Source organism: Somniosus microcephalus, chromosome 15, assembly GCF_052327205.1.
Source record: "Somniosus microcephalus isolate GS21.2 chromosome 15, FLI_Smic_1.0, whole genome shotgun sequence".
Lineage (NCBI taxonomy): Eukaryota > Metazoa > Chordata > Chondrichthyes > Squaliformes > Somniosidae > Somniosus > Somniosus microcephalus.
In genome coordinates, this window is record NC_141001.1 from 377,120 (window position 1) to 449,208 (window position 72,089).

A 72,089-nucleotide genomic window follows, 5' to 3' on the forward strand; every position below is an offset into this window, starting at 1 on the left:
TGGTCAGGCCGTTGTATTTTTTCCGACATTGTTTGTGGGTCCTGGGGGCATCGCTGGTGAACGTCACCCTGTTGGCGATCTGCTTCCAGGCTCTGGTGTATTCTTGGTGGTTCAGATTCCTCCCAGTCTCTTCTCAGATTCTTCTCCAGAGCTGTCACCATTATTTCCAGATCACGCTCTGAGATGCGCAGGGCACGCTCACGGGCCTTCTCTGACATTGCCATGACTCCCTGGGGCTGAGCAGCAGTGTTGAGGCCTATTTGCAAAGCTGCAGTGTGCAGGGCGTGGCAGCAGACCAAATCGTCCCTTCCCCCTTTAAGAGCTGGTCGGCGCCATGGGGTCTGCTGTCAATCAAAAAAATGACCGCACCCGCGCTGCGCCCCGCCTCGGCGCTATCCCTCTGCACCGCCGGCTTAGCACCTAAAGATAGTAGTGGAACGCCTCTTTTAACACTCCACCAACCTCTTAGGGTGAAGCCACTGAATTTCCGGCAAGGGGGCGCAACTTTGGGGCAGGCACTAACTTCAGGCGGGCACTAACGTTAGCGCCCCAAAACTGGCTATACTGAAATTCTAGGCCATCGACTATTGCAACACAAAACCAGGGGGTGTTTGAATGGTAATATTCATCTGTGAACATAAAATACCAGAAAATATTCTTTAAACAGCTCAGCACAGTCACTGTCCCCAGAACCACAGACGTTGTTTTCTCGGTGCAATATTTCGTTTTCAGCTTCTGTCAACAAATGGCCACAAATCGATCAAAGGTGAAAGTGACGGTGAACCAGACAGAACAGTCTTTGGCTGCGAACAGCAGGACGGCGTGGGTATTACACCTAGGGAGGGACTTCACAAAACCAATAAACAATCGGAATTTGCCTCAATATCAGGTCGAGGATAACGACCAGTAGATCCGCCGTTGTCATGGCCACCTTGTAGCGAGTGACACATTTGGAGAGACCGCACTTTCCCCGGGACAGGATCATAATCGTCACTAAGTTCACTGTGGGGACGGAAAATAAATAGAGAATTTATACATCAGGCTGGGAGCAAAAGGAGCAGTTTGATGGAATTTGGGAAGAAATCTGCAATTCATTAGCGTCATTCAATGGCATAATCTTATTCTATTACAGGAGGAGCTGAATAGAGGGTTTATTGTAAGAATAACCGGGAATACATTTAAATGTGGGTAGGGTTTTGGCCTCTAACACCCTTTCAGGCAGTGAGTTCCAGACCCCCACAACCATCTGGATGAAGAAATTTCCCCTCAAATCCCCTCTAAACCTTCCAATAATTACGTAAAATCTGTGCCCCCTGGTTATTGACACCTCTACTAAGGGAAATAGGTCCTTTCTATCCACTTTTTCAAGGCCCCTCATAATTTTATACACCTCAGTAAGGTCTCCCCTCAGCCTCCTCTGTTCCAAGGAAAACAAACCCAGCCTATGCAGTCTTTCCGCACAGCTAATCTTATGTTCATTAATAACTAGACATTCTTATTATGAACACAGCTAGCTTCTAGCTAGTCATTTATTCAGTACACGTTCTCTAGGTACAGTGGCCTAGAAATTCAGTTTGGGGCGCCCAGCCAGAATTACCGCTGCGCGCGGATCCACTTGCGCAAGCGGGATATTCAGTTTCAGCACCCCAAGTGGAAGGCGGCCGCTAAACAGGGGTTTCGGCGCCCCGCTTGGGGCGCTGAAACTGAATATCGGCGGGAAAGGTGCTGCAGCGCCACCCGCTGCGGCACGGCAGCTTGCGGTACTGCAGGCTTTCCTCTCACCCTTAAGGGGGAGGTGCCTGCAACAGCGCGATCTCCGCTCGCGAGTGCCGGCAAATGAGCCCGGCACCAAGGAAAAGTGCCGGGCTCTCTGGAAACAGCCGGCAATGCCGCGGGGGGGGGGGGGGTGAAGGAGGCCGGGGACGGAGGTGCGGGCAGGCGGTCGCCAAAAAAGCGGCCGGCCGCACCTCCACTTTAATTACCGCCACTACCGCCACAGGTAGGCCCTGTGTACCGGTCGCTGTTTGCGGCCGGCGCTGAAGAGGCGGGCGCGACTTAATATGGCGTTCGGGGCGATAGCGGGGCACAATATGGCCAGCGGGGCGATAGCGGGGCGCTGCGCACACCGATGACGTCATCGGTGGTGGCGCAGCGCTACAGCCTAATGCCGCCATTAGCGCACCACTGAATTTCGCCTGAAGTTTGCAGACTGGCGCAAAAGCCCTCTTTGGGCGCAAACTGGTGGCGCAGGCCACTGAATTTCTAGGCCAGTATCTGTAGAGATGCAGCATGTGTGCTCCTGTGTGCAGGCTGCCATCTTGACTGTTGCCTTCTGGGTAGCCTAGTGCCTCATGGGTAATGTAGTCTTAATATATATACAGCTGGGTAGTGTAGTCTTATACATACAGCTATATACAGCTCTACGGCTCCACCTAGTGTCCACTATAGAATGACATGTTATTGATCATTACATCCCCCTTTCTTTGAGGTTTAACAAAATCAATATCAATCAACTTTCAAGAAAACAATAAAGATAATATCAGTAACACTTTTGTTAGTGCTCTATAAACATAAACATTTTCAAAACAGTCAACACATTTTCAAAGCTTTACATTGTACTCAAAGATTAAGTCTATCAGGCTTTTTTACTTCACGTGTGGATCTTCTCAACATGTGTAAGTCTGATGTGTCTTCATGAGATTGTTCTGGCGGTGAATGACAAGATGCAGTTGCGGCATTGTCATCAATCTGCTCTTGAATAGTCTCTTGTGTTTTTAGGAGGGAACGGCGGTTCCTCCTGAGAATCTGTCCTTCCTCAGTTCTAACAGTGTATGACCTTGGTCCTACTTCCTCAAGAACTGTAGCTTTCCTGTTCCATGCATCTGGATCCTCAATCCTGACAACATCATCCCTTGTCAATGGTTTTAGAGTTTTGGATGGCTTGTCATAGTATGATTTCTGTTTCAGCTTTAACAGTTGAAGTCTCTGTCTCAGTTCCTCACTTTGCTGTTCTTTTGCACAGCAGGGTAGCGTGGTGCACAACTTGTGACCCATTAGTAGTTCAGCAGGTGAAGAACCACAGTCTAAAGGTGAGGCTCGGTAGCTCAGCAGGGCGAGATAAGCATCAGACTTGCTTTCTGTCGCTTTCTTCAGTAGCTGCTTGAGAACTTGAACACCTTTCTCTGCCTTACCATTTGACTGAGCATACAAAGGACTGGATGTGATATGCTGAAAGTCATAATGTGCTGCAAACTGTTGCCACTCCTTACAGTTGAAGCATGGACCATTGTCGCTAATGGCAATCCTGGGAATTCCATGTCTGGCGAAGATGGATTTCACATGCATTATGACACTGCTTGCTGTGGTGCTTGAGAGCAGCGCCATCTCAGGATAGTTAGAATAGTAATCAATCACTATTAGATAGTCTTTACCATTTAAATGAAAAAGGTCCATACCAACCTTTTGCCATGCTGTTGGTATGTCAGCTACTTTCATTGGTTCCTTTGCTTGTTTGTTTTGGTGTTTCTGACATGTCTCCCATTTGCCTATCATGTTCTCAATGTCCTTATTTATGCCAGGCCAATAAACAATGTCTCTTGCCCTCCTTTTGCATTTTTCAATTCCGAGGTGTTTCTCATGAATCCTTTTGAGCATGTCTTGACGTAGAGCCTGTGGACTGACTATTCTGTTCTGTTTTAGTAATAGTCCACTTGCGACACTCAATTCTGACCTTATGTGAAAATATTTTGGACAGGAACCTTTTGGCCAACCATGATGAATGTTCTCTATTACTGTTTGTAATACTGTATCTTTTACTGTTTCTTCTGCTATTTGCTTTGATTTTGTGTCTGACACGGGCAGCGCAGCAGTGACCATACTCACATGAACATCCACGTCTTCTTCAGTAGAGCTCACATGACTCATTGTGGGTGCTCGGGATAGTGCATCTGCTAACACTATGGGCTAGATTTTCAGTTGCTTGCGCCAGCAGTTAGCGCCTTAAGAGAAGTGATTTCCGGGCGCTATGCGTGTAGCGCCCGGGTGCAGCGCAGTTTGCGCCCCGCCCCAAATTAAGTTGCCCGTTAGCGCCGGCGCAAAGTTTAGCGCCCGCCCGGATGCGCGCGCAGAAAATGACGTCACATCCTCGTGCAACGCCCTTTGGCCGCCCCGATTGCAAACTTCAGTCGGACCGCCCCATTGTGCGGTGGGCGGCCGGAGCGTTTGGAAAAAGGAACGCAACACAACCAGCGCGGGCCCCGGGGGGCGCTAATTAAAGGGAACGTCCTCTCCAGTATAAAGGCCATCCTTTTTTCAGAAAACAGTCTTGTGCAACGCATTTCTGGAGACACAACAAGGAGGATAGCTAACTGGTTTCAAGCAGCAAGAGCCAGGTATTTTTGGACTCAGGCAACAGCGCTGCAAGTGGCCATTTGGAAATTAGAGTGTTTGCCAGGATTTGATGGGGGTTGCATGGGGTGCCAACGCGGAGCTGCAGCTCCATGTCCGTAGGGCTCGCAGACGCATTGTGAGAGGGGCAGCCCTGGCTAGAGGCAGAGGGGGCTACAGGCGTCGGCCACGTAGGCCTTACCCAGTCAGGCTATACCGCCAGCAGCGCTCCTACCTAAACATGAGTGCCGCGCGATGTGTTAAAAGGCTCCGATTCCGAAAGGGGGTGATTGCAGAGATCTGCCACCTGCTTCGCCGAGATCTGCGGCCAAAGCTCAGGTGCAGGACGTCTCTGTCGGTGGAAGTGAAGGTGACAGTGGCATTGAACTTCTATGCCACCGGCTCCTTCCAATACGCTGCTGGGGACATAGCAAACATCTCCCAGTACGGCGCGCATCGCTGCATCCGCCAGGTGACCGAAGCACTGTTCAGAAGGAGAAGCCAATTCATCTCCTTCCCCATGGCCCTGGAGAGCCAGCATCAGCGCGCATTGGGATTTTCCAGACTCGGGGAATTCCCCTTGGTGCAGGGCGCCATTGACTGTACGCATGTGGCTTTGCGGGCCCCTCTGGAGCATGGCGAGCAGTATCGCAACAGGAAGGGCTACCATTCTCTGAATGTGCAGCTGGTCTGTGACCACAAGCAGCGCATCATGGCAGTCAATGCCAGCTTCCCAGGCAGCAGCCACGATGCCTTTATCCTGCGGCAGAGTACTGTGCATGACATGTTCCAGGCACAGCCTCCCCCAAGAGGATGGCTACTCGGGGACAAAGGCTATCCTTTGTGCACCTGGCTCATGACCCCGCTCCGCGCGCCCAGGACCGCTGCTGAAGAGGCCTACAACGAGAGCCATCAAACCACCCGCAACATCATTGAGCTAACTATTGGGGTCCTCAAGCAGCGGTTCCGCTGCCTTGATCGCTCCGGAGGAGCTCTCCAGTATTCGCCGGACCGGGTCTCCCAATTTGTGGTGGTTTGCTGCATGCTACACAACCTGGCTATCCGCAGGACTCAGGCACTGCCACCTGACGTTGGAGCAGCACCTCAGGAGGAGGAGCAGGAGGAGCATGAGGAGGAGGAGGAGGAGGAGGAGGAGGAGCAGGAGTACGTTCCCAGGAGGGAGCGACCAGGGCCAAGGGCCGCACGATGCCACCTTATTACACGGTACTTCTAAGCCCCCTGTCAGGGAATGGCCAGGGGCCATGAGGGAAGATGAATGCAGCTGCTCCGCAAGCCCTCAGCCGGCGAAGCCAACAAACACTAAGAAGAACAACCATGGAGACTGCATGAATAAAGATAATTTTTTATTACACAAAAATGAAAAGCCCTTCCCACATGAATCCCCAAAAACAATAAACGGGCCCCATAAAAAGCCCAACAAACGACTCACTCCCACAAACTGGGGAGGAGCCACTCCACCTTTATTGAAACCGGGCCTCAACGTCGGCCTAACGCAAAAAAAAAGCCCTCCAAAAGCACAACCATGGGCAAAATAAAGATGGCCACCGCCATATTAAAGGAAAGCTGGCCACACCCTCTACTGAGTGGCCCGCGAGGGCGAGACCTTGGCCAGCATTTTGCCTCCCCTGCCCTGCCTGCTGCTCCTTCGCAAGCTCTGCCCAGTGGCTGCTGCGAGGCTGGGGGAAGGCGCCTGAGGCTCAGATGCCCTTCCGCCAGATGCCGCTGGGGGGCAGCCTACACGGCGTTTGGGCCTCGAGGGGCCGCCTCCTGAGTGGCGCACCTGAGCCTGGCCACCATCAGCTGCAGCCGCTTGCCCTTGACGCCCCAGAGGGGGAATGGCGGCGACGGATGGCGCAATGTGGGCCAGCTGGCGTCTGGGATGTGCTGGCTGGTGCTGTGGCACGGTGGCACTCGGCCGGGCCCGCACTGCAGGATCCGCAGCAATCAGCCGACGGCTGGCTTGCTGGGATGGTCCAGTGCGGCGCCTGCCCTGGCGATGCCTGCCTGAGACAGCGCGTGTGGCAGCAGTGAGTGGCCCTGTGGTCCTGGTGTGCGCGCGCATCACATCCGCCAGGGTCTTGATGGCATCAGTTAGCATGCGGCCAGTCGCGGCAGTTGCTGCCCCGAACTCGCGCACACTGGTCGCCAGTGACTCGATGGCCTCAGGCATGTGCCCCACCACGCTCATGAGCTCCGTGTGGCGCCGGTCCGAGTCGTCGGCCATCTGATCGAGCTTCCGCACCTCCTCCGAAGTGAAGGTGTCCGGACTGGAGTCGCGACTCTCCCGCTGGGGAGGAGGGGGCCGAACTAGGGGACCCTTGCCGCGTTGGTGACGGCGAGTGTGCCGAGCAGCAGCACTCCCCTCTGATCCTTCCCCCCTTTGGGGGGAAGGCCGCGGGCCATGCGCACGTCTGCTGGGTGGCTGGACGCCACTGGTCCCAGAAGCTGCATTGCCCTGCGACAGTTCCTCCAGGCACTCGTCCAGTGAGGAGGTGTCGAGCATTTCCTCCTCTCCTGCGGGACGTGACTGTTCCCCCGAAGGTCCGGCTTGCTCCTCCTCCTCCTCCTGGTTGAAGGTGCTGTCACTGGCAGCCTCAGGGTCCTGGTCGTCACCAGCTGAAAGCAGGAATGCACAAGAGTAGCTTCAGAGTGAGGAGACGGCGTCAGCGAGGGAGTTAGGACTGGTGGGATTCAGCGCATTGGTGGGACAGTGGCAAAGGAGGTAGCTCGGATGGGCCAGTGCGACGCGAGAGGGCCAAAAGGCGAGGTCCTTACCATTGCCGGGCAGTGGAGGGTCGGATACACCGCACGCTGTGGGGACAATCACACGGGCTCCCATGAGCACACACACGCGCTCCTCCAGCCGAGTGAGCTTCTGCAGCTTGGCGCGGCCACCCCTGGCACGGGCCTGGCGATTAAACGCTACTTTAGCCTGCAAGAGAAAGGACGGGCTGTAAGTGCGCAGTGAAGCCCTGATGTAGTGTGCACTGCCTCCCATGGTGGAATAGCTTGGACAGAGTGAAGCCCTGATGTACTGTCCACTGCCTCCCATGGTGGAATAGCTGGGCCAAAGTGTAGAGTGCCGAATGGCCATTTGATGCTCATGACTGTCCCAATGCTGCTGGCTGAGGGCTGGCCAAAAGGACTTTCAGGTCCCTTTGCCCATCATGTCAGGTGTACATGCAAGAATGAGGAGGAGACTGGAAAGGCTACTCACCCTCACAATCCTGGTCAGATCGTTGTATTTCTTACGGCATTGTGTGTGGGTCCTGGGGGCCTCGCCGGTGAACGTCACCCTCTGGGCGATCTGCTTCCAGGCTTTGGTGTAGTCGTGGTGGGTTGGATTCCTCCCACTCTCTGGAAACAAGATCTTGCGCCTCACCTCCAGAGCTGTGACCATTATGTCCAGATCACCCTCTGAGAAGCGCAGGGCACGCTGACGGGCCTTCTCTGGCGTTGCCATGACTCCCTGGGGCTGAGCAGTAGTTTTGAGGCCTCTTTGCAAGGCTGCAGTGTGCAGGGCGTGGCAGCAGACCAATTCATCCCTTCCCCCTTTAAGAGCTGGTCGGCACCACGGGGTCTGCTGTCAGTGCAAAAATGACCGCACCCGTGCTGCGCCCCGCCTGGGCGCTATCCCTCTGGACCGCCGGCTTAGCGCCTAAAGAGAGTAGTGGAACGCCTCTTTTAGCGCTCCACCAACCTCTTAGGGCGAAGCCACTGAATTCCCGGCAACGGGGCGCTACTTTGGGGCGGGCGGTAACTTCGGGCGGGCGCTAAGGTTAGCACCCCAAAACTGCCTATACTGAAAATCTAGCCCTATGTATTTGCCTGGTGTGTAGATCAGTTCAAAGTCATATCTTTGCAGCTTCATCATGAGTCGTTGAATCCTTGGAGACATCTCATTCAGGTTTTTTTTATGATGGCAACCAGTGGTCTGTGGTCTGTATCAACTGTGAAGGTGGGAAGTCCATATATGTAGCCATGAAACTTTTCTAGTCCAACTACCAAGCCTAGACATTCCTTTTCAATCTGGGCGTATTGACACTCAGTATCAGTCATAGACCTGGAGCCATAGGCAACAGGCTTCCAATCTTCACCCTCTGCTTGTAGCAAGACCGCACCTAGGCCATCTTTTGATGCATCTGTTGACACTTTGATTCTTTTTGTTGGGTCAAAGAAGGTGAGTACAGGTGTGGTTGTCTGCACTGTTTTGAGGTTTATCCACTCTTGTCTTTCTGTCCATGCGAACTCATTTGTTTTATGTAGCAGGTCTCGCAGACAGGCTGTCTTGGATGACAAGTTAGGAATGAACTTTCCAATGAAGTTTATCATCCCCATGATGCGTAGCACTCCTTTTTTGTCAGTGGGTCGGGGCATTTTGAGTATGGCGTTTATTTTTTCCATATCTGGCTCTATTCCTTTACCAGATAGATTATCTCCTAGGAAAGTGACTTCCTGGACGCCAAACTGACACTTGGCTTTGTTGAGCTTCAGTCCATTCTGGCGTATGCTCTGTAGCACTTTAGTCAGTCTCTCATTGTGTTCTTTCAGTGTGGAGCCCCAGATGATGATGTCATCAACATAGACCCGAACTCCTTCCAGACCTTCAATTATGTGTTCCATCGCTCTATGAAAGATTTCAGATGCAGATATTATCCCAAAAGGCATTCTGAGGAAACAATACCTGCCAAATGGTGTGTTGAAGGTACAGTATTTGGTGCTCTCTTCATCCAGTTTTAGTTGCCAAAATCCTTGTGAGGCATCGAGCTTTGTAAAGTATCTGGCACCTGACATTTCACTGGTGATTTCTTCTCGCTTGGGAATCTGGTAGTGTTCACGTTTTATGTTTGCATTTAAGTCCTTTGGATCCATGCATATTCTTAGATCATTGTTCTTTTTCTTTACACATACCATGGAGTTAACCCAGCCTGTTGGCTCTTCGACTTTCCTGATGACTCCTAGTGTGGTCATTCTGTCCAGTTCATTCTTGAGCCGGTCACGCAGGGGTGCTGGAACTCTTCGTGGAGCATGTACCATTGGCTGAGCATCCTCCTTTAGCTGGATCTTGTAAGTGAAAGGTAGAACTCCAAATCCTGTGAACACATCCTGGAAATCATTCACTACAGAATCCACCGAGTCATCTGGTCTGCTTATGGCACAGTTTATACGGTAGACTCTCTTGACCAGTTCTAATTCCTCACAAGCTTAGTCACCCAGTAGTGAATCAAGCCTTTCAGTCACAACAGAAAACATGAGATGATGCACTTTGTCTTTGACTTTCACTTTGAGTCTGCATACACCTAAGCTATCTATTTTCTGTCCATTATAGTCCTTCAGTAGTACTGACTTTTTCTGTAATTTGGGCTTTTCTTTCATATTGTTAATGTCAGTCATACTGATTAAGTTTGCTTTTGCCCCAGTGTCTAGTTTCAAGGTAACTAATGCTCCATTTACCTGCAGTTGGATCATCCATTTGTCCACTTTTACTGCATTAACTTTATGTTCAACATTGTCCATTTCTGAGGGCTGCACATTTTCTGTATCCTTTTTGATATCGTCACATGACACCATTCGTACAAAAATTGCCTCACTTAAATCAGTGTCCTCAATTACATTAACTCGTTGCCCTTTCTTAGTTTTTACTTTTGAAAAGCATTGTTTGGCAAAGTGATTCTTTCCATTACACTTTGTGCACATTTTTCCAAACGCTGGGCATTGTCTTAACTGGCCTTTGTAACCACAGCGTTTACAATTAAAAATGTCATCCTCCGATTGCTTTTCATTTCTGTTCTGCCCACGTTTCTTCCCCTTGTAGGACACAGCACCAACAGCAGCATTATCACTCATTACAATCGCATCATTATTGATTTCACTGAAAGTCTTCGCGTGCTTTCGAGCTAGCTCGCTGGCTTGGCATATTTTCACCGCATTTTCTAAATTTAGTTCGGTTTCTCTCAACAGGCGTTCCCTGACTTTTTTATCATGAATACCAAACACAATCTGATCACGAATCATGGATGCTTTGAGCTCAGAGAAATTACATGTCTGTGCTTTCAGTTTCAGATCAGTTATAAAGCTATCAAAAGTCTCATTTTGCTGCTGTGTTTGAGAATGGAAGATGTATCTTTCATAGGTCTCATTCTTTTTGGGAGAACAATATGCATCAAATTTCTTTAGCACATCGTCTAATTTGGCTCTGTTCTCCGCTGGATTAAATACAAATGTATTAAATACCTCTATCACCTGTGGGCCTGCAACCGTAAACAGCAACGCTATCTTCCTTGTGTCTGGCTTCGTACCGAATCCGATGGCTGCAATGTAGAGTTTGAATTGTTGTTTAAGAGTCTGCCAATTGTAGTTGATGTTTCCTGTGAGTTTCAAACGCTCTGGTGGCTTCAAATGCTCCATGTCGCTTTTCACAATTTTCAGCAGATCTTCACCATCCTGGTACCATCTTATGTTCATTAATAACTAGACATTCTTATTATGAACACAGCTAGCTTCTAGCTAGTCATTTATTCAGTACATGTTGTCTAGGTACAGTATCTGTAGAGATGCAGCATGTGTGCTCCTGTGTGCAGGCTGCCATCTTGACTGTTGCCTTCTGGGTAGCCTAGTGCCTCATGGGTAATGTAGTCTTAATATATTTATAGCTGGGTAGTGTAGTCTTATACATACAGCTATATACAGCTCTACGGCTCCACCTAGTGTCCACTATAGAATGACATGTTATTGATCATTACAGCTAAGATTCTCTACTCCCAGCAACATCCATGTAAATCTCCTCTGTACCCTCTCTAGTGCAATCACATCTTTCCCGTAATGTGGTGACCAGAACTGCACTCAGTACTCTAGCTGAGGCCTAACTAATGTTTTGTACAGGTCCCACCTCTCCCAGAACCGGTCCCAATGTCCCAGGAATATAAAACCCTCCCTTCTGCACCATCTCTCCAGCCACGCATTCAACTGCGCTATCCCCTATTTCTATACTCCCTAGCTCGTGGCACCGGGAGAAAAACAGACATTACTACCTTCGAGTTCCTGCTTTTTAATCTCATCTCTAGCTCCCTATAATCTGCCTGCCTGATAACATCCCTCTTCCTATCTATGTCGATGATACCAATATGGACCATGACCTCTGGCTTTTCACCCTCCCCCACTGCATCCACTCAGTGACATCCTTGAGCATGGCATCAGGCAGCCAAGATACAATCCTGGAGCCACTTCTGCAGCTGGAGAAAGGCCTATCTGTTCCCCTAATTATCGAATCCACTACTACTATTGCTTTCCAGATCTTCCTCCTCTCCAGTCCGCAATCCCCCCCCCCCCTACTTCCGCTACAGCTGAGCCACCCATGGTGCCGTGGATTTGGCTCTGGCTGCACTCCCCAGTGGAACGATCGAATGAGAGAGTGAGATGCACTCAGGGGACTTCTGCACTACCTGCCTGGTCCTCCTTGTCTGTCTGGCGGTTACCCATTCCCTCTATGCCCACACACACTTAAGCTGCAGGGTGACCACCTCCTGAAACCTGCTATCCACGGAGCTCTCAGCCTCATGGATGTACCGCGGTGAGGCCAGCTGCTGCTCAAGCTCCGAAACCCATGGGAAGTGTCCTGGAGTTCCCACATGACACAAGATGTGCATTCCATGGGACTGAGGTGCCCTGCCATGCCTTTATTTCACGGACTATTAACTAACTTAACAGAATTAAATTCAAGACTTAAAAAAAAATCAACATCTACTCACCATGTTTTTTCTTTGCAGGGCCTTCCCTTGTGCTGAAGTCACTTACCTCACTCCCTTGCACTTCCTCCCGGCTCAGGGTACTCTGGCCTACCTTTACCTCAGGCCGCTCTTCTCGCTCTCCCCTCCTTCCCCCTCTGCTCCTAATTCCTACTATTTCCAAATTCACAACATTAGCACTCTCTTTAGAACCACACATTTTAGGATTACCATGTGCAGACCACTGAAAAAAATGGATTTCCCCAATCTTGTTCTCTGATTTATTCCATACCAGGCCTTCAGCAAAATAAATAAATAAATAAATGGTCGTAAACGGCAGGATATATGAGATGAGCCCACTGATGGAACTATGGGACTCCATACATGACATTGCTCCCACCTCAATCCAAGAATTTCATTCCCAGGGCTGCCTAGTTTACACTGCCCCCGCCTCAATCCAACATTTTCATTCCCATGACCGCCTACATGACATTGCTCCTACCTCAATCCAGAAATTTGATTCGCAGGGCCACCTAATTTACACTGCCCCTGACTCAGTCCAGGAATTTTATTCCCATGGCAGCCTAGATTACACTGCTCCTGCCGAAATCCAGAAATTCCATTCCCAGTGCTGCCTTGATTACACTGCTTCCGCCTTAATCCAGGAATTTCATTCCCAGGGTAGAGTGAATTTCACTGTTCCCACCTCAATCCAGGAACTTCATTCCCAGGGCCACCTAGTGTGCACTGCTCCCGCCTCAATCCAGGAACTTCATTCCCAGGGCCACCTACATTACACTGCTCCAGCCTCAGTCCAGGAATTTAATTCCAAGATCTGCCTAGATTATATCTATTCCCGCCTTAGTTCAGGAATTTAATTCCCAGTTCATTTCTCTATTGCCTTAAACTAGAACAACATGTATCTAAAACGTGAACTTACCCAGACACACGGGACATGGTGTATGACTGAGGCAAAGAATAGTTCAAAGGAGCAAAGGGTTGATACCAAGGAATCAAAGGAAAACGTTTGAAATATTAACCAATGAGAGAAATACCCTGTAAGCACTTAGATACTCCATGAAGCCCTCTGGAAACATTGAATTCTCGCACACTCATACACACAGAACCGTAACTATCAGTCAACATTCCCGATTCCTCCATCACCATCCCAGTGTCTGTAAAGACCCACCAGAGGTGGGGGGCACAGGGGTATCCCGTCCTTAGGGACAAAATAATGAAAGAAATATTTGCATTTATAAAGCTGTTTTTAAGACCACCAGACGTCTCAAAGCACCTTACAGCCAATGAAGTACTTCTGAAGTATTGTTGTAATGAAGGAATTGCATTTATATAGCGTGTTGCACGACCCTGGGATGTCCCAAAGCGCTTTACAACCAATGAAGTAGTTTAAAAGCTTAGTCACTGTCGTAATGTACCTAACACAGCAGCCAATTACCGCACAGCAAGGTCCCACAAACAGCAAAGTCATAATGACCAGATAATCAACTTTAGTGACGTTGATTGAGCTAAATATTGGCCAGGACACCGGGGATAACTCCCCTGCTCTTTTTCGACAAAGTGCCATGAGATCTTTTACTTCCACCTGAGAGGGCATATGGGGCCTCAGTTTAACGTCTCATCCGAAAGATGGCACCTCTGACAGAGCAGCACTCCCTCAGCACCGCACTGGAGTGTCAGCCTAGCATTTTGTGCTCAAGTCCCTGGAATGGATTTGACCCCACAACCAATCTGATCTGTTGCTTGGAGTATCGCTTGTCTCTGTACAATCTCAGCTGGCACCCTGCGATTGCTCAACATTGTCTAAGGACATAATGAAGTCTCATGGCATCTGGTCTGAAATGGGCAAGGTAACTTCCTGCTGATTACTACCTACCGCCCTCCCTCAGCTGATGAATCGGCACATCTTCACGCTGAACACCAGTTGATGGGAGCACCGAGAGCAGAACCAGCGCAAAATATACTTTGATTCAGGAGGGGGAAACTTCAATGTCCATCACCAAGAGTGGCTCGGAAACACCATCATTAACCGAGACCTGAAGGACACAGCTGCCAGACTGGGATTGCAGCAGGTGGTGGGACAACCAACATGAGAGAACAGCCTGCTTTACCTTGTCCTCACCAACCGACATATCGCATATGCATCTGTCCATGAAGATATTGGTAGGACTGACCACTACACAATATTTGTGGAGAATAAGTATCACTTTCACCCTGAGACCACACTCCATCGTATCATGTGTCACTACCATGGAGCCCAATGGGATGAGATTGTACAGAGACAAGCGATACTCCAAGCAACAGATCAGATTATATCAACGCTGTCATATCCTGTCGTGAATGGTCATGAACAATTGAGCCATTTTCACATAGCCCTGAAAATGTCTCCTTTTGATCGATATATGCAATTACATTTTGGAAGTTACAGTTAAGAAAGAAAGAAAGACTAGCTTTGATATAGCGCTTTGCACGACCCTGGGATGTTCCAAATCGCTTTACAACCAATGAAGTCGTTTTGAAGTGTAGTCACTGTTATACTGTAGGAAACACAGCAGCCAATTAGTGCACAGCAAGCTCCAACACATAGCAATGTCATAATGACCAGATAATCTGCTTTATTGATGTTGATTGAGATAGATATTTGCCAGAGCATCAGGATTAACTTTGCTGCTCTTCTTCATTATAGTTCCATGGGATCTTTTACCTGCACCTTAGAGAACAGATAGCTCTTCAGTCTAACGTCTCATCCAAAAGACAGCCCGTCCGACAGTGCAGTGCTCCCTCACTACTGCCCCTCCAACAGTGGAGCGATCCCTCAGTACTGACCCTCTGACAGTGCAGCTCTCCCTCACTACTGCCACACTGACAGTGCAGCACTCCCTCACTACTGCCCCTCCGACAGCGCAGCTTTCCCGCAGTATTGCCACTCTGACAGTGCAGTGATCTCTCAGTATCAGCCTAGATTTTTTACTCAAGTCACTGGAGTGGGACTTCAACCTACAAACCTCTAACTCAGAGCCGAGAGTGCTATGACCTGGGCCTACTGAATCTATTTCCACAAGATTTTCAGAGTTCATTCCAGATCATAAAAACTCGCTGCGTGATCAAAGTTTTTCTCATCTGCTCCCTGTTTCTTTGACTAATTATCTTGTATCTGTGCCCTTTTGGTAATGACAAGGCAAGTAGTGGAAACTGTTTCTTCTTACTTACTGTATCAAAATCCCTCATAATTTTGAACACTTCCAGTCAATCTCCTCCTAACCCTCTCTTCGAGAAGGAGAACAATCCCAGCTTCTCTCATCTCCCCACATAACTGAAATCCCTCATCCCTGGTGTCATTATGGTAAATTCTCTCAACACAAGTGGCAGACGATGACCAACTCAATCAAGAGATAGTCGAACCTCCTCCACTTGACAGTCAAAGGCATTTACATCACCAAATCCTCCATCATCAAAATCGTAGGGGTCGCCATTGATCAGAGACTCACTGGACCAGCCACATAAATACCGTGACTACTACTGCAGGTCAGAGGCTGGGTGTTCTGTGGTGAGTAACTCACCTCCTGACTCCCCAAAGCATCTCCAAAACCTGATTGGCACAGGTCAAGAGTGTTAAGAATTACTATCTGTAGACAAAGGGATGACATGTGGCAAGGCCCCACTAATTCTAATAACTTTATTAAACATTTCTCAATATTAAGGACACGTAAACACTTAAAATTAAAGTGTCTGCAAAATAAACAGGTTCTACCTGTCATATTCAGTACAAGATTAGTATCTGTGAACGAACATTAGTGGACATCTGTAAGGACAGATATGAGGGCCTAGAATATCCAATCCGAATTTTGGATTCGATACAGCCCGCATTGCGTCACCTCCAGAGAGGATTTTTTAGACACTTTTGTTTGCAGGGTTTGGCCTCTTTAAAAAGTCTGTGTGACTGGTCCTGTCTCTTTTAAAAGTCTGTGTGACTGGTCCTGCCTCTTTAAAAAGTCTGTGTGACTGGTCCTGTCTCTTTAAAAAGTCTGTGTGACTGGTCCTGCCTCTTTAAAAAGTTTGTGTGACTGGTCCTGCCTCTTTAAAAAGCCTCTGTGACTGGTCCTGTCCCTTTATAAAGCCTGTGTGACTGGTCTTGTCTCTTTATAAAGCCTGTTTGACTGAGCAAGTCTCTTTAAAAAGCATGTGTGACTGATCCTGCCATTTTAAAAAGCCAGTGTAACAGGTCCTATCTCAGGTCCAGACGAGATGTATCCCAGGCTGCTGTGTGAGGCAAGGGAGGAGATTGCAGGGGGTTTGACACACATTTTCAGAACCTCTCTGGCCACAGGGGAGGTACCAGAGGGCTGGAGGACAGCTAACGTAGTACCATTATTCAAGAAGGGTAGTAGGGATAAACCAGGGAATTACAGGCCAGTGAGCCTAACATCAGTGGTAGCGAAATTATTGGAAAAAATTCTGAGGGACAGAAATAGTCTCCACTTGGAGAGGCAAGGATTAATAAAGGATAGTCAGCATGGCTTTGTCAGGGGGAGATCATGTCTAACCAATTTGATTGCATTTTTCGAGGGGGTGACTAGGTGTGTGGATGAGGGTAGTGCAGTTGATGTAGTCTACAAGGACTTCAGTAAGGCTTTTGACAAAGTCACGCTTGGGTGACTGATCAAGATGGTAAGAGACCATGGGATCCAGGGCAATTTGGCAAATTGAACAAAAATAGGTTTAGTGGTAGGAGGCAGAGTGTGATGGTCGAAGGTATTTTTTGTAACTGGAAGCCTGTGTCCAGTGGTGTACCGCAGGGATCGGTGCTGGGTCCTTTGTTGTTTGTAGTGTACATTATTGATTTAGATATGAATGTAGGAGGTATGATCAGTAAGTTTGCAGATGACATGAAAATTGGTGGAGTGGTAAATAGCGATGAGTGAAGTCTCAGGCTACAGGACGATATAGACGGGTTGGTCAGATGGGCAGAACAGGGGCAAATGGAATGTAACCCTGAAAAGTGTGAGGTGATGCATTTTGGGAGGACTAACAAGGCAAGGGAATACACAATGAATGGTAGGACCCTAGGAAGGGCAGAGGATCAGAGGAACCTTGGCGTGCATGTACATAGATCTCTGAAGGCAGCAGGACAGGTAGATAAGGTGGTTAAAAAGGCATATGGGATACTTGCCTTCATTAGCCAAGGCTTTGAATATAAGAGCAGGGAGGTTATGATGGCGCTCTGCAAAATGCTAGTTAGATCACAGCTAGAATTCTGTGTGCAGTTCTGTTTGCCATACCATGGGAAGGATGTGATTGCATTGGAGAGTTTGCAGAGGAGATTCACCAGGATGTTACCTGGGCTGGAGCACTTCAGCTATGAAGAGAGACTGGACAGGCTGGGGTTGTTTTCCTTGGAGCAGAGAAGGCTGAGGGGGGACCTGATTGAGGTGTACAAAATTATGAGGGGCATAGATAGGATAGATAGAAAGGAACTTTTCCCCTTAGTAGAGGGGTTAATAACCAGGGGGCATAGTTCAAGGTAAGGGGCGGGAGGTTTAGAGAGGATTTGAGGAAGAACTTTTTCACCCAGAGGGTGGTTGGAATCTGGAACTCACTGCCTGAAGCATTCAAGAAGCATTTAGATGAGCACTTTAAATGCCATACCTTACAAGGACCAAGTGCTGGAAATTGAGATTATAATAGACAGGGCTTGATGGCCGGTGCGGACACGATGGGCCGAAGGGCCTCACTCTGTGCTGTATAACTCTATCACCTCTGCTATTTAACCCGGAACAACGATACATTTCACATTCAACGGATCGTCCTCTGCCATTTCAGCCATCACCAGCGTGATCCCACCAGCAACCTCCCCTTTCAGCATTCTGAAGGGACCGCTGCCTCCACGACACCCTGGTCCACTCCTCAATCACCCCAACACCCCTTCCCCTTCCCACGGCACCTTCCCATGCAAGCACAGGAGATGCAACACATGCCCTTTCACCACTTCCTTTCCCACTGTTCAGGGCCCCAAACACTCCTTCCAGGTTAAATAGCAATTTACTTGTACGTCTTGCAATTTAATATACTGTATTCGCTGCTCACGATGTGGTCTCCTTTACATTGGGGAGACTAAACACAGATTGGGTGACCGCTTTGCGGAACACTTCCGTTCAGTCCGTAAGGGGGACTCCGAGCCTCCGGTCACATGTCACTTAAATTCTCCACTCTACTCCCACTCAGACCTCACCTTCCTCGTCATCTCACACTGTTCCAATGATGCTCAACATAAGCTCCAGCAACAGCACCTTGTCTTTCGAGTAGGCACCTTACAGCCTTCTGGACTCAACACAGAGTTCAACAATTGCAGGCCATAACCTCTGTCCCTCTCCTTTTCCCCAATCTATTTATTGATTATCATTTTTTTTCTCTCCCACAGCTGTCTTTCATTCTGCCAGTGCCATTTACACTTCATTTAGAGCCATCTTTTGTTTCTAAACTTGTCCCATTACCATCTCCGCTTGCCTTGCACCATCTCTTAATGTCTCTTAATCTCTCCTGCCTTCCATCCTATCACAGACCTTCCCTTTTGTGCTTTCCTCCCCTCCCCCTTTCCCTGCCCCTGCACTTGCTTAAAAACCTATTCCTTCTCCAGCTTTTTCCAGTTCTGACGAAGGGTCATTGACCTGAAATGTTAACCCTGTTTCTCACTCCACAGATGCTGCCTGACCTGCTGAGTACTTCCAGCATTTTCTGTTTTTATTTAATTAAAAATCTGTGTGACTGGTCCTGTCACTTTAAAAAGCCTGTGTGCCTGGTTCTGTCTTTTTAAAAAGCCTGTTAGACTGGTCCTGTCTCTTTATAAAGACATTGTGACTTAGCCTGTCTCCATAAAAAGCCTTTGTGTCTGGTCCTGTCTCTTTAAAAATCCTGTGCGACTGCTTCTGTCTCTTTAAAATGCCTGTCTGTCTGGTCCTGTCTCTTTAAAAAGCCTGTTTTATTGTCCTGTCGCATTAAAATGCCTGTGTCACTGTTCCTGTCTCTTTAAAAAGCCTGTTTTACTTGTCCTGCCGCATTACAAAAGATTGTGTGACTGGTCCTGTCCATTTAAAAAGCCCGTGTGATTGGTTCTGTCTCTTTACAAAGCCTGTGCGACTGGTCCAGTCTCTTAAAAAAGCCAGTGTGACTAGTCCTGTCTCTTTAAACTGGCTGTGCGACTAGTCTTGTCTCTTTAAATAACAGTGTGCCTGTTTTTGTCTCTTTACAAAGCCTGTGTGAAGTGTCTGTGTCACTGGCTGTGGCTCCGCCCTCTTGTTTAGGTGTTCATTTCATGTTATACAATGGACACCTTGGGCTCTCAAGATGAGCCAGGATGGATTTTGGTTTATTTAAACAGGGGACCATGGATTTTGTATCCACAGGGTTGTTGATGGTGCAGGATTATTGAGACTTATTCTTCGACGCAGAAGTTGCTTCACAGAGTTATGGACAAAACTTTGCTGGAACAGTAGTGTTAAGAATTGAAACCCTTGGCTTCAAAATCCGTCATTGACTGCAGTGGAACTGAATATCAGGCGCAGCCTGTAACGGGTGCAGCTCCGATATCGCCCGTTAAGCGCCACCGCCCGAGACAAATTTCTCAGCCCATCGAATCCGGCCTAGGGTGACTGTCTCTGTGGAGTTTGCACATTCTCACTGTGTTTGTGTGGGTTGGCTCCGGTGTCCTCCCACAGTCCAAAGATGTGCAGATTAGGTTGATTGGCTATGATAAATTGGCCCTGGAAGCGGCTGCTACCATCATCAATCATGGCGACACATCGGAGTAAGATGTGACGAGGTAGCCAATCAACCTAACCCGCACATCTTTGGACTGTGGGAGGAAACCGGAGCCCCCAGAGATAATCCAAGCAAACACGGGGAGAATGTGCAAACTCCACACAGACAGTCACAGTCAGCCGAGGCCGGATTTGAGCACGGGTCCCGGGCCTCTGTGAGGCAACAGTACTAACCACTGTGCTGCCTGGAACATTGGGGATGGAATTCTGGATGGGAATGTATTCGGCCGCCTTACCGGGGCTTGGGGTGCTCCATTCCCGCTTGGGGAACCGAGTTGTGGTCGTGAAATGGCCTTTGTGCAGTTTCTGAAACACTGGTTTATGAGTTGTCGAGGTCAGAGCGACAAATGATTAACCAAGCAGGCAACTGATTAACTGAAAACTTGTCATTCACATTTGGGACGGAATTCTGGATGGGAATGTATTCGGCCACCTTACCGGGGCTTGGGGAGCTCCATTCCCGCTTGGGGAACCGAGTTGGGGTCGTCAAATGGCCTTTGTGCAGTTTCTGAAACACTGGTTACTGAGTTGTCGAGGTCAGAGCAACAAATGATATACCAAGCAGGCAACTGAGTAACTGAATACTTGTCATTCACATTGGGGACGGAATTCTGGATGGGAATGTATTCGGCCGCCTTACCGGGGCTTGGGGTGCTCCATTCCCGCTTGGGGAACCGAGTTGGGGTCGTCAAATGGCCTTTGTGCAGTTTTTGAAACACTGGTTAATGAGTTGTCGAGGTCAGAGCGACAAATGATTAACCAAGCAGCCAACTGATTAACTGATAACTTGTCATTCACATTTGGGACGGAATTCTGGATGGGAATGTATTCGGCCGCCTTACCGGGGCTTGGGGTGCTCCATTCCCGCTTGGGAAACCGAGTTCGGGTCGTCAAATGGCCTTTGTGCTGTTTCTGAAACACTGGTTAATGAGTTGTCGAGGTCAAGGAGCGACAAATGATTAACCAAGGAGGCAACTGATAAACTGAATACTTGTCATTCACATTGGGGACGGAATTCTGGATGGGAATGTATTCGGCCGCCTTACCGGGGCTTGGGGTGCTCCATTCCCACTTGGGGAACCGAGTTGGGGTCGTCAAATGGCCTTTGTGCAGTTTTTGAAACACTGGTTAATGAGTTGTCGAGGTCAGAGCGACAAATGATTAACCAAGCAGCCAACTGATTAACTGATAACTTGTCATTCACATTTGGGACGGAATTCTGGATGGGAATGTATTCAGCCGCCTGACCGGTGCTTGGGGTGCTCCATTCCCGCTTGGGAAACCGAGTTGGGGTCGTCAAATGGCCTTTGTGCTGTTTCTGAAACACTGGTTAATGAGTTGTCGAGGTCAAGGAGCGACAAATGATTAACCAAGGAGGCAACTGATAAACTGAAAAATTGTCATTCACATTGGGGACGGAATTCTGGATGGGAATGTATTCGGCCGCCTTACCGGGGCTTGGGGTGCTTCATTCCCGCTTGGGGAACCGAGTTGGGGTCGTCAAATGGCCTTTGTGCAGTTTCTGAAACACTGGTTAATGAGTTGTCGAGGTCAGAGCGACAAATGATTAACCAAGCAGGCAACTGAGCAACTGAATACTTGTCATTCACATTGGGGACGGAATTCTGGATGGGAATGTATTCGGCCACCTTACCGGGGCTTGGGGTGCTCCATTCCCGCTTGGGGAACCAAGTTGTGGTCGTCAAATGGCCTTTGTGCAGTTTCTGAAACACTGGTTACTGAGTTGTCGAGGTCAGAGCGACAAATGATCAACCAAGGAGGCAACTGATTAACTGAATATTTGTCATTCACATTGGGGATGGAATTCTGGATGGGAATGCATTCGGCCCCCTTACCGGGGCTTGGGGTGCTCCATTCCCGCTTGGGGAACCGAGTTGTGGTCGTCAAATGGCCTTTGTGCAGTTTCTGAAACACTGGTTAATGAGTTGTCGAGGTCAGAGCGACAAATGATAAATCAAGGAGGCAACTGATTAACTGAATACTTGTCATTCACATTGGGGACGGAATTCTGGATGGGAATGTATTCGGCCGCCTTACCGGGGCTTGGGGTGCTCCATTCCCGCTTGGGGAACCGAGTTGTGGTCTTCAAATGGCCTTTGTGCAGTTTCTGAAACACTGGTTTATGAGTTGTCGAGCTCAGAGCGACAAATGATTAACCAAGCAGGCAACTGAGTAACTGAAAACTTGTCATTCACATTTGGGACGGAATTCTGGATGGGAATGTATTCGGCCGCCTTACCGGGGCTTGGGGTGCTCCATTCTCGCTTGGGGAACCGAGTTGCGGTCGTCAAATGGCCTTTGTGCAGTTTCTGAAACAGTGGTTCATGAGTTGTCGAGGTCAGAGCGACAAATGATTAACCAAGCAGGCAACTGAGTAACTGAATACTTGTCATTCACATTGGGGACGGAATTCTGGATGGGAATGTATTCGGCCGCCTTACCGGGGCTTGGGGTGCTCCATTCCCGCTTGGGGAACCTAGTTGTGGTCGTCAAATGGCCTTTGTGCAGTTTCTGAAACACTGGTTAATGAGTTGTCGAGGTCAGAGCGACAAATGAGCAACCAAGCAGGCAACTGATGAACTGAAAATTTGTCATTCACATTTGGGACGGAATTCTGGATGGGAATGTATTCGGCCGCCTTACCGGGGCTTGGGGTGCTCCATTCCTGCTTGGGGAACCGAGTTGGGGTCGTCAAATGGCCTTTGTGCAGTTTCTGAAACAGTGGTTTATGAGTTGTCGAGGTCAGAGCGACAAATGATTAACCAAGCAGGCAACTGATTAACTGAAAACTTGTCATTCACATTTGGGACGGAATTCTGGATGGGAATGTATTCGGCCGCCTTACCGGGGCTTGGGGTGCTCCATTCCCGCTTGGGGAACCGAGTTGGGGTCGTCAAATGGCCTTTGTGCAGTTTCTGAAACACTGGTTCATGAGTTGTCGAGGTCAGAGCGACAAATGATTAACCAAGCAGGCAACTGACTAACTGAATACTTGTCATTCACATTGGGGATGGAATTCTGGATGGGAATGTATTCGGCCGCCTTACCGGGGCTTGGGGTGCTCCATTCCCGCTTGGGGAACCGAGTTGGGGTCGTCAAATGGCCTTTGTGCAGTTTCTGAAAAACTGGTTCCTGAGTTGTCGAGGTCAGAGCAACAAATGAGTAACCAAGCAGGCAACTGATTAACTGAAAATTTGTCATTCACATTTGGGACGGAATTCTGGATGGGAATGTATTCGGCCGCCTTACCGGGGCTTGGGGTGCTCCATTCCCGCTTGGGGAACCGAGTTGGGGTCGTCAAATGGCCTTTGTGCAGTTTCTGAAACACTGGTAAATGAGTTGTCGAGGTCAGAGCGACAAATGATAAACCAAGGAGGCAACTGATTAACTGAATACTTGTCATTCACATTGGGGACGGAATTCTGGATGGGAATGTATTCGGCCGCCTTACCGGGGCTTGGGGTGCTCCATTCCCGCTTGGGGAACCGAGTTGTGGTCGTCAAATGGCCTTTGTGCAGTTTCTGAAACACTGGTTTATGATTTGTCGAGCTCAGAGCGACAAATGATTAACCAAGCAGGCAACTGAGTAACTGAAAACTTGTCATTCACATTTGGGACGGAATTCTGGATGGGAATGTATTCGGCCGCCTTACCGGGGCTTGGGGTGCTCCATTCTCGCTTGGGGAACCGAGTTGGGGTCGTCAAATGGCCTTTGTGCAGTTTCTGAAACACTGGTTTATGAGTTGTCGAGGTCTGAGCGACAAATGATTAACCAAGCAGGCAACTGATTAACTGAAAACTTGTCATTCACATTTGGGACGGAATTTTGGATGGGAATGTATTCGGCCGCCTTACCAGGGCTTGGGGTGCTCCATTCCCGCTTGGGGAACCGAGTTGGGGTCGTCAAATGGCCTTTGTGCAGTTTCTGAAACAGTGGTTTATGAGTTGTCGAGGTCAGAGCGACAAATGATTAACCAAGCAGGCAACTGAGCAACTGAATACTTGTCATTCACATTGGGGACGGAATTCTGGATGGGAATGTATTCGGCCACCTTACCGGGGCTTGGGGTGCTCCATTCCCGCTTGGGGAACCAAGTTGTGGTCGTCAATTGGCCTTTGTGCAGTTTCTGAAACACTGGTTACTGAGTTGTCGAGGTCAGAGCGACAAATGATCAATCAAGGAGGCAACTGATTAACTGAATATTTGTCATTTACATTGGGGATGGAATTCTGGATGGGAATGCATTCGGCCCCCTTATCGGGGCTTGGGGTGCTCCATTCCCGCTTGGGGAACCGAGTTGTGGTCGTCAAATGGCCTTTGTGCAGTTTCTGAAACACTGGTTAATGAGTTGTCGAGGTCAGAGCGACAAATGATAAACCAAGGAGGCAACTGATTAACTGAATACTTGTCATTCACATTGGGGACGGAATTCTGGATGGGAATGTATTCGGCCGCCTTACCGGGGCTTGGGGTGCTCCATTCCCGCTTGGGGAACCGAGTTGTGGTCGTCAAATGGCCTTTGTGCAGTTTCTGAAACAGTGGTTTATGAGTTGTCGAGCTCAGAGCGACAAATGATTAACCAAGCAGGCAACTGAGTAACTGAAAACTTGTCATTCACATTTGGGACGGAATTCTGGATGGGAATGTATTCGGCCGCCTTACCGGGGCTTGGGGTGCTCCATTCTCGCTTGGGGAACCGAGTTGGGGTCGTCAAATGGCCTTTGTGCAGTTTCTGAAACACTGGTTCATGAGTTGTCGAGGTCAGAGCGACAAATGATTAACCAAGCAGGCAACTGAGTAACTGAATACTTGTCATTCACATTGGGGACGGAATTCTGGATGGGAATGTATTCGGCCGCCTTACCGGGGCTTGAGGTGCTCCATTCCCGCTTGGGGAACCTAGTTGTGGTCGTCAAATGGCCTTTGTGCAGTTTCTGAAACACTGGTTAATGAGTTGTCGAGGTCAGAGCGACAAATGAGCAACCAAGCAGGCAACTGATGAACTGAAAATTTGTCATTCACATTTGGTACGGAATTCTGGATGGGATTGTATTCGGCCGCCTTACCGGGGCTTGGGGTGCTCCATTCCCGCTTGGGGAACCGAGTTGGGGTCATCAAATGGCCTTTGTGCAGTTTCTGAAACAGTGGTTTATGAGTTGTCGAGGTCAGAGCGACAAATGATTAACCAAGCAGGCAACTGATTAACTGAAAACTTGTCATTCACATTTGGGACGGAATTCTGGATGGGAATGTATTCGGCCGCCTTACCGGGGCTTGGGGTGCTCCATTCCCGCTTGGGGAACCGAGTTGGGGTCTTCAAATGGCCTTTGTGCAGTTTCTGAAACACTGGTTCATGAGTTGTCGAGGTCAGAGCGACAAATGATTAACCAAGCAGGCAACTGACTAACTGAATACTTGTCATTCACATTGGGGACGGAATTCTGGATGGGAATGTATTCGGCCGCCTTACCGGGGCTTGGGGTGCTCCATTCCCGCTTGGGGAACCGAGTTGGGGTCGTCAAATGGCCTTTGTGCAGTTTCTGAAACACTGGTTACTGAGTTGTCGAGGTCAGAGCGACAAATGAGCAACCAAGCAGGCAACTGATGAACTGAAAATTTGTCATTCACATTTGGTACGGAATTCTGGATGGGATTGTATTCGGCCGCCTTACCGGGGCTTGGGGTGCTCCATTCCCGCTTGGGGAACCGAGTTGGGGTCATCAAATGGCCTTTGTGCAGTTTCTGAAACAGTGGTTTATGAGTTGTCGAGGTCAGAGCGACAAATGATTAACCAAGCAGGCAACTGATTAACTGAAAACTTGTCATTCACATTTGGGACGGAATTCTGGATGGGAATGTATTCGGCCGCCTTACCGGGGCTTGGGGTGCTCCATTCCCGCTTGGGGAACCGAGTTGGGGTCTTCAAATGGCCTTTGTGCAGTTTCTGAAACACTGGTTCATGAGTTGTCGAGGTCAGAGCGACAAATGATTAACCAAGCAGGCAACTGACTAACTGAATACTTGTCATTCACATTGGGGACGGAATTCTGGATGGGAATGTATTCGGCCGCCTTACCGGGGCTTGGGGTGCTCCATTCCCGCTTGGGGAACCGAGTTGGGGTCGTCAAATGGCCTTTGTGCAGTTTCTGAAACACTGGTTACTGAGTTGTCGAGGTCAGAGCGACAAATGAGTAACCAAGCAGGCAACTGATTAACTGAAAATTTGTCATTCACATTTGGGACGGAATTCTGGATGGGAATGTATTCGGCCGCCTTACCGGGGCTTGGGGTTCTCCATTCCCGCTTGGGGAACCGAGTTGGGGTCGTCAAATGGCCTTTGTGCAGTTTCTGAAACACTGGTAAATGAGTTGTCGAGGTCAGAGCGACAAATGATTAACCAAGCAGGCAAATGAATAACTGAATACTTGTCATTCACATTGGGGACGGAATTCTGGATGGGAATGTATTCGGCCCCCTTACCGGGGCTTGGGGTGCTCCATTCCCGCTTGGGGAACCGAGTTGTGGTCGTCAAATGGCCTTTGTGCTGTTTCTGAAACATTGGTCAATGAGTTGTCGAGGTGAGAGCGACAAATGTTTAACCAAGGAGGCAACTGAGTAACTGAATACATTGGGGACGGAATTCTGGATGGGAATGTATTCGGCCGCCTTACCGGGGCTTGGGGTGCTCCATTCCCGGATGGGGAACCGAGTTGGGGTCGTCAAATGGCCTTTGTGCAGTTTCTGAAACACTGGTTAATGGGTTGTCGAGGTCAGAGCGACAAATGATTAACCAAGCAGGCAACTGATTAACTGAAAACTTGTCATTCACATTTGGGACGGAATTCTGGATGGTAATGTATTCGGTCGCCTTACCGGGGCTTGGGGTGCTCCATTCCCACTTGGGAAACCGAGTTGGGGTCGTCAAATGGCCTTTGTGCAGTTTCTGAAACAGTGGTTAATGAGTTGTCGAGGTCAGAGCGACAAATGAGTAACCAAGCAGGCAACTGGTTAACTGAATACTTGTCATTCACATTGGGGACAGAATTCTGGATGGAATATATTCGGCCGCGTTACCGGGGCTTGGGGTGCTCCATTCCCGCTTGGGGAACCGAGTTGTGGTCGTCAAATGGCCTTTGTGCAGTTTCTGAAACAGTGGTTGATGAGTTGTCGAGGTCAGAGCGACAAATGATTAACCAAGGAGGCAACTGAATAACTGAATACTTGTCATTCACATTGGGGACGGAATTCTGGATGGGAATGTATTCGGCCGCCTTACCGGGGCTTGGGGTGCTCCATTCCCGCTTGGGGAACCGAGTTGTGGTCGTCAAATGGCCTTTGTGCAGTTTCTGAAACATTGGTTACTGAGTTGTCGAGGTCAGAGCGACAAATGAATAACCAAGGAGGCAACTGATAAACTGAATACTTGTCATTCACATTGGGGACGGAATTCTGGATGGGAATGTATTCGGCCGCCTTACCGGGCCTTGGGGTGCTCCATTCCCGCTTGGGGAACCGAGTTGGGGTCGTCAAATGGCCTTTGTGCAGTTTCTGAAACACTGGTTGATGAGTTGTCGAGGTGAGAGCGACAAATGATTAACTAAGCAGGCAACTGGTTAACTGAATACTTGTCATTCACATTGGGGACAGAATTCTGGATGGAATATATTCGGCCGCCTTACCGGGGCTTGGGGTGCTCCATTCCCGCTTGGGGAACCGAGTTGTGGTCGTCAAATGGCCTTTGTGCAGTTTCTGAAACACTGGTTTATGAGTTGTCGAGGTCAGAGTGACAAATGATTAACCAAGCAGGCAACTGATTAAGTGAAAATTTGTCATTCACATTCGGGACGGAATTCTGGATGGGAATGTATTCGGCCGCCTTACCGGGGCTTGGGGAGCTCCATTCCCACTTGGGGAACCGAGTTGGGGTCGTCAAATGGCCTTTGTGCAGTTTCTGAAACAGTGGTTCATGAGTTGTCGAGGTCAGAGCGACAAATGATTAACCAAGCAGGCAAATGAAAAACTGAATACTTGTCATTCACATTGGGGACGGAATTCTGGATGGGAATGTATTCGGCCGCCTTACCGGGGCTTGGGGTGCTCCATTCCCGGATGTGGAACCGAGTTGGGGTCGTCAAATGGCTTTTGTGCAGTTACTGAAACACTGGTTAATGAGTTGTCGAGGTCAGAGTGACAAATGAATAACCGAGCAGGCAACTGATTAACTGAAAACTTGTCATTCACATTTGGGACGGAATTCTGGATGGTAATGTATTCGGCCGCCTTACCGGGGCTTGGGGTGCTCCATTCTCGCTTGGGAAACCGAGTTGGGGTCGTCAAATGGCCTTTGTGCAGTTTCTGAAACACTGGTTAATGAGTTGTCGAGGTCAGAGCGACAAATGATTTACCAAGCAGGCAACTGATTAACTGAAAACTTGTCATTCACATTTGGGACGGAATTTTGGATGGGAATGTATTCGGCCGCCTTACCGGGGCTTGGGGTGCTCCATTCCTGCATGGGGAACCGAGTTGGGGTCGTCAAATGGCCTTTGTGCAGTTTCTGAAACACTGGTTTATGAGTTGTCGAGGTCTGAGCGACAAATGATTAGCCAAGCAGACAACTGATTAACTGAAAACTTGTCATTCACATTTTGGACGGAATTTTGGATGGGAATGTATTCGGCCGCCTTACCAGGGCTTGGAGTGCTCCATTCCCGCTTGGGGAACCGAGTTGGGGTCGTCAAATGGCCTTTGTGCAGTTTCTGAAACAGTGGTTTATGAGTTGTCGAGGTCAGAGCGACAAATGATTAACCAAGCAGGCAACTGAGCAACTGAATACTTGTCATTCACATTGGGGACGGAATTCTGGATGGGAATGTATTCGGCCACCTTACCGGGGCTCGGGGTGCTCCATTCCCGCTTGGGGAACCAAGTTGTGGTCGTCAAGTGGCCTTTGTGCAGTTTCTGAAACACTGGTTAATGAGTTGTCGAGGTCAGAGCGACAAATGATAAACCAAGGAGGCAACTGATTAACTGAATACTTGTCATTCACATTGGGGACGGAATTCTGGATGGGAATGTATTCGGCCGCCTTACCGGGGCTTGGGGTGCTCCATTCCCGCTGGGGAACCGAGTTGTGGTCGTCAAATGGCCTTTGTGCAGTTTCTGAAACACTGGTTTATGAGTTGTCGAGCTCAGAGTGACAAATGATTAACCAAGCAGGCAACTGAGTAACTGAATACATTGGGGACGGAATTCTGGATGGGAATGTATTCGGCCGCCTTACCGGGGCTTGGGGTGCTCCATTCCCGGATGGGGAACCGAGTTGAGGTCGTCAAATGGCCTTTGTGCAGTTTCTGAAACATTGGTCAATGAGTTGTCGAGGTGAGAGCGACAAATGTTTAACCAAGGAGGCAACTGAGTAACTGAATACATTGGGGACGGAATTCTGGATGGGAATGTATTCGGCCGCCTTACCGGGGCTTGGGGTGCTCCATTCCCGGATGGGGAACCGAGTTGGGGTCGTCAAATGGCCTTTGTGCAGTTTCTGAAACATTGGTCAATGAGTTGTCGAGGTGAGAGCGACAAATGTTTAACCAAGGAGGCAACTGAGTAACTGAATACATTGGGGACGGAATTCTGGATGGGAATGTATTCGGCCGCCTTACCGGGGCTTGGGGTGCTCCATTCCCGCTTGGGGAACCGAGTTGTGGTCGTCAAATGGCCTTTGTGCAGTTTCTGAAACACTGGTTTATGAGTTGTCGAGCTCAGAGCGACAAATGATTAACCAAGCACGCAACTGAGTAACTGAATACATTGGGGACGGTATTCTGGATGGGAATGTATTCGGCCGCCTTACCGGGGCTTGGGGTGCTCCATTCCCGCTTGGGGAACCGAGTTGTGGTCGTCAAATGGCCTTTGTGCAGTTTCTGAAACACTGGTTTATGATTTGTCGAGCTCAGAGCGACAAATGATTAACCAAGCAGGCAACTGAGTAACTGAAAACTTGTCATTCACATTTGGGATGGAATTCTGGATGGGAATGTATTCGGCCGCCTTACCGGGGCTTGGGGTGCTCCATTCTCGCTTGGGGAACCGAGTTGTGGTCGTCAATTGGCCTTTGTGCAGTTTCTGAAACACTGGTTACTGAGTTGTCGAGGTCAGAGCGACAAATGATCAATCAAGGAGGCAACTGATTAACTGAATATTTGTCATTTACATTGGGGATGGAATTCTGGATGGGAATGCATTCGGCCCCCTTATCGGGGCTTGGGGTGCTCCATTCCCGCTTGGGGAACCGAGTTGTGGTCGTCAAATGGCCTTTGTGCAGTTTCTGAAACACTGGTTAATGAGTTGTCGAGGTCAGAGCGACAAATGATAAACCAAGGAGGCAACTGATTAACTGAATACTTGTCATTCACATTGGGGACGGAATTCTGGATGGGAATGTATTCGGCCGCCTTACCGGGGCTTGGGGTGCTCCATTCCCGCTTGGGGAACCGAGTTGTGGTCGTCAAATGGCCTTTGTGCAGTTTCTGAAACACTGGTTTATGAGTTGTCGAGCTCAGAGCGACAAATGATTAACCAAGCAGGCAACTGAGTAACTGAAAACTTGTCATTCACATTTGGGACGGAATTCTGGATGGGAATGTATTCGGCCGCCTTACCGGGGCTTGGGGTGCTCCATTCTCGCTTGGGGAACCGAGTTGGGGTCGTCAAATGGCCTTTGTGCAGTTTCTGAAACACTGGTTCATGAGTTGTCGAGGTCAGAGCGACAAATGATTAACCAAGCAGGCAACTGAGTAACTGAATACTTGTCATTCACATTGGGGACGGAATTCTGGATGGGAATGTATTCGGCCGCCTTACCGGGGCTTGAGGTGCTCCATTCCCGCTTGGGGAACCTAGTTGTGGTCGTCAAATGGCCTTTGTGCAGTTTCTGAAACACTGGTTAATGAGTTGTCGAGGTCAGAGCGACAAATGAGCAACCAAGCAGGCAACTGATGAACTGAAAATTTGTCATTCACATTTGGTACGGAATTCTGGATGGGATTGGATTCGGCCGCCTCACCGGGGCTTGGGGTGCTCCATTCCCGCTTGGGGAACCGAGTTGGGGTCATCAAATGGCCTTTGTGCAGTTTCTGAAACAGTGGTTTATGAGTTGTCGAGGTCAGAGCGACAAATGATTAACCAAGCAGGCAACTGATTAACTGAAAACTTGTCATTCACATTTGGGACGGAATTCTGGATGGGAATGTATTCGGCCGCCTTACCGGGGCTTGGGGTGCTCCATTCCCGCTTGGGGAACCGAGTTGGGGTCTTCAAATGGCCTTTGTGCAGTTTCTGAAACACTGGTTCATGAGTTGTCGAGGTCAGAGCGACAAATGATTAACCAAGCAGGCAACTGACTAACTGAATACTTGTCATTCACATTGGGGACGGAATTCTGGATGGGAATGTATTCGGCCGCCTTACCGGGGCTTGGGGTGCTCCATTCCCGCTTGGGGAACCGAGTTGGGGTCGTCAAATGGCCTTTGTGCAGTTTCTGAAACACTGGTTACTGAGTTGTCGAGGTCAGAGCGACAAATGAGCAACCAAGCAGGCAACTGATGAACTGAAAATTTGTCATTCACATTTGGTACGGAATTCTGGATGGGATTGTATTCGGCCGCCTTACCGGGGCTTGGGGTGCTCCATTCCCGCTTGGGGAACCGAGTTGGGGTCATCAAATGGCCTTTGTGCAGTTTCTGAAACAGTGGTTTATGAGTTGTCGAGGTCAGAGCGACAAATGATTAACCAAGCAGGCAACTGATTAACTGAAAACTTGTCATTCACATTTGGGACGGAATTCTGGATGGGAATGTATTCGGCCGCCTTACCGGGGCTTGGGGTGCTCCATTCCCGCTTGGGGAACCGAGTTGGGGTCTTCAAATGGCCTTTGTGCAGTTTCTGAAACACTGGTTCATGAGTTGTCGAGGTCAGAGCGACAAATGATTAACCAAGCAGGCAACTGACTAACTGAATACTTGTCATTCACATTGGGGACGGAATTCTGGATGGGAATGTATTCGGCCGCCTTACCGGGGCTTGGGGTGCTCCATTCCCGCTTGGGGAACCGAGTTGGGGTCGTCAAATGGCCTTTGTGCAGTTTCTGAAACACTGGTTACTGAGTTGTCGAGGTCAGAGCGACAAATGAGTAACCAAGCAGGCAACTGATTAACTGAAAATTTGTCATTCACATTTGGGACGGAATTCTGGATGGGAATGTATTCGGCCGCCTTACCGGGGCTTGGGGTTCTCCATTCCCGCTTGGGGAACCGAGTTGGGGTCGTCAAATGGCCTTTGTGCAGTTTCTGAAACACTGGTAAATGAGTTGTCGAGGTCAGAGCGACAAATGATTAACCAAGCAGGCAAATGAATAACTGAATACTTGTCATTCACATTGGGGACGGAATTCTGGATGGGAATGTATTCGGCCCCCTTACCGGGGCTTGGGGTGCTCCATTCCCGCTTGGGGAACCGAGTTGTGGTCGTCAAATGGCCTTTGTGCTGTTTCTGAAACATTGGTCAATGAGTTGTCGAGGTGAGAGCGACAAATGTTTAACCAAGGAGGCAACTGAGTAACTGAATACATTGGGGACGGCATTCTGGATGGGAATGTATTCGGCCGCCTTACCGGGGCTTGGGGTGCTCCATTCCCGGATGGGGAACCGAGTTGGGGTCGTCAAATGGCCTTTGTGCAGTTTCTGAAACACTGGTTAATGGGTTGTCGAGGTCAGAGCGACAAATGATTAACCAAGCAGGCAACTGATTAACTGAAAACTTGTCATTCACATTTGGGACGGAATTCTGGATGGTAATGTATTCGGTCGCCTTACCGGGGCTTGGGGTGCTCCATTCCCACTTGGGAAACCGAGTTGGGGTCGTCAAATGGCCTTTGTGCAGTTTCTGAAACAGTGGTTAATGAGTTGTCGAGGTCAGAGCGACAAATGAGTAACCAAGCAGGCAACTGGTTAACTGAATACTTGTCATTCACATTGGGGACAGAATTCTGGATGGAATATATTCGGCCGCGTTACCGGGGCTTGGGGTGCTCCATTCCCGCTTGGGGAACCGAGTTGTGGTCGTCAAATGGCCTTTGTGCAGTTTCTGAAACAGTGGTTGATGAGTTGTCGAGGTCAGAGCGACAAATGATTAACCAAGGAGGCAACTGAATAACTGAATACTTGTCATTCACATTGGGGACGGAATTCTGGATGGGAATGTATTCGGCCGCCTTACCGGGGCTTGGGGTGCTCCATTCCCGCTTGGGGAACCGAGTTGTGGTCGTCAAATGGCCTTTGTGCAGTTTCTGAAACATTGGTTACTGAGTTGTCGAGGTCAGAGCGACAAATGAATAACCAAGGAGGCAACTGATAAACTGAATACTTGTCATTCACATTGGGGACGGAATTCTGGATGGGAATGTATTCGGCCGCCTTACCGGGCCTTGGGGTGCTCCATTCCCGCTTGGGGAACCGAGTTGGGGTCGTCAAATGGCCTTTGTGCAGTTTCTGAAACACTGGTTGATGAGTTGTCGAGGTGAGAGCGACAAATGATTAACTAAGCAGGCAACTGGTTAACTGAATACTTGTCATTCACATTGGGGACAGAATTCTGGATGGAATATATTCGGCCGCCTTACCGGGGCTTGGGGTGCTCCATTCCCGCTTGGGGAACCGAGTTGTGGTCGTCAAATGGCCTTTGTGCAGTTTCTGAAACACTGGTTTATGAGTTGTCGAGGTCAGAGTGACAAATGATTAACCAAGCAGGCAACTGATTAAGTGAAAATTTGTCATTCACATTCGGGACGGAATTCTGGATGGGAATGTATTCGGCCGCCTTACCGGGGCTTGGGGAGCTCCATTCCCACTTGGGGAACCGAGTTGGGGTCGTCAAATGGCCTTTGTGCAGTTTCTGAAACAGTGGTTCATGAGTTGTCGAGGTCAGAGCGACAAATGATTAACCAAGCAGGCAAATGAAAAACTGAATACTTGTCATTCACATTGGGGACGGAATTCTGGATGGGAATGTATTCGGCCGCCTTACCGGGGCTTGGGGTGCTCCATTCCCGGATGTGGAACCGAGTTGGGGTCGTCAAATGGCTTTTGTGCAGTTACTGAAACACTGGTTAATGAGTTGTCGAGGTCAGAGTGACAAATGAATAACCGAGCAGGCAACTGATGAACTGAAAACTTGTCATTCACATTTGGGACGGAATTCTGGATGGTAATGTATTCGGCCGCCTTACCGGGGCTTGGGGTGCTCCATTCTCGCTTGGGAAACCGAGTTGGGGTCGTCAAATGGCCTTTGTGCAGTTTCTGAAACACTGGTTAATGAGTTGTCGAGGTCAGAGCGACAAATGATTTACCAAGCAGCAACTGATAAACTGAATACTTGTCATTCACATTGGGGACGGAATTCTGGATGGGAATGTATTCGGCCGCCTTACCGGGGCTTGGGGTGCTCCATTCCCGTTTGGGGAACCGAGTTGTGGTCGTCAAATGGCCTTTGTGCAGTTTCTGAAACACTGGTTTATGAGTTGTCGAGCTCAGAGCGACAAATGAATAACCAAGCAGGCAACTGAGTAACTGAAAACTTGTCATTCACATTTGGGACGGAATTCTGGATGGGAATGTATTCGGCCGCCTTACCGGGGCTTGGGGTGCTCCATTCTCGCTTGGGGAACCCAGTTGGGGTCGTCAAATGGCCTTTGTGCAGTTTCTGAAACACTGGTTCATGAGTTGTCGAGGTCAGAGCGACAAATGATTCACCAAGCAGGCAACTGAGTAACTGAATACTTGCCATTCACATTGGGGACGGAATTCTGGATGGGAATGTATTCGGCCGCCTTACCGGGGCTTGGGGTGCTCCATTCCCGCTTGGGGAACCTGGTTGTGGTCGTCAAATGGCCTTTGTGCAGTTTCTGAAACACTGGTTAATGAGTTGTCGAGGTCAGAGCGACATATGAGCAACCAAGCAGGCAACTGATGAACTGAAAATTTGTCATTCACATTTGGGACCGAATTCTGGATGGGAATGTATTCGGCCGCCTTACCGGGGCTTGGGGTGCTCCATTCCCGCTTGGGGCACCGAGTTGGGGTCGTCAAATGGCCTTTGTGCAGTTTCTGAAACACTGGTTTATGAGTTGTCGAGGTCTGAGCGACAAATGATTAACCAAGCAGGCAACTGATTAACTGAAAACTTGTCATTCACATTTGGGACGGAATTTTGGATGGGAATGTATTCGGCCGCCTTACCGGGGCTTGGGGTGCTCCATTCCTGCATGGGGAACCGAGTTGGGGTCGTCAAATGGCCTTTGTGCAGTTTCTGAAACACTGGTTTATGAGTTGTCGAGGTCTGAGCGACAAATGATTAGCCAAGCAGGCAACTGATTAACTGAAAACTTGTCATTCACATTTTGGACGGAATTTTGGATGGGAATGTATTCGGCCGCCTTACCAGGGCTTGGGGTGCTCCATTCCCGCTTGGGGAACCGAGTTGGGGTCGTCAAATGGCCTTTGTGCAGTTTCTGAAACAGTGGTTTATGAGTTGTCGAGGTCAGAGCGACAAATGATTAACCAAGCAGGCAACTGAGCAACTGAATACTTGTCATTCACATTGGGGACGGAATTCTGGATGGGAATGTATTCGGCCACCTTACCGGGGCTCGGGGTGCTCCATTCCCGCTTGGGGAACCAAGTTGTGGTCGTCAAGTGGCCTTTGTGCAGTTTCTGAAACACTGGTTAATGAGTTGTCGAGGTCAGAGCGACAAATGATAAACCAAGGAGGCAACTGATTAACTGAATACTTGTCATTCACATTGGGGACGGAATTCTGGATGGGAATGTATTCGGCCGCCTTACCGGGGCTTGGGGTGCTCCATTCCCGCTGGGGAACCGAGTTGTGGTCGTCAAATGGCCTTTGTGCAGTTTCTGAAACACTGGTTTATGAGTTGTCGAGCTCAGAGTGACAAATGATTAACCAAGCAGGCAACTGAGTAACTGAATACATTGGGGACGGAATTCTGGATGGGAATGTATTCGGCCGCCTTACCGGGGCTTGGGGTGCTCCATTCCCGGATGGGGAACCGAGTTGGGGTCGTCAAATGGCCTTTGTGCAGTTTCTGAAACATTGGTCAATGAGTTGTCGAGGTGAGAGCGACAAATGTTTAACCAAGGAGGCAACTGAGTAACTGAATACATTGGGGACGGAATTCTGGATGGGAATGTATTCGGCCGCCTTACCGGGGCTTGGGGTGCTCCATTCCCGGATGGGGAACCGAGTTGGGGTCGTCAAATGGCCTTTGTGCAGTTTCTGAAACATTGGTCAATGAGTTGTCGAGGTGAGAGCGACAAATGTTTAACCAAGGAGGCAACTGAGTAACTGAATACATTGGGGACGGAATTCTGGATGGGAATGTATTCGGCCGCCTTACCGGGGCTTGGGGTGCTCCATTCCCGCTTGGGGAACCGAGTTGTGGTCGTCAAATGGCCTTTGTGCAGTTTCTGAAACACTGGTTTATGAGTTGTCGAGCTCAGAGCGACAAATGATTAACCAAGCACGCAACTGAGTAACTGAATACATTGGGGACGGAATTCTGGATGGGAATGTATTCGGCCGCCTTACCGGGGCTTGGGGTGCTCCATTCCCGGATGGGGAACCGAGTTGGGGTCGTCAAATGGCCTTTGTGCAGTTTCTGAAACACTGGTTTTTGAGTTGTCGAGCTCAGAGCGACAAATGATTAACCAAGCAGGCAACTGAGTAACTGAATACATTGGGGACGGAATTCTGGATGGGAATGTATTCGGCCGCCTTACCGGGGCTTGGGGTGCTCCATTCCCGGATGGGGAACCGAGTTGGTGTCGTCAAATGGCCTTTGTGCAGTTTCTGAAACATTGGTCAATGAGTTGTCGAGGTGAGAGCGACAAATGTTTAACCAAGGAGGCAACTGAGTAACTGAATACATTGGGGACGGAATTCTGGATGGGAATGTATTCGCCCGCCTTACCGGGGCTTGGGGTGCTCCATTCCCGGATGGGGAACCGAGTTGGGGTCGTCAAATGGCCTTTGTGCAGTTTCTGAAACATTGGTCAATGAGTTGTCGAGGTGAGAGCGACAAATGTTTAACCAAGGAGGCAACTGAGTAACTGAATACATTGGGGACGGAATTCTGGATGGGAATGTATTCGGCCGCCTTACCGGGGCTTGGGGTGCTCCATTCCCGGATGGGGAACCGAGTTGGGTTCGTCAAATGGCCTTTGTGCAGTTTCTGAAACACTGGTTAATGGGTTGTCGAGGTCAGAGCGACAAATGATTAACCAAGCAGGCAACTGATTAACTGAAAACTTGTCATTCACATTTGGGACGGAATTCTGGATGGTAATGTATTCGGTCGCCTTACCGGGGCTTGGGGTGCTCCATTCCCGCTTGGGAAACCGAGTTGGGGTCGTCAAATGGCCTTTGTGCAGTTTCTGAAACACTGGTTAATGAGTTGTCGAGGTCAGAGCGACAAATGAGGAACCAAGCAGGCAACTGGTTAACTGAATACTTGTCATTCACATTGGGGACAGAATTCTGGATGGAATATATTCGGCCGCGTTACCGGGGCTTGGGGTGCTCCATTCCCGCTTGGGGAACCGAGTTGTGGTCGTCAAATGGCCTTTGTGCAGTTTCTGAAACATTGGTTACTGAGTTGTCGAGGTCAGAGCGACAAATGAATAACCAAGGAGGCAACTGATAAACTGAATACTTGTCATTCACATTGGGGACGGAATTCTGGATGGGAATGTATTCGGCCGCCTTACCGGGCCTTGGGGTGCTCCATTCCCGCTTGGGGAACCGAGTTGGGGTCGTCAAATGGCCTTTGTGCAGTTTCTGAAACACTGGTTGATGAGTTGTCGAGGTGAGAGCGACAAATGATTAACCAAGCAGGCAACTGGTTAACTGAATACTTGTCATTCACATTGGGGACAGAATTCTGGATGGAATATATTCGGCCGCCTTACCGGGGCTTGGGGTGCTCCATTCCCGCTTGGGGAACGAGTTGTGGTCGTCAAATGGCCTTTGTGCAGTTTCTGAAACACTGGTTAATGAGTTGTCGAGGTCAGGGCGACAAATGATAAACCAAGGAGGCAACTGAGTAACTGAATACTTGTCATTCACATTGGGGACGGAATTCTGGATGGGAATGTATTCGGCTGCCTTACCGGGGCTTGGGGTGCTCCATTCCCGCTTGGGGAACCGAGTTGTGGTCGTCAAATGGCCTTTGTGCAGTTTCTGAAACACTGGTTTATGAGTTGTCGAGGTCAGAGTGACAAATGATTAACCAAGCAGGCAACTGATTAAGTGAAAATTTGTCATTCACATTCGGGACGGAATTCTGGATGGGAATGTATTCGGCCGCCCTACCGGGGCTTGGGGAGCTCCATTCCCGCTTGGGGAACCGAGTTGGGGTCGTCAAATGGCCTTTGTGCAGTTTCTGAAACAGTGGTTCATGAGTTGTCGAGGTCAGAGCGACAAATGATTAACCAAGCAGGCAAATGAAAAACTGAATACTTGTCATTCACATTGGGGACGGAATTCTGGATGGGAATGTATTCGGCCGCCTTACCGGGGCTTGGGGTGCTCCATTCCCGGATGTGGAACCGAGTTGGGGTCGTCAAATGGCTTTTGTGCAGTTACTGTAACACTGGTTAATGAGTTGTCGAGGTCAGAGTGACAAATGAATAACCGAGCAGGCAACTGATTAACTGAAAACTTGTCATTCACATTTGGGACGGAATTCTGGATGGTAATGTATTCGACCGCCTTACCGGGGCTTGGGGTGCTCCATTCTCGCTTGGGAAACCGAGTTTGGGTCGTCAAATGGCCTTTGTGCAGTTTCTGAAACACTGGTTAATGAGTTGTCGAGGTCAGAGCGACAAATGATTTACCAAGCAGGCAACTGATAAACTGAATACTTGTCATTCACATTGGGGACGGAATTCTGGATGGGAATGTATTCGGCCGCCTTACCGGGGCTTGGGGTGCTCCATTCCCGTTTGGGGAACCGAGTTGTGGTCGTCAAATGGCCTTTGTGCAGTTTCTGAAACACTGGTTTATGAGTTGTCGAGCTCAGAGCGACAAATGATTAACCAAGCAGGCAACTGAGTAACTGAAAACTTGACATTCACATTTGGGACGGAATTCTGGATGGGAATGTATTCGGCCGCCTTACCAGGGCTTGGGGTGCTCCATTCCCGCTTGGGGAACCCAGTTGGGGTCGTCAAATGGCCTTTGTGCAGTTTCTGAAACACTGGTTCATGAGTTGTCGAGGTCAGAGCGACAAATGATTAACCAAGCAGGCAACTGAGTAACTGAATACTTGCCATTCACATTGGGGACGGAATTCTGGATGGGAATGTATTCGGCCGCCTTACCGGGGCTTTGGGTGCTCCATTCCCGCTTGGGGAACCTAGTTGTGGTCGTCAAATGGCCTTTGTGCAGTTTCTGAAACACTGGTTAATGAGTTGTCGAGGTCAGAGCGACATATGAGCAACCAAGCAGGCAACTGATGAACTGAAAATTTGTCATTCACATTTGGGACGGAATTCTGGATGGGAATGTATTCGGCCGCCTTACCGGGGCTTGGGGTGCTCCATTCCTGCATGGGGAACCGAGTTGGGGTCGTCAAATGGCCTTTGTGCAGTTTCTGAAACACTGGTTTATGAGTTGTCGAGGTCTGAGCGACAAATGATTAGCCAAGCAGGCAACGGATTAACTGAAAACTTGTCATTCACATTTTGGACGGAATTTTGGATGGGAATGTATTCGGCCGCCTTACCAGGGCTTGGGGTGCTCCATTCCCGCATGGGGAACCGAGTTGGGGTCGTCAAATGGCCTTTGTGCAGTTTCTGAAACAGTGGTTTATGAGTTGTCGAGGTCAGAGCGACAAATGATTAACCAAGCAGGCAACTGAGCAACTGAATACTTGTCATTCACATTGGGGACGGAATTCTGGATGGGAATGTATTCGGCCACCTTACCGGGGCTTGGGGTGCTCCATTCCCGCTTGGGGAACCAAGTTGTGGTCGTCAAATGGCCTTTGTGCAGTTTCTGAAACACTGGTTAATGAGTTGTCGAGGTCAGAGCGACAAATGATAAACCAAGGAGGCAACTGATTAACTGAATACTTGTCATTCACATTGGGGACGGAATTCTGGATGGGAATGTATTCGGCCGCCTTACCGGGGCTTGGGGTGCTCCATTCCCGCTTGGGGAACCGAGTTGTGGTCGTCAACTGGCCTTTGTGCAGTTTCTGAAACACTGGTTTATGAGTTGTCGAGCTCAGAGCGACAAATGAATAACCAAGCAGGCAACTGAGGAACTGAAAACTTGTCATTCACATTTGGGACGGAATTCTGGATGGGAATGTATTCGGCCGCCTTACCGGGGCTTGGGGTGCTCCATTCTCGCTTGGGGAACCGAGTTGGGGTCGTCAAATGGCCTTTGTGCAGTTTCTGAAACACTGGTTCATGAGTTGTCGAGGTCAGAGCGACAAATGATTAACCAAGCAGGCAACTGAGTAACTGAATACTTGTCATTCACATTGGGGACGGAATTCTGGATGGGAATGTATTCGGCCGCCTTACCGGGGCTTGGGGTGCTCCATTCCCGCTTGGGGAACCTAGTTGTGGTCGTCAAATGGCCTTTGTGCTGTTTCTGAAACACTGGTTAATGAGTTGTCGAGGTCAGAGCGACAAATGAGCAACCAAGCAGGCAACTGATGAACTGAAAATTTGTCATTCACATTTGGGACGGAATTCTGGATGGGAATGTATTCGGCCGCCTTACCGGGTCTTGGGGTGCTCCATTCCCGCTTGGGGAACCGAGTTGGGGTCGTCAAATGGCCTTTGTGCAGTTTCTGAAACAGTGGTTTATGAGTTGTCGAGGTCAGAGCGACAAATGATTAACCAAGCAGGCAACTGATTAACTGAAAACTTGTCATTCACATTTGGGACGGAATTCTGGATGGGAATGTATTCGGCCGCCTTACCGGGGCTTGGGGTGCTCCATTCCCGCTTGGGGAACCGAGTTGGGGTCGTCAAATGGCCTTTGTGCAGTTTCTGAAACACTGGTTCATGAGTTGTCGAGGTCAGAGTGACAAATGATTAACCAAGCAGGCAACTGACTAACTGAATACTTGTCATTCACATTGGGGACGGAATTCTGGATGGGAATGTATTCGGCCGCCTTACCGGGGCTTGGGGTGCTCCATTCCCGCTTGGGGAACCGAGTTGGGGTCGTCAAATGGCCTTTGTGCAGTTTCTGAAACATTGGTTACTGAGTTGTCGAGGTCAGAGCGACAAATGAGTAACCAAGCAGGCAACTGATTAACTGAAAATTTGTCATTCACATTTGGGACGGAATTCTGGATGGGAATGTATTCGGCCGCCTTACCGGGGCTTGGGGTGCTCCATTCCCGCTTGGGGAACCGAGTTGGGGTTGTCAAATGGCCTTTGTGCAGTTTCTGAAACACTGGTAAATGAGTTGTCGAGGTCAGAGCGACAAATGATAAACCAAGGAGGCAACTGATTAACTGAATACTTGTCATTCACATTGGGGACGGAATTCTGGATGGGAATGTATTCGGCCGCCTTACCGGGGCTTGGGGTGCTCCATTCCCGCTTGGGGAACCGAGTTGTGGTCGTCAAATGGCCTTTGTGCAGTTTCTGAAACACTGGTTTATGAGTTGTCGAGCTCAGAGCGACAAATGATTAACCAAGCAGGCAACTGAGAAACTGAAAACTTGTCATTCACATTTGGGACGGAATTCTGGATGGGAATGTATTCGGCCGCCTTACCGGGGCTTGGGGTGCTCCATTCTCGCTTGGGGAACCGAGTTGGGGTCGTCAAATGGCCTTTGTGCAGTTTCTGAAACAGTGGTTCATGAGTTGTCGAGGTCAGAGCGACAAATGATTAACCAAGCAGGCAACTGAGTAACTGAATACTTGTCATTCACATTGGGAACGGAATTCTGGATGGGAATGTATTCGGCCGCCTTACCGGGGCTTGGGGTGCTCCATTCCCGCTTGGGGAACCTAGTTGTGGTCGTCAAATGGCCTTTGTGCAGTTTCTGAAACACTGGTTAATGAGTTGTCGAGTTCAGAGCGACAAATGATTAACCAAGCAGGCAAATGAAAAACTGAATACTTGTCATTCACATTGGGGACGGAATTCTGGATGGGAATGTATTCGGCCGCCTTACCGGGGCTTGGGGTGCTCCATTCCCGGATGTGGAACCGAGTTGGGGTCGTCAAATGGCTTTTGTGCAGTTACTGTAACACTGGTTATTGAGTTGTCGAGGTCAGAGTGACAAATGAATAACCGAGCAGGCAACTGATTAACTGAAAACTTGTCATTCACATTTGGGACGGAATTCTGGATGGTAATGTATTCGACCGCCTTACCGGGGCTTGGGGTGCTCCATTCTCGCTTGGGAAACCGAGTTTGGGTCGTCAAATGGCCTTTGTGCAGTTTCTGAAACACTGGTTAATGAGTTGTCGAGGTCAGAGCGACAAATGATTTACCAAGCAGGCAACTGATAAACTGAATACTTGTCATTCACATTGGGGACGGAATTCTGGATGGGAATGTATTCGGCCGCCTTACCGGGGCTTGGGGTGCTCCATTCCCGTTTGGGGAACCGAGTTGTGGTCGTCAAATGGCCTTTGTGCAGTTTCTGAAACACTGGTTTATGAGTTGTCGAGCTCAGAGCGACAAATGATTAACCAAGCAGGCAACTGAGTAACTGAAAACTTGACATTCACATTTGGGACGGAATTCTGGATGGGAATGTATTCGGCCGCCTTACCGGGGCTTGGGGTGCTCCATTCCCGCTTGGGGAACCCAGTTGGGGTCGTCAAATGGCCTTTGTGCAGTTTCTGAAACACTGGTTCATGAGTTGTCGAGGTCAGAGCGACAAATGATTAACCAAGCAGGCAACTGAGTAACTGAATACTTGCCATTCACATTGGGGACGGAATTCTGGATGGGAATGTATTCGGCCGCCTTACCGGGGCTTTGGGTGCTCCATTCCCGCTTGGGGAACCTAGTTGTGGTCGTCAAATGGCCTTTGTGCAGTTTCTGAAACACTGGTTAATGAGTTGTCGAGGTCAGAGCGACATATGAGCAACCAAGCAGGCAACTGATGAACTGAAAATTTGTCATTCACATTTGGGATGGAATTCTGGATGGGAATGTATTCGGCCGCCTTACCGGGGCATGGGGTGCTCCATTCCCGCTTGGGGAACCGAGTTGGGGTCGTCAAATGGCCTTTGTGCAGTTTCTGAAACACTGGTTTATGAGTTGTCGAGGTCTGAGCGACAAATGATTAACCAAGCAGGCAACTGATTAACTGAAAACTTGTCATTCACATTTGGGACGGAATTTTGGATGGGAATGTATTCGGCCGCCTTACCGGGGCTTGGGGTGCTCCATTCCTGCATGGGGAACCGAGTTGGGGTCGTCAAATGGCCTTTGTGCAGTTTCTGAAACACTGGTTTATGAGTTGTCGAGGTCTGAGCGACAAATGATTAGCCAAGCAGGCAACTGATGAACTGAAAACTTGTCATTCACATTTTGGACGGAATTTTGGATGGGAATGTATTCGGCCGCCTTACCAGGGCTTGGGGTGCTCCATTCCCGCTTGGGGAACCGAGTTGGGGTCGTCAAATGGCCTTTGTGCAGTTTCTGAAACAGTGGTTTATGAGTTGTCGAGGTCAGAGCGACAAATGATTAACCAAGCAGGCAACTGATTAACTGAATACTTGTCATTCACATTGGGGACGGAATTCTGGATGGGAATGTATTCGGCCGCCTTACCGGGGCTTGGGGTGCTCCATTCCCGCTTGGGGAACCGAGTTGTGGTCGTCAAATGGCCTTTGTGCAGTTTCTGAAACACTGGTTTATGAGTTGTCGAGCTCAGAGCGACAAATGAATAACCAAGCAGGCAACTGAGGAACTGAAAACTTGTCATTCACATTTGGGACGGAATTCTGGATGGGAATGTATTCGGCCGCCTTACCGGGGCTTGGGGTGCTCCATTCTCGCTTGGGGAACCGAGTTGGGGTCGTCAAATGGCCTTTGTGCAGTTTCTGAAACACTGGTTCATGAGTTGTCGAGGTCAGAGCGACAAATGATTAACCAAGCAGGCAACTGAGTAACTGAATACTTGTCATTCACATTGGGGACGGAATTCTGGATGGGAATGTATTCGGCCGCCTTACCGGGGCTTGGGGTGCTCCATTCCCGCTTGGGGAACCTAGTTGTGGTCGTCAAATGGCCTTTGTGCTGTTTCTGAAACACTGGTTAATGAGTTGTCGAGGTCAGAGCGACAAATGAGCAACCAAGCAGGCAACTGATGAACTGAAAATTTGTCATTCACATTTGGGACGGAATTCTGGATGGGAATCTATTCGGCCGCCTTACCGGGGCTTGGGGTGCTCCATTCCCGCTTGGGGAACCGAGTTGGGGTCGTCAAATGGCCTTTGTGCAGTTTCTGAAACAGTGGTTTATGAGTTGTCGAGGTCAGAGCGACAAATGATTAACCAAGCAGGCAACTGATTAACTGAAAACTTGTCATTCACATTTGGGACGGAATTCTGGATGGGAATGTATTCGGCCGCCTTACCGGGGCTTGGGGTGCTCCATTCCCGCTTGGGGAACCGAGTTGGGGTCGTCAAATGGCCTTTGTGCAGTTTCTGAAACACTGGTTCATGAGTTGTCGAGGTCAGGGCGACAAATGATAAACCAAGGAGGCAACTGAGTAACTGAATACTTGTCATTCACATTGGGGACGGAATTCTGGATGGGAATGTATTCGGCTGCCTTACCAGGGCTTGGGGTGCTCCATTCCCGCTTGGGGAACCGAGTTGTGGTCGTCAAATGGCCTTTGTGCAGTTTCTGAAACACTGGTTTATGAGTTGTCGAGGTCAGAGTGACAAATGATTAACCAAGCAGGCAACTGATTAAGTGAAAATTTGTCATTCACATTCGGGACGGAATTCTGGATGGGAATGTATTCGGCCGCCTTACCGGGGCTTGGGGAGCTCCATTCCCGCTTGGGGAACCGAGTTGGGGTCGTCAAATGGCCTTTGTGCAGTTTCCGAAACAGTGGTTCATGAGTTGTCGAGGTCAGAGCGGCAAATGATTAACCAAGCAGGCAAATGAAAAACTGAATACTTGTCATTCACATTGGGGACGGAATTCTGGATGGGAATGTATTCGGCCGCCTTACCGGGGCTTGGGGTGCTCCATTCCCGGATGTGGAACCGAGTTGGGGTCGTCAAATGGCTTTTGTGCAGTTACTGAAACACTGGTTAATGAGTTGTCGAGGTCAGAGTGACAAATGAATAACCGAGCAGTCAACTGATTAACTGAAAACTTGTCATTCACATTTGGGACGGAATTCTGGATGGTAATGTATTCGGCCGCCTTACCGGGGCTTGGGGTGCTCCATTCTCGCTTGGGAAACCGAGTTGGGGTCGTCAAATGGCCTTTGTGCAGTTTCTGAAAAACTGGTTAATGAGTTGTCGAGGTCAGAGCGACAAATGATTTACCAAGCAGGCAACTGATAAACTGAATACTTGTCATTCACATTGGGGACGGAATTCTGGATGGGAATTTATTTGGCCGCCTTACCGGGGCTTGGGGTGCTCCATTCCCGCTTGGGGAACCGAGTTGTGGTCGTCAAATGGCCTTTGTGCTGTTTCTGAAACACTGGTTAATGAGTTGTCGAGGTCAGAGCGACAAATGAATAACCAAGGAGGCAACTGAGTAACTGAATACTTGTCATTCACATTGGGGACGGAATTCTGGATGGGAATTGATGCGCCATCAATTACTCAAAAGACTGAAGTTGAGCGAGTAACAATCAGGCTTTTATTAACTAAAGAATGAAGGTCTTGTCTCGAGTGGTCGACCCGTCCAGAATACTAAGGGACTGGGAGGTAGTCACTTATATACCTGGAATAGTGGGAGGAGTCAGCCGAGGCATGTCCAGACCTGTACCTAGTGGAATACACATACAGACACAGACAGGTATGACAGTGGTTTACCACATTCACCCCTTGTTTAAAAATGAGTCCGGCGGGGTGAAGTGTATTTAAAAGTTCGTGTATTGGAGTCTCTCCGGAGGTCTTGTCTGCCGCTGTGATCGACGTGGCGACGGCAGGGGTGGTGGAGCTTCCGGCGTCGCGTCCCGTGTAGGCTGGGGCCCTGGAGTGTAGTCCTCGTGGGTGACGGTCCAAGGCGAGCCGGCTGCTGGGGTTGGATATCGGGTCGTGGGGGGGGGTGGTAATGGGTAGTGGGTTACAGCGGTCCCCGAGGTTGCGAGGTCTCGTATGGAGACTGTGTCCTCCCGCCCGTCCGGGTACGCAATGTAAGCGTACTGGGGGTTGGCGTGGAGGAGGTCGACCCTCTCGACCAGGGGGTCCGTTTTATTGGCCCTCACGTGTCTTCTCAGTAGTACCGGCCCTGGGGACGTCAGCCATGGCGGTAACGATGTCCCCGATGTGGACTTCCTTGGGAAGACAAACATTTTCTCGTGAGGGGTGGCATTGGTGGCAGTGCAGAGAAGTGACCGAATCGAGTGGAGCGCATCGGGGAGCACCTCCTGCCAGCGGGAGGTCGGAAGGCCCCTAGACTTTAAGGCTGGTAGGGCAGCCTTCCAAACAGTTGCATTCTCTCTTTCCACCTGTCCGTTCCCCCGGGGGTTGTAACTGGTGGTCCTGCTTGTGGCTATACCCCTAGCGAGCAGGTACTGGCGGAGTTCGTCGCTCATAAACGATGAGCCCCGGTCGCTATGGATATAGCTGGGGAAACCGAACAGGGTGAAGAGGCTGTTCAGACATTTAATGACCGTGGCACTGGTCATGTCCGGGCAGGGGATAGCGAACGGGAACCGGGAGTACTCGTCAATGATGTTGAGGAAGTACACATTGCGGTCGGAGGAGGGGAGAGGCCCTTTAAAATCGACGCTCAGGCGTTCGAAAGGGCGAGTGGCTTTTATCAGGTGGGCTCTGTCTGGTCTATAAAAGTGCGGTTTGCACTCAGCGCAGACTTGGCAGTTCTTGGTCATGGTCCTGACCTCCTCAATGGAGTAAGGCAGGTTGCGGGCCTTGATGAAGTGGAAGAACCTGGTGACCCCCGGGTGGCAGAGGTCATTGTGGAGGGCCCTCAGCCTATCGATCTGCGCGCTGGCGCAGGTGCCACGCGATAGGGCATCTGGGGGTTCATTGAGCTTCCCAGGCCGGTACAAGATCTCGTAATTGTAGGTGGAAAGTTCGATTCTCCACCTCAAGATCTTGTCATTTTTGATTTTGCCCCTCTGCTTGTTGTTGAACATAAAAGCAACTGAACGCTGGTCAGTGAGCAGGGTAAATCGTTTTCCGGCCAGGTAGTGCCTCCAATGACGCACAGCCTCCACGATAGCCTGGGCCTCCTTCTCGACCGCGGAGTGTCTGGTCTCCGGGCCCTGGAGGGTTCGTGAGAAGAATGCCACAGGTCTCCCCGCCTGATTAAGGGTGGCGGCCAGAGCGAAGTCGGACGCATCGCTTTCCACCTGGAAGGGGATGGATTCGTCCACTGCGTGCATGGTGGCTTTGGCAATGTCTTCCTTGATACGGTGGAAGGCTAAGCGGGCCTCTGCCGTCACGGGAAAAGAGGTGGACTTGATCAGCGGACGGGCTTTGTCTGCATAGTAGGGGACCCACTGAGCGTAGTAGGAAAAAAACCCTAGGCACCTCTTCAGAGCTTTTAGGCAGTGGGGCAGTGGGAGTTCCATAAGGGGACGCATCCGGTCCGGGTCGGGACCGATGACCCCGTGTTCTACAACACAGCCAAGGATGGCGAGGCGGTCTGTGCGGAATATGCACTTCTCCTTGTTATATGTCAGGTTCAGGAGTTGGGCGGTGCGGAGGAATTTCTCGAGGTTTGCGTCATGGTCCTGCAAGTCATGGCCGCAGATGGTCACATTATCTAGGTAAGGGAAAGTGGCCTGCAGCTCGTTTTGATCGACCATCCGGTCCATCTCCCTTTGGAAGACGGAGACCCCGTTGGTAACGCCGAAGGGAACCCTAAGGAAGTGATAGAGGCGGCCGTTTGCCTCAAAAGCAGTATACTGGCGGTCTTCAGGGCTGATGGGGAGCTGGTGGTACGCTGATTTCAGGTCAATGGTCGAAAAGACGCGGTACTGCGCGATCTGGTTGACCATGTCAGCTATGCGGGGGAGTGGGTAGGCGTCCAGCAGGGTGTAGCGGTTTATTGTTTGGCTGTAGTCGATGACCAGGCGTTGTTTCTCGCCGGTCTTAACGACCACAACCTGGGCTCGCCAGGGGCTGGAGCTGCCCTCAATAATCCCCTCCTTCAGGAGCCGTTCCACTTCGGTTTTGATGAAAACCCTGTCCCCGGCACTGTATCGCCTGCTCTTTGTGGCGATGGGCTTACAGTCGGGGGTGAGGTTAGCAAACAGTGGGGGGGGTGGGACTCTGAGTGTGGAGAGGTTGCATCTAGTGCGCGGCGGGCAATTTGGAGGCTGCTGGCTGCGGACTGTGAGTGGGGGGAGGGGGCCACCGTACGCCATCGTAACGCTTTTGAGGTGGCACTGGAAATCCAACCCCAGTAGAATGGCAGCGCAGAGGTCGGGCAGGACCAGGAGTTTAAAATTATTGAACACAGTCCTGTCTACTACTAGTGTCACCACGCAGTAGCCGCCAATGTCCGCTGACTGGGACTCGGAGGCCATAGAAATCCGCTGGTGCGCAGGCAGGACTGGGAGAGAGCAACGCCGCACCGTGTCGGGGTGGATGAAGCTCTCTGTGCTCCCGGAGTCAAAAAGGCAGTTTATTGCATGGCCGTTTACCTTAACGTCCATTTTGGACCGAGCTAGCTGGTGCGGTCTCGTTTGGTCCAGCGTCACAGAGGCCAGCGTAGGGGTCGGTGTGTCACTGCGAGTATCAGATGGGGGGGGTTGGCGGTCTGCTGCGTCCCGGCTGGTGTCCAAGATGGCGGCGCCCATGATTCCCATGTGGCTGGAGTCGTCCAAGATGGCTGCTGCTGCGGTGGTTCGCACATGGCTGGGGAGGCCCAAGATGGCGGCTCGCACAGCCCACACACGGCGCTGCTGGCGTTCGGGGTGGCTTTGGCCTTGCAGACGCTGGCGTAGTGTCCCTTTTTCCCGCAGCCCGAGCAGGTTGCATTCTTCGCCGGGCAGCGCGCTCTGGGGTGTTTGGCCTGGCCACAGAAGTAGCATTTCTGGCCTTGGGATACTGCTGTCTGGCTTTGGGACACTGCTGCGGTAGTTGGGCCGTTGTTGGGCTGTGGCTGGGGTGGCACGGTGCTATGGGGCTGTCCTACCGTGTCCCAGGTTGTCGTTCCCCGCGGCGTCCACGGTGCAGAGGAGTAGGCATCCATGCCCCGGAAGGCTGCGTCCAGCGTTAGTGCGATGTCGGAGGCTTTGTCGAGGGTGAGGTCACTCTGCTCCAGCAGTCGCTGTCGGGTGTAGTTGGACCTGTGGCCCGCTACGAAGGCATCCCGGATCAGTTCCTCCGTGTACTTAGTGGGCGTTACCGCCTTACACCCACAGGCCCGGCCAAGCACGGACAGTGCTTGGAGGTATTCCTCAGTCGATTCCCCAGGTTGTTGCTTGCGACTCCCCAGAAGGTGCTTGGCGTATACTTCGTTCACAGGGCGCGTGTACTGGGTCTTGAGGAGCTGGAGGGCGGCTGTGTACGAGGTCGCGTCCCGGATGACTGAGTACACTCGGTGGTTCACCTTGGAGATCAGGACAGACAGTTTGTCCGCATCCGTTTCGACCGCAGTGGAGGCAGTCAGGAATGTCTCGAAGCACGTGAGCCAGTGAGCAAACTTGGTGGAAGCGTCCGCTTCCCGACTGTCCAGGTCCAGGCATGCTGGTGTGAGGATCTTCCCCATTATAAAAAATTTAGTTAATAAAATTGATGCGCCATCAATTACTCAAAAGACTGAAGTTGAGCGAGTAACAATCAGGCTTTTATTAACTAAAGAATGAAGGTCTTGTCTCGAGTGGTCGACCCGTCCAGAATACTAAGGGACTGGGAGGTAGTCACTTATATACCTGGAATAGTGGGAGGAGTCAGCCGAGGCATGTCCAGACCTGTACCTAGTGGAATACACATACAGACACAGACAGGTATGACAGTGGTTTACCACAGGAATGTATTCGGCCGCCTTACCGGGGCTTGGGGTGCTCCATTCCCGCTTGGGGAACCGAGTTGTGGTCGTCAAATGGCCTTTGTGCAGTTTCTGAAACACTGGTTAATGAGTTGTCGAGGTGAGAGCGACAAATGATAAACCAAGGAGGCAACTGAATAACTGAATACTTGTCATTCACATTGGGGACGGAATTCTGGATGGGAATGTATTCGGCTGCCTTACCGGGGCTTGGGGTGCTCCATTCCCGCTTGGGGAACCGAGTTGTGGTCGTCAAAAGGACTTTGTGCAGTTTCTGAAACATTGGTTTATGAGTTGTCGAGGTCAGAGCGACAAATGATTAACCAAGCAGGCAACTGATTAACTGAAAACTTGTCATTCACATTTGGGACGGAATTCTGGATGGGAATGTATTCGGCCGCCTTACCGGGGCTTGGGGGTCTCAATTCCCGCTTGGGGAACCGAGTTGGGGTCGTCAAATGGCCTTTGTGCAGTTTCAGAAACATTGGTTCATGAGTTGTCGAGGTCAGAGCGACAAATGATGAACCAAGCAGGCAACTGATCAACTGAATACTTGTCATTCACATTGGGGACGGAATTCTGGATGGGAATGTATTCGGCCACCTTACCGGGGCTTGGGGTGCTCCATTCCCGCTTGGGGAACCGAGTTGGGGTCGTCAAATGGCCTTTGTGCACTTTCTGAAACAGTGCTTCATGAGTTGTCGAGGTCAGAGCGACAAATGATTAACCAAGCAGGCAACTGATTAACTGAATACTTGTCATTCACATTGGGGACGGAATTCTGGATGGGAATGTATTCGGCCGCCTTACCGGGGCTTGGGGTGCTCCATTCCCGGATGTGGAACCGAGTTGGGGTCGTCAAATGGCTTTTGTGCAGTTACTGAAACACTAGTTAATGAGTTGTCGAGGTCAGAGTGACAACTGAATAACCAAGCAGGCAACTGAGTAACTGAAAACTTGTCATTCACATTTGGGACGGAATTCTGGATGGTAATGTATTCGGCCGCCTTACCGGGGCTTGGGGTGATCCATTCTCGCTTGGGAAACCGAGTTGGGGTCGTCAAATGGCCTTTGTGCAGTTTCTGAAACACTGGTTAATGAGTTGTCGAGGTCAGAGCGACAAATGATTAACCAAGCAGGCAACTGATTAACTGAAAACTTGTCATTCACATTTGGGATGGAATTCTGGATGGGAATGTATTCGGCCGCCTTACCGGGGCTTGGGGAGCTTCATTCCCGCTTGGGGAACCGCGTTGGGATCGTCAAATGGCCTTTGTGCAGTTTCTGAAACATTGGTTCATGAGTTGTCGAGGTCAGAGCGACAAATGAGTAACCAAGAAGGCAACTGATGAACTGAAAATTTGTCATTCACATTTGGGATGGAATTCTGGATGGGAATGTATTCGGCCGCCTTACCGGGGCTTGGGGTGCTCCATTCCCGCTTGGGGAAACGAGTTGGGGTCGTCAAATGGCCTTTGTGCAGTTTCTGAAACACTGGTAAATGAGTTGTCGAGGTCAGAGCGACAAATGATTAACCAAGCAGGCAAATGAATAACTGAATACTTGTCATTCACATTGGGGATGGAATTTTGGATGGGAATGTATTCGGCCGCCTTACCGGGGCTTGGGTTGCTCCATTCCCGGATGGGGAACCGAGTTGGGGTCGTCAAATGGCCTTTGTGCACTTTCTGAAACAGTGCTTCATGAGTTGTCGAGGTCAGAGCGACAAATGATTAACCAAGCAGGCAACTGATTAACTGAATACTTGTCATTCACATTGGGGACGGAATTCTGGATGGGAATGTATTCGGCCGCCTTACCGGGGCTTGGGGTGCTCCATTCCCGGATGTGGAACCGAGTTGGGGTCGTCAAATGGCTTTTGTGCAGTTACTGAAACACTAGTTAATGAGTTGTCGAGGTCAGAGTGACAACTGAATAACCAAGCAGGCAACTGAGTAACTGAAAACTTGTCATTCACATTTGGGACGGAATTCTGGATGGTAATGTATTCGGCCGCCTTACCGGGGCTTGGGGTGATCCATTCTCGCTTGGGAAACCGAGTTGGGGTCGTCAAATGGCCTTTGTGCAGTTTCTGAAACACTGGTTAATGAGTTGTCGAGGTCAGAGCGACAAATGATTTACCAAGCAGGCAACTGATTAACTGAATACTTGTCATTCACATTGGGGACGGAATTCTGGATGGGAATGTATTCGGCCGCCTTACCGGGGCTTGGGGTGCTCCATTCCCGCTTGGGGAACCGAGTTGTGGTCGTCAAATGGCCTTTGTGCAGTTTCTGAAACACTGGTTGTTGAGTTGTCGAGGTCAGAGCGACAAATGATTAACCAAGGAGGCAACTGAGTAACTGAATACTTGTCATTCACATTGGGGACGGAATTCTGGATGGGAATGTATTCGGCTGCCTTACCGGGGCTTGGGGTGCTCCATTCCCGCTTGGGGAACCGAGTTGTGGTCGTCAAATGGCCTTTGTGCAGTTTCTGAAACATTGGTTTGTGAGTTGTCGAGGTCAGAGCGACAAATGATAAACCAAGCAGGCAACTGAGTAACTGAAAACTTGTCATTCACATTTGGGACGGAATTCTGGATGGGAATGTATTCGGCCGCCTTACCGGGGCTTGGGGAGCTCAATTCCCGCTTGGGGAACCGAGTTGGGGTCGTCAAATGGCCTTTGTGCAGTTTCTGAAACACTGGTTCATGAGTTGTCGAGGTCAGAGCGACAAATGATGAACCAAGCAGGCAACTGAGTAACTGAATACTTGTCATTCACATTGGGGACGGAATTCTGGATGGGAATGTATTCGGCCGCCTTACCGGGGCTTGGGGTGCTCCATTCCCGCTTGGGGAACCGAGGTGGCGTCGTCAAATGGCCTTTGTGCAGTTTCTGAAACACTGGTTATTGAGTTGTCGAGATCAGAGCGACAAATGAGTAACGAAGCAGGCAACTGATGAACTGAAAATTTGTCATTCACATTTGGGACGGAATTCAGGATGGGAATGTATTCGGCCGCCTTACCGGGGCTTGGGGTGCTCCATTCCAGCTTGGGGAACCGAGTTGGGGTCGTCAAATGGCCTTTGTGCAGTTTCTGAAACACTGGTAAATGAGTTGTCGTGGTCAGAGCGACAAATGATTAACCAAGCAGGCAAATGAATAACTGAATACTTGTCATTCACATTGGGGACGGAATTCTGGATGGGAATGTATTCGGCCGCCTTACCGGGGCTTGGGGTGCTCCATTCCGGATGGGGAACCGAGTTGGGGTCGTCAAATGGCCTTTGTGCAGTTACTGACACACTGGTTAATGAGTTGTCGAGGTCAGAGCGACAAATGAATAACCAAGCAGGCAACTGATGAACTGAAAACTTGTCATTCACATTTGGGACGGAATTCTGGATGGTATTTTGTTGGCCGCCTTACCGGGGCTTGGGGTGCTCCATTCCCGCTTGGGGAACCGAGTTGTGGTCGTCAAATGGCCTTTGTGCAGTTTCTGAAACACTGGTTAATGAGTTGTCGAGGTGAGAGCGACAAATGATAAACCAAGGAGGCAACTGAATAACTGAATACTTGTCATTCACATTGGGGACGGAATTCTGGATGGGAATGTATTTGGCCACCTTACCGGGGCTTGGGGTGCTCCATTCCCGCTTGGGGAACCGAGTTGTGGTCGTCAAATGGCCTTTGTGCAGTTTCTGAAACACTGGTTGTTGAGTTGTCGAGGTCAGAGCGACAAATGATTAACCAAGGAGGCAACTGAGTAACTGAATACTTGTCATTCACATTGGGGACGGAATTCTGGATGGGAATGTATTCGGCTGCCTTACCGGGGCTTGGGGTGCTCCATTCCCGCTTGGGGAACCGAGTTGTGGTCGTCAAATGGCCTTTGTGCAGTTTCTGAAACATTGGTTTGTGAGTTGTCGAGGTCAGAGCGACAAATGATAAACCAAGCAGGCAACTGAGTAACTGAAAACTTGTCATTCACATTTGGGACGGAATTCTGGATGGGAATGTATTCGGCCGCCTTACCGGGGCTTGGGGAGCTCAATTCCCGCTTGGGGAACCGAGTTGGGGTCGTCAAATGGCCTTTGTGCAGTTTCTGAAACACTGGTTCATGAGTTGTCGAGGTCAGAGCGACAAATGATGAACCAAGCAGGCAACTGAGTAACTGAATACTTGTCATTCACATTGGGGACGGAATTCTGGATGGGAATGTATTCGGCCGCCTTACCGGGGCTTGGGGTGCTCCATTCCCGCTTGGGGAACCGAGGTGGCGTCGTCAAATGGCCTTTGTGCAGTTTCTGAAACACTGGTTATTGAGTTGTCGAGATCAGAGCGACAAATGAGTAACGAAGCAGGCAACTGATGAACTGAAAATTTGTCATTCACATTTGGGACGGAATTCAGGATGGGAATGTATTCGGCCGCCTTACCGGGGCTTGGGGTGCTCCATTCCAGCTTGGGGAACCGAGTTGGGGTCGTCAAATGGCCTTTGTGCAGTTTCTGAAACACTGGTAAATGAGTTGTCGTGGTCAGAGCGACAAATGATTAACCAAGCAGGCAAATGAATAACTGAATACTTGTCATTCACATTGGGGACGGAATTCTGGATGGGAATGTATTCGGCCGCCTTACCGGGGCTTGGGGTGCTCCATTCCGGATGGGGAACCGAGTTGGGGTCGTCAAATGGCCTTTGTGCAGTTACTGACACACTGGTTAATGAGTTGTCGAGGTCAGAGCGACAAATGAATAACCAAGCAGGCAACTGATGAACTGAAAACTTGTCATTCACATTTGGGACGGAATTCTGGATGGTATTTTGTTGGCCGCCTTACCGGGGCTTGGGGTGCTCCATTCCCGCTTGGGGAACCGAGTTGTGGTCGTCAAATGGCCTTTGTGCAGTTTCTGAAACACTGGTTAATGAGTTGTCGAGGTGAGAGCGACAAATGATAAACCAAGGAGGCAACTGAATAACTGAATACTTGTCATTCACATTGGGGACGGAATTCTGGATGGGAATGTATTTGGCCACCTTACCGGGGCTTGGGGTGCTCCATTCCCGCTTGGGGAACCGAGTTGTGGTCGTCAAATGGCCTTTGTGCAGTTTCTGAAAAATTGGTTTGTGAGTTGTCGAGGTCAGAGCGACAAATGATTAACCAAGCAGGCAACTGATGAACTGAAAACTTGTCATTCACATTTGGGATGGAATTCTGGATGGGAATGTATTCGGCCGCCTTACCGGGGCTTGGGGAGCTCCATTCCCGCTTGGGGAACCGCGTTGGGGTCGTCAAATGGCCTTTGTGCAGTTTCTGAAACATTGGTTCATGAGTTGTCGAGGTCAGAGCGACAAATGATGAACCAAGCAGGCAACTGATTAACTGAATACTTGTCATTCACATTGGGGACGGAATTCTGGATGGGAATGTATTGGGCCGCCTTACCGGGGCTTGGGGTGCTCCATTCCCGCTTGGGGAACCGAGTTGGGGTCGTCAAATGGCCTTTGTACAGTTTCTGAAACACTGGTTAATGAGTTGTCGAGGTCAGAGCGACAAATGAGTAACCAAGAAGGCAACTGATGAACTGAAAATTTGTCATTCACATTTGGGACGGAATTCTGGATGGGAATGTATTCGGCCGCCTTACCGGGGCTTGGGGTGCTCCATTCCCGCTTGGGGAACCGAGTTGGGGTCGTCAAATGGCCTTTGTGCAGTTTCTGAAACACTGGTAAATGAGTTGTCGAGGTCAGAGCGACAAATGATTAACCAAGCAGGCAAATGAACAACTGAATACTTGTCATTCACATTGGGGATGGAATTCTGGATGGGAATGTATTCGGCCGCCTTACCGGGGCTTGGGGTGCTCCATTCCCGGATGGGGAACCGAGTTGGGGTCGTCAAATGGCCTTTGTGCAGTTACTGAAACACTGGTTAATGAGTTGTCGAGGTCAGAGCGACAAATGAATAACCAAGCAGGCAACTGATGAACTGAAAACTTGTCATTCACATTTGGGACGGAATTCTGGATGGTAATGTATTCGGCCGCCTTACCGGGGCTTGGGGTGCTACATTCCCGCTTGGGAGACCGATTTGGTGTCGTCAAATGGCCTTTGTGCAGCTTCTGAAACACTGGTTAATGAGTTGTCGAGGTCAGAGCGACAAATGATTAACCAAGCAACAACTGATTAACTGAATACTTGTCATTCACATTGGGGACGGAATTCTGGATGGGAATTTATTCAGCCGCCTTACCGGGGCTTGGGGTGCTCCATTCCCGCTTGGGGAACCGAGTTGTGGTCGTCAAATGGCCTTTGTGTAGTTTCTGGAGCACTGGTTAATGAGCTGTCGAGGTCAGAGCGACAAATGATTAACCAAGCAGGCAACTGATTAACTGAATACTTGTCATTCACATTGGGGACGGAATTCTGGATGGGAATGTATTCGGCCGCCTTACCGGGGCTTGGGGTGCTCCATTCTCGCTTGGGAAACCGAGTTGGGGTTGTCAAATGGCCTTTGTGCAGTTTCTGAAACAGTGGTTAATGAGTTGTCGAGGTCAGAGCGACAAATGATTTACCAAGCAGGCAACTGATTAACTGAATACTTGTCATTCACATTGGGGACGGAATTCTGGATGGGAATTTATTCGGCCGCCTTACCGGGGCTTGGGGTGCTCCATTCCCGCTTGGGGAACCGAGTTGTGGTCGTCAAATGGCCTTTGTGCAGTTTCTGAAACACTGGTTATTGAGTTGTCGAGGTCAGAGCGACAAATGATTAACCAAGGAGGCAACTGATGAACTGAATACTTGTCATTCACATTGGGGACGGAATTCTGGATGGGAATGTATTCCGCCCCCTTACCGGGTCTTGGGGTGCTCCATTCCCGCTTGGCGAACCGAGTTGGGGTCGTCAAATGGCCTTTGTGCAGTTACTGAAACACTGGTTAATGAGTTGTCGAGGTCAGAGCGACAAATGAATAACCAAGCAGGCAACTGATGAACTGAAAACTTGTCATTCACATTTGGGACGGAATTCTGGATGGTAATGTATTCGGCCGCCTTAGCGGGGCTTGGGGTGCTCCATTCCAGCTTGGGAGACCGAGTTGGTGTCATCAAATGTCCTTTGTGCAGTTTCTGAAACACTGGTTAATGAGTTGTCGAGGTCAGAGCGACAAATGATTAACCAAGCAACAACTGATTAACTGAATACTTGTCATTCACATTGGGGACGGAATTCTGGATGGGAATTTATTCGGCCGCCTTACCGGGGCTTGGGGTGCTCCATTCCCGCTTGGGGAACCGAGTTGTGGTCGTCAAATGGCCTTTGTGTAGTTTCTGAAACACTGGTTAATGAGCTGTCGAGGTCAGAGCGACAAATGATTAACCAAGCAGGCAACTGATTAACTGAATACTTGTCATTCACATTGGGGACGGAATTCTGGATGGGAATGTATTCGGCCGCCTTACCGGGGCTTGGGGTGCTCCATTCTCGCTTGGGAAACCGAGTTGGGGTCGTCAAATGGCCTTTGTGCAGTTTCTGAAACACTGGTTAATGAGTTGTCGAGGTCAGAGCGACAAATGATTAACCAAGCAGGCAACTGATTAACTGAATACTTGACATTCACATTTGGGACGGAATTCTGGATGGGAATGTATTCGGCCGCCTTACCGGGGCTTGGGGAGCTCCATTCCCGCTTGGGGAACCGAGTTGGGGTCGTCAAATGGCCTTTGTGCAGTTTCTGAAACATTGGTTCATGAGTTGTCGAGGTCAGAGCGACAAATGATGAACCAAGCAGGCAACTGATCAACTGAATACTTGTCATTCACATTGGGGACGGAATTCTGGATGGGAATGTTTTCGGCCGCCTTACCGGGGCTTGGGGTGCTCCATTCCCGCTTGGGGAACCGAGTTGGGGTCGTCAAATGGCCTTTGTGCACTTTCTGAAACAGTGCTTCATGAGTTGTCGAGGTCAGAGCGACAAATGATTAACCAAGCAGGCAACTGATCAACTGAAAATTTGTCATTCACATTTGGGACGGAATTCTGGATGGGAATGTATTCGGCCGCCTTACCGGGGCTTGGGGTGCTCCATTCCCGCTTGGGGAACCGAGTTGGGGTCGTCAAATGGCTTTTGTGCAGTTACTGAAACACTAGTTAATGAGTTGTCGAGGTCAGAGTGACAACTGAATAACCAAGCAGGCAACGGAGGAACTGAAAACTTGTCATTCACATTTGGGATGGAATTCTGGATGGTAATGTATTCGGCCGCCTTACCGGGGCTTGGGGTGCTCCATTCTCGCTTGGGAAACCGAGTTAGGGTCGTCAAATGGCCTTTGTGCAGTTTCTGAAACACTGGTTAATGAGTTGTCGAGGTCAGAGCGACAAATGATTTACCAAGCAGGCAACTGATTAACTGAATACTTGTCATTCACATTGGGGACGGAATTCTGGATGGGAATGTATTCGGCCGCCTTACCGGGGCTTGGGGTGCTCCATTGCCGCTTGGGGAACCGAGTTGTGGTCGTCAAATGGCCTTTGTGCAGTTTCTGAAACACTGGTTATTGAGTTGTCGAGGCCAGAGCGACAAATGATTAACCAAGGAGGCAACTGAGTAACTGAATACTTGTCATTCACATTGGGGACGGAATTCTGGATGGGTATGTATTCGGCCGCCTTACCGGGGCTTGGGGTGCTCCATTCCCACTTGGGGAACCGAGTTGTGGTCGTCAAATGGCCTTTGTGCAGTTTCTGAAACACTGGTTATTGAGTTGTCGAGGCCAGAGCGACAAATGATTAACCAAGGAGGCAACTGAGTAACTGAATACTTGTCATTCACATTGGGGACGGAATTCTGGATGGGAATGTATTCGGCCGCCTTACCGGGGCTTGGGGTGCTCCATTCCCACTTGGGGAACCGAGTTGTGGTCGTCAAATGGCCTTTGTGCAGTTTCTGAAACATTGGTTTGTGAGTTGTCGAGGTCAGAGCGACAAATGATTAACCAAGCAGGCAACTGATTAACTGAAAACTTGTCATTCACATTTGGGACGGAATTCTGGATGGGAATGTATTCGGCCGCCTTACCGGGGCTTGGGGAGCTCAATTCCCGCTTGGGGAACCGAGTTGGGGTCGTCAAATGGCCTTTGTGCAGTTTCTGAAACACTGGTTCATGAGTTGTCGAGGTCAGAGCGACAAATGATGAACCAAGCAGGCAACTGAGTAACTGAATACTTGTCATTCACATTGGGGACGGAATTCTGGATGGGAATGTATTCGGCCGCCTTACCGGGGCTTGGGGTGCTCCATTCCCGCTTGGGGAACCGAGCTGGCGTCGTCAAATGGCCTTTGTGCAGTTTCTGAAACACTGGTTAATGAGCTGTCGAGGTCAGAGCGACAAACGAGTAACCAAGCAGGCAACTGATGAACTGAAAATTTGTCATTCACATTTGGGACGGAATTCAGGATGGGAATGTATTCGGCCGCCTTACCGGGGCTTGGGGTGCTCCATTCCCGCTTGGGAGACCGATTTGGTGTCGTCAAATGGCCTTTGTGCAGTTTCTGAAACACTGGTAAATGAGTTGTCGAGGTCAGAGCGACAAATGATTAACCAAGCAGGCAAATGAATAACTGAATACTTGTCATTCACATTGGGGACGGAATTCTGGATGGGAATGTATTCGGCCGCCTTACCGGGGCTTGGGGTGCTCCATTCCCGGATGGGGAACCGAGTTGGGGTCGTCAAATGGCCTTTGTGCAGTTACTGACACACTGGTTAATGAGTTGTCGAGGTCAGAGCGACAAATGAATAACCAAGCAGGCAACTGATGAACTGAAAACTTGTCATTCACATTTGGGACGGAATTCTGGATGGTAATGTATTCGGCCGCCTTACCGTGGCTTGGGGTGCTCCATTCCAGCTTGGGAGACCGAGTTGGTGTCGTCAAATGGCCTTTGTGCAGTTTCTGAAACACTGGTTAATGAGTTGTCGAGGTCAGAGCGACAAATGATTAACCAAGCAACAACTGATTAACTGAATACTTGTCATTCACATTGGGGACGGAATTCTGGATGGGAATTTATTTGGCCGCCTTACCGGGGCTTGGGGTGCTCCATTCCCGCTTGGGGAACCGAGTTGTGGTCGTCAAATGGCCTTTGTGTAGTTTCTGAAACACTGGTTAATGAGCTGTCGAGGTCAGAGCGACAAATGATTAACCAAGCAGGCAACTGATTAACTGAATACATGTCATTCACATTGGGGACGGAATTCTGGATGGGAATGTATTCGGCCGCCTTACCGGGGCTTGGGGTGCTCCATTCTCGTTTGGGAAACCGAGTTGGGGTCGTCAAATGGCCTTTGTGCAGTTTCTGAAACACTGGTTAATGAGTTGTCGAGGTCAGAGCGACAAATGATTTACCAAGCAGGCAACTGATGAACTGAATACTTGTCATTCACTTTGGGGACGGAATTCTGGATGGGAATGTATTCCGCCCCCTTAGCGGGTCTTGGGGTGCTCCATTCCCGCTTGGCGAACCGAGTTGTGGTCGTCAAATGGCCTTTGTGCTGTTTCTGAAACACTGGTTAATGAGTTGTCGAGGTCAGAGCGACAAATGATTAACCAAGGAGGCAACTGAGTAACTGAATACTTGTCATTCACATTGGGGACGGAATTCTGGATGGGAATGTATTCGGCCACCTTACCGGGGCTTGGGGTGCTCCATTCCCGCCTGGGGAACCGAGTTGTGGTCGTCAAATGGCCTTTGTGCAGTTTCTGAAACACTGGTTAATGAGTTGTCGAGGTGAGAGCGACAAATGATAAACCAAGGAGGCAACTGAATAACTGAATACTTGTCATTCACATTGGGGACGGAATTCTGGATGGGAATGTATTCGGCCACCTTACCGGGGCTTTGGGTGCTCCATTCCCGCTTGGGGAACTGAGTTGTGGTCGTCAAATGGCCTTTGTGCAGTTTCTGAAAAATTGGTTTGTGAGTTGTCGAGGTCAGAGCGACAAATGATTAACCAAGCAGGCAACTGATTAACTGAAAACCTGTCATTCACATTTGGGACGGAATTCTGGATGGGATGAACCAAGCAGGCAACTGATTAACTGAATACTTGTCATTCACATTGGGGACGGAATTCTGGATGGGAATGAATTGGGCCGCCTTACCGGGGCTTGGGGTGCTCCATTCCCGCTTGGGGAACCGAGTTGGGGTCGTCAAATGGCCTTTGTGCAGTTTCTGAAACACTGGTTAATGAGTTGTCGAGGTCAGAGCGACAAATGAGTAACCAAGAAGGCAACTGATGAACTGAAAATTTGTCATTCACATTTGGGACGGAATTCTGGATGGGAATGTATTCGGCCGCCTTACCGGGGCTTGGGGTGCTCCATTCCCGCTTGGGGAACCGAGTTGGGGTCGTCAAATGGCCTTTGTTCAGTTTCTGAAACACTGGTAAATGAGTTGTCGAGGTCAGATCGACAAATGATTAACCAAGCAGGCAAATGAAAAACTGAATACTTGTCATTCACATTGGGGATGGAATTCTGGATGGGAATGTATTCGGCCGCCTTACCGGGGCTTGGGGTGCTCCATTCCCGGATGGGGAACCGAGTTGGGGTCGTCAAATGGCCTTTGTGCAGTTACTGAAACAGTGGTTAATGAGTTGTCGAGGTCAGAGCGACAAATGAATAACCAAGCAGGCAACTGATGAAATGAAAACTTGTCATTCACATTTGGGATGGAATTCTGGATGGCAATGTATTCGGCCGCCTTACCGGGGCTTGGGGTGCTCCATTCCCGCTTGGGAGACCGATTTGGTGTCGTCAAATGGCCTTTGTGCAGTTTCTGAAACACTAGTTAATGAACTGTCTAGGTCAGAGCGACAAATGATTAACCAAGCAGGCAACTGATTAACTGAATACTTGTCATTCACATTGGGGACGGAATTCTGGATGGGAATGTATTCGGCCGCCTTACCGGGGCTTGGGGTACTCCATTCTCGCTTGGGAAACCGAGTTAGGGTCGTCAAATGGCCTTTGTGCAGTTTCTGAAACAGTGGTTAATGAGTTGTCGAGGTCAGAGCGACAAATGATTTACCAAGCAGGCAACTGATTAACTGAATACTTGTCATTCACATTGGGGACGGAATTCTGGATGGGAATTTTTCGGCCGCCTTACCGGGGCTTGGGGTGCTCCATTCCCGCTTGGGGAACCGTGTTGTGGTCGTCAAATGGCCTTTGTGCAGTTTCTGAAACACTGGTTATTGAGTTGTCGAGGTCAGAGCGACAAATGATTAACCAAGGAGGCAACTGATGAACTGAATACTTGTCATTCACATTGGGGACGGAATTCTGGATGGGAATGTATACCGCCCCCTTACCGGGTCTTGGGGTGCTCCATTCCCGCTTGGCGAACCGAGTTGGGGTCGTCAAATGGCCTTTGTGCAGTTACTGAAACACTGGTTAATGAGTTGTCGAGGTCAGAGCGACAAATGAATAACCAAGCAGGCAACTGATGAACTGAAAACTTGTCATTCACATTTGGGACGGAATTCTGGATGGTAATGTATTCGGCCGCCTTACCGGGGCTTGGGGTGCTCCATTCCAGCTTGGGAGACCGAGTTGGTGTCATCAAATGGCCTTTGTGCAGTTTCTGAAACACTGGTTAGTGAGTTGTCGAGGTCAGAGCGACAAATGATTAACCAAGCAACAACTGATTAACTGAATACTTGTCATTCACATTGGGGACGGAATTCTGGATGGGAATTTATTCGGTCGCCTTACCGGGGCTTGGGGTGCTCCATTCCCGCTTGGGGAACCGAGTTGTGGTCGTCAAATGGCCTTTGTGTAGTTTCTGAAACACTGGTTAATGAGCTGTCGGGGTCAGAGCGACAAATGATTAACCAAGCAGGCAACTGATTAACTGAATACTTGTCATTCACATTGGGGACTGAATTCTGGATGGGAATGTATTCGGCCGCCTTACCGGGGCTTGGGGTGCTCCATTCTCGCTTGGGAAACCGAGTTGGGGTCGTCAAATGGCCTTTGTGCAGTTTCTGAAACACTGGTTAATGAGTTGTCGAGGTCAGAGCGACAAATGATTTACCAAGCAGGCAACTGATTAAATGAATACTTGTCATTCACATTGGGGACGGAATTCTGGATGGGAATTTATTCGGCCGCCTTACCGGGGCTTGGGGTACTCCATTCCCGCTTGGGGAACCGAGTTGTGGTCGTCAAATGGCCTTTGTGCAGTTTCTGAAACACTGGTTATTGAGTTGTCGAGGTCAGAGCGACAAATGATTAACCAAGGAGGCAACTGATGAACTGAATACTTGTCATTCACATTGGGGACGGAATTCTGGATGGGAATGTATTCGGCCACCTTTACGGGGCTTGGGGTGCTCAATTCCCGCTTGGGGAACCGAGTTGTGGTCGTCAAATGGCCTTTGTGCAGTTTCTGAAACACTGGTTTATGAGTTGTCGAGGTGAGAGCGAAAAAATAAACCAAGGAGGCAACTGAATAACTGAATACTTGTCATTCACATTGGGGACGGAATTCTGGATGGGAATGTATTCGGCCGCCTTACCGGGGCTTGGGGTGCTCCATTCCCGCTTGGGGAACCGAGTTGTGGTCGTCAAATGGCCATTGTGCAGTTTCTGAAACATTGGCTTGTGAGTTGTCGAGGTCAGAGCGACAAATGATTAACCAAGCAGGCAACTGATTAACTGAAAACTTGTCATTCATATTTGGGACGGAATTTTGGATGGGAATGTATTCGGCCGCCTTACCGGGGCTTGGGGAGCTCAATTCCCGCTTGGGGAACCGAGTTGGGGTCGTCAAATGGCCTTTGTGCAGTTTCTGAAACACTGGTTCATGAGTTGTCGAGGTCAGAGCGACAAATGATGAACCAAGCAGGCAACTGAGTAACTGAATACTTGTCATTCACATTGGGGACGGAATTCTGGATGGGAATGTATTCGGCCGCCTTACCGGGGCTTGGGGTGCTCCATTCCCGCTTGGGGAACCGAGCTGGCGTCGTCAAATGGCCTTTGTGCAGTTTCTGAAACAGTGGTTAATGAGTAGTCGAGGTCAGAGCGACAAATGAGTAACCAAGCAGGCAACTGATGAACTGAAAATTTGTCATTCACATTTGGGACGGAATTCAGGATGGGAATGTATTCGGCCGCCTTACCGGGGCTTGGGGTGCTCCATTCCCGCCTGGGGAACCGAGTTGGGGTCGTGAAATGGTCTTTGTGCAATTTCTGAAACACTGGTAAATGAGTTGTCGAGGTCAGAGCGACAAATGAGTAACCAAGCAGGCAAATGAATAACTGAATACTTGTCATTCACATTGGGGACGGAATTCTGGATGGGAATGTATTCGGCCGCCTTACCGGGGCTTGGGGTGCTCCATTCCCGGATGGGGAACCGAGTTGGGGTCGTCAATTGGCCTTTGTGCAGTTACTGACACACTGGTTAATGAGTTGTCGAGGTCAGAGCGACAAATGGATAACCAAGCAGGCAACTGATGAACTGAAAACCTGTCATTCACATTTGGGACTTAATTCTGGATGGTAATGTATTCGGCCGCCTTACCATGGCTTGGGGTGCTCCATTCCAGCTTGGGAGACGGAGTTGGTGTCGTCAAATGGCCTTTGTGCAGTTTCTGAAACACTGGTTAATGAGTTGTCGAGGTCAGAGTGACAAATGATTAACCAAGCAACAACTGATTAACTGAATATTTGTCATTCACATTGGGGACGGAATTCTGGATGGGAATTTATTCGGCCGCCTTACCGGGGCTTGGGGTACTCCATTCCCGCTTGGGGAACCGAGTTGTGGTCGTCAAATGGCCTTTGTGCAGTTTCTGAAACACTGGTTATTGAGTTGTCGAGGTCAGAGCGACAAATGATTAACCAAGGAGGCAACTGATGAACTGAATACTTGTCATTCACATTGGGGACGGAATTCTGGATGGGAATGTATTCGGCCGCCTTACCGGGGCTTGGGGTGCTCCATTCCCGCTTGGGGAACCGAGTTGTGGTCGTCAAATGGCCTTTGTGCAGTTTCTGAAACAATGGTTAATGAGTTGTCGAGGTGAGAGCGACAAATGATAAACCAAGGAGGCAACTGAATAACTGAATACTTGTCATTCACATTGGGGACGGAATTCTGGATGGGAATGTATTCGGCCACCTTACCGGGGCTTGGGGTGCTCCATTCCCGCTTGGGGAACCGAGTTGTGGTCGTCAAATGGCCTTTGTGCAGTTTCTGAAAAATTGGTTTGTGAGTTGTCGAGGTCAGAGCGACAAATGATTAACCAAGCAGGCAACTGATTAACTGAAAACTTGTCATTCACATTTGGGACGGAATTCTGGATGGGAATGTATTCGGCCGCCTTACCGGGGCTTGGGGAGCTCCATTCCCGCTTGGGGAACCGAGTTGGGGTCGTCAAATGGCCTTTGTGCAGTTTCTGAAACATTGGTTCATGAGTTGTCGAGGTCAGAGCGACAAATGATGAACCAAGCAGGCAACTGATTAACTGAATACTTGTCATTCACATTGGGGACGGAATTCTGGATGGGAATGTATTGGGCCGCCTTACCGGGGCTTGGGGTGCTCCATTCCCGCTTGGGGAACCGAGTTGGGGTCGTCAAATGGCCTTTGTGCAGTTTCTGAAACACTGGTTAATGAGTTGTCGAGGTCAGAGCGACAAATGAGTAACCAAGCAGGCAACTGATGAACTGAAAATTTGTCATTCACATTTGGGACGGAATTCTGGATGGGAATGTATTCGGCCGCCTTACCGGGGCTTGGGGTGCTCCATTCCCGGATGGGGAACCGAGTTGGGGTCGTCAAATGGCCTTTGTGCAGTTACTGAAACACTGGTTAATGAGTTGTCGAGGTCAGAGCGACAAATGATTAACCAAGCAACAACAGATTAACTGAAAACTTGTCATTCACATTGGGGACGGAATTCTGGATGGGAATTTATTCAGCCGCCTTACCGGGGCTTGGGGTGCTCAATTCCGGCTTGGGGAACCGAGTTGTGGTCGTCAAATGGCCTTTGTGTAGTTTCTGAAACACTGGTTAATGAGCTGTCGAGGTCAGAGCGACAAATGATTAACCAAGCAGGCAACTGATTAACTGAATACTTGTCATTCACATTGGGGACGGAATTCTGGATGGGAATGTATTCGGCCACCTTACCGGGGCTTGGGGTGCTCCATTCTCGCTTGGGAAACCGAGTTGGGGTCGTCAAATGGCCTTTGTGCAGTTTCTGAAACAGTGGTTAATGAGTTGTCGAGGTCAGAGCGACAAATGATTTACCAAGCGGGCAACTGATCAACTGAATACTTGTCATTCACATTGGGGACGGAATTCTGGTTGGGAATTTATTCGGCCGCCTTACCGGGGCTTGTGGTGCTCCATTCCCGCTTGGGGAACCGAGTTGTGGTCGTCAAATGGCCTTTGTGCAGTTTCTGAAACACTGGTTATTGAGTTGTCGAGGTCAGAGCGACAAATGATTAATCAAGGAGGCAACTGATGAACTGAATACTTGTCATTCACATTGGGGACGGAATTCTGGATGGGAATGTATTCCGCCCCCTTACCGGGTCTTGGGGTGCTCCATTCCCGCTTGGGGAACCGAGTTGGGTTCGTCAAATGGCTTTTGTGCAGTTACTGAAACATTGGTTTATGAGTTGTCGAGGTCAGAGCGACAAATGAATAACCAAGCAGGCAACTGATGAACTGAAAACTTGTCATTCGCATTTGGGATGGAATTCTGGATGGTAATGTATTCGGCCGCCTTACCGGGGCTTGGGGTGCTCCATTCCAGCTTGGGAGACCGAGTTGGTGTCGTCAAATGGCCTTTGTGCATTTTCTGAAACACTGGTTAATGGGTTGTCGAGGTCAGAGCGACAAATGATTAACCAAGCAACAACTGATGAACTGAATACTTGTCATTCACATTGGGGACGGAATTCTGGATGGGAATTTATTCGGCCGCCTTACCGGGGCTTGGGGTGTTCCATTCCCGCTTGGGGAACCGAGTTGTGGTCGTCAAATGGCCTTTGTGTAGTTTCTGAAACACTGCTAATGAGCTGTCGAGGTCAGAGCGACAAATGATTAACCAAGCAGGCAACTGATTAACTGAATACTTGTCATTTACATTGGGGACGGAATTCTGGATGGGAATGTATTCGGCCTCCTTACCGGGGCTTGGGGTGCTCCATTCTCGCTTGGGAAACCGAGTTGGGGTCGTCAAATGGCCTTTGTGCAGTTTCTGAAACACTGGTTAATGAGTTGTCGAGGTCAGAGCGACAAATGATTTACGAAGCAGGCAACTGATTAAATGAATACTTGTCATTCACATTGGGGACGGAATTCTGGATGGGAATTTATTCGGCCGCCTTACCGGGGCTTGGGGTACTCCATTCCCGCTTGGGGAACCGAGTTGTGGTCGTGAAATGGCCTTTGTGCAGTTTCTGAAAAATTGTTTTGTGAGTTGTCGAGGTCAGAGCGACAAATGATTAACCAAGCAGGCAACTGATTAACTGAAAACTTGTCATTCACATTTGGGACGGAATTCTGAATGGGAATGTATTCGGCCGCCTTACTGGGGCTTGGGGAGCTCCATTCCCGCTTGGGGAACCGAGTTGGGGTCGTCAAATGGCCTTTGTGCAGTTTCTGAAACATTGGTTCATGAGTTGTCGAGGTCAGAGCGACAAATGATGAACCAAGCAGGCAACTGATTAACTGAATACTTGTCATTCACATTGGGGATGGAATTCTGGATGGGAATGTATTCGGCCGCCTTACCGGGGCTTGGGGTGCTCCATTCCCGCTTGGGGAACCGAGTTGGGGTCGTCAAATGGCCTTTGTGCAGTTTCTGAAACACTGGTTACTGAGTTGTCGAGGTCAGAGCGACAAATGAGTAACCAAGCAGGCAACTGATGAACTGAAAATTTGTCATTCACATTTGGGACGGAATTCTGGATGGGAATGTATTCGGCCGCCTTACCGGGGCTTGGGGTGCTCCATTCCTGCTTGGGGAACCGAGTTGGGGTCGTCAAATGGCCTTTGTGCAGTTTCTGAAACACTGGTAAATGAGTTGTCGAGGTCAGAGCGACAAATGATTAACCAAGCAGGCAAATGAATAACTGAACACTTGTCATTCACATTGGGGATGGAATTCTGGATGGGAATGTATTCGGCCGCCTTACCGGGGCTTGGGGTGCTCCATTCCCGGATGTGGAACCGCGTTGGGGTCGTCAAATGGCCTTTGTGCAGTTACTGAAACACTGGTTAATGAGTTGTCGAGGTCAGAGCGACAAATGATTAACCAAGCAACAACTGATAAACTGAATTCTTGTCATTCACATTGGGGACGGAATTCTGGATGGGAATTTATTCGGCCGCCTTACCGGGGCTTGGGGTTCTCCATTCCCGCTTGGGGAACCGAGTTGTGGTCGTCAAATGGCCTTTGTGTAGTTCTGAAACACTGGTTATTGAGTTGTCGAGGTCAGAGCGACAAATGATTAACCAAGGAGGCAACTGATGAACTGAATACTTGTCATTCACTTTGGGGACGGAATTCTGGATGGGAATGTATTCCGCCCCCTTACCGGGTCTTGGGGTGCTCCATTCCCGCTTGGCGAACCGAGTTGTGGTCGTCAAATGGCCTTTGTGCTGTTTCTGAAACAGTGGTTTATGAGTTGTCGAGGTCAGAGCGACAAATGATTAACCAAGGAGGCAACTGAGTAACTGAATACTTGTCATTCACATTGGGGACGGAATTCTGGATGGGAATGTATTCGGCCGCCTTACCGGGGCTTGGGGTGCTCCATTCCTGCTTGGGGAACCGAGTTGTGGTCGTCAAATGGCCTTTGTGCAGTTTCTGAAACATTGGTTACTGAGTTGTCGAGGTGAGAGCGACAAATGATAAACCAAGGAGGCAACTGAATAACTGAATACTTGTCATTCACATTGGGGACGGAATTCTGGCTGGGAATGTATTCGGCCGCCTTACCGGGGCTTGGGGTGCTCCATTCCCGCTTGGGGAACCGAGTTGTGGTCGTCAAATGGCCTTTGTGCAGTTTCTGAAACATTGGTTACTGAGTTGTCGAGGTCAGAGCGACAAATGATTAACCAAGCAGGCAACTGATTAACTGAAAACTTGTCATTCACATTTGGGACGGAATTTTGGATGGGAATGTATTCGGCCGCCTTACCGGGGCTTGGGGAGCTCCATTCCCGCTTGGGGAACCGAGTTGGGGTCGTCAAATGGCCTTTGTGCAGTTTCTGAAACACTGGTTCATGAGTTGTCGAGGTCAGAGCAACAAATGATGAACCAAGCAGGCAACTGATTAACTGAATACTTGTCATTCACATTGGGGATGGAATTCTGGATGGGAATGTATTCGGCCGCCTTACCGGGGCTTGGGGTGCTCCATTCCCGCTTGGGGAACCGAGTTGGGTTCGTCAAATGGGCTTTGTGCAGTTTCTGAAAGACTGGTTAATGAGTTGTCGAGGTCAGAGCGACAAATGAGTAACCAAGCAGGCACCTGATGAACTGAAAATTTGTCATTCACATTTGGGACGGAATTCTGGATGGGAATGTATTTGGCCGCCTTACGGGGGCTTGGGGTGCTCCATTCCCGCTTGGGGAACAGAGTTGGGGTCGTCAAATGGCCTTTGTGCAGTTTCTGAAACACTGGTAAATGAGTTGTCGAGGTCAGAGCGACAAATGACTAACCAAGCAGGCAAATGAATAACTGAATACTTGTCATTCACATTGGGGACGGAATTCTGGATGGGAATGTATTCGGCCGTCTTACCGCGGCTTGGGGTGCTCCATTCCCGGATGGGGAACCGAGTTGGGGTCGTCAAATGGCCTTTGTGCAGTTACTGAAACACTGGTTACTGAGTAGTCGAGGTCAGAGCGACAAATGAATAACCAAGCCGGCAACTGATTAACTGAAAACTTGTCATTCACATTTGGGACGGAATTCTGGATGGTAATGTATTCGGCCGCCTTACCGGGGTTGGGGTGCTCCATTCCCGCTTGGGGAACCGAGTTGGGGTCGTCAAATGGCCTTTGTGCAGTTTCTGAAACATTGGTTCATGAGTTGTCGAGGTCAGAGCGACAAATGATAAACCAAGCAGGCAACTGATCAACTGAAAACTTGTCATTCACATTTGGGACGGAATTCTGGATGGGAATGTATTCGGCCGCCTTACTGGGGCTTGGGGAGCTCCATTCCCGCTTGGGGAACCGAGTTGGGGTCGTCAAATGGCCTTTGTGCAGTTTCTGAAACATTGGTTCATGAGTTGTCGAGGTCAGAGCGACAAATGATGAACCAAGCAGGCAACTGATTAACTGAATACTTGTCATTCACATTGGGGATGGAATTCTGGATGGGAATGTACTCGGCCGCCTTACCGGGCCTTGGGGTGCTCCATTCCCTCTTGGGGAACCGAGTTGGGGTCGTCAAATGGCCTTTGTGCAGTTTCTGAAACATTGGTTCATGAGTTGTCGAGGTCAGAGCGACAAATGATTAACCAAGCAACAACTGATTAACTGAATACTTGTCATTCACATTGGGGACGGAATTCTGGATGGGAATTTATTCGGCCGCCTTACCGGGGCTTGGGGTGCTCCATTCCCGCTTGGGGAACCGAGTTGTGGTCGTCAAATGGCCTTTGTGCTGTTTCTGAAACACTGGTTTATGAGTTGTCGAGGTCAGAGCGACAAATGATTAACCAAGGAGGCAACTGAGTAACTGAATACTTGTCATTCACATTGGGGACGGAATTCTGGATGGGAATGTATTCGGCCGCCTTACCGGGGCTTGGGGTGCTCCATTCCTGCTTGGGGAACCGAGTTGTGGTCGTCAAATGGCCTTTGTGCAGTTTCTGAAACATTGGTTACTGAGTTGTCGAGGTGAGAGCGACAAATGATAAACCAAGGAGGCAACTGAATAACTGAATACATGTCATTCACATTGGGGACGGAATTCTGGATGGGAATGAATTCGGCCGCCTTACCGGGGCTTGGGGTGCTCCATTCCCGCTTGGGGAACCGAGTTGTGGTCGTCAAATGGCCTTTGTGCAGTTTCTGAAACATTGGTTACTGAGTTGTCGAGGTCAGAGCGACAAATGATGAACCAAGCAGGCAACTGATTAACTGAAAACTTGTCATTCACATTTGGGACGGAATTCTGGATGGGAATGTATTCGGCCGCCTTACCGGGGCTTGGGGAGCTCCATTCCCGCTTGGGGAACCGAGTTGCGGTCGTCAAATGGCCTTTGTGCAGTTTCTGAAACACTGGTTCATGAGTTGTCGAGGTCAGAGCAACAAATGATGAACCAAGCAGGCAACTGATTAACTGAATACTTGTCATTCACATTGGGGACGGAATTCTGGATGGGAATGTATTCGGCCGCCTTACCGGGGCTTGGGGTGCTCCATTCCCGCTTGGGGAACCGAGTTGGGGTCGTCAAATGGCCTTTGTGCAGTTTCTGAAACACTGGTAAATGATTTGTCGAGGTCAGAGCGACAAATGACTAACCAAGCAGGCAAATGAATAACTGAATACTTGTCATTCACATTGGGGACGGAATTCTGGATGGGAATGTATTCGGCCGTCTTTCCGGGGCTTGGGGTGCTCCATTCCCGCTTGGGAGACCGAGTTGGTGTCGTCAAATGGGCTTTGTGCAGTTTCTGAAACACTGGTAAATGAGTTGTCGAGGTCAGAGCGACAAATGATTAACCAAGCAGGCAAGTGAATAACTGAATACTTGT